The sequence below is a fragment of the Pleurodeles waltl genome, chromosome 4_2, assembly GCF_031143425.1.
Source record: "Pleurodeles waltl isolate 20211129_DDA chromosome 4_2, aPleWal1.hap1.20221129, whole genome shotgun sequence".
NCBI classification, from domain to species: Eukaryota; Metazoa; Chordata; class Amphibia; order Caudata; family Salamandridae; genus Pleurodeles; species Pleurodeles waltl.
In genome coordinates this window covers 804,167,488-804,239,576 of record NC_090443.1, presented here as the reverse complement: position 1 = coordinate 804,239,576, position 72,089 = coordinate 804,167,488, and positions in this window count along the sequence as shown.

The following is a 72,089-nucleotide window of genomic DNA, read 5'->3' as shown; positions in this document are numbered from 1 at the left end:
CAAACAATTGTTGTCTTCCATAGTCACAGCACACAACTATTCTCATACTTCTCTCTTGCAGGTCACCACGGGCCTACTAATCTCTTAACATATATGAATATTCCTCATCTAGGACCTTTCATAGATAGTAAAAGAGGAATGGTAGAAATACAGCTCCTTTCGTTTGAAGAAGACTAAACGTGAGCACATACATTTCACTCTCTCAGCTTTCAATAGCTCAATTTACCAAAACACCTTCTGCGAGTTCAGAGTTGAAATCCTGTCTACAACTGGTAGTTTTGTCACAGTGTCTCTCTTGTTTTTGTAGTGTATTGCAGAAGTAGGGGTTCGCATTGCTTATGAAGAGAAAGTACTGCTGCAGTTATTTTCGTTTGCACAATTATTGACTGATATAAAATTGAGAATGCCATTGCCAGCAAGCCCAACACTGCTATTGTACCAGAAAGTGGCACTCGCCATGGGCAACTGAGAGCTTGTATATAAAGGCACTTGCATTTCTGTGCATCTGAGGCTGTCATGGATGCCACAAACCTTTTACGTGTGGTTGGCAGGGTGGGTAGTTGGAAGGAGGTGAATTACATAGATTGGAGATTTGGGAAGGCTCCTGGCAACATTGCTACATAACTTGGACTTTCCCAGACATCTGTTTGTATGATGACAGGCAGAAACTTCAAAACTAGCTGCAGTGCATGTGAAGATCTAACTTAAAATCAATAATAGTTTTCAAGCCACGTCAAATTACTTAAAGACAAGAAATGATAAAAGTTCAGCTTGATCTTCCACTGGCTGAGGAATCAATCTTCATTGCCAAAGATTGAAATACATATGTTTTCAAGGTGGCAAAGTGGGGACAACCTCGCCATATGTGACAGGAGAGGTTAAGAGATTTCTCCATGGAAAAATGCTTTGTCAATGGAGAATAAAACAACCACAAAAGGTTAGACCTACATATGCACAAATGCAGAACGTTTACACTTGTTACTTTTCCAAAGGTGACTGGCCAAGGATTGCTGCGAACACCACAGTTTCCAAGAAGTATTCCTAAATTCTTTGGATGTTTCAAGAAAGTCAGAAAATTGCTCCAAACATGGGAGTACCTCTACAGAAGCAAATCTGTGACTTCCTATATTAATAAGCCTATATTCTCTACTGGCCCATCACTGGCATTAATATCCTTTGGTAAGTGTGGAATCTTGAACTGTAAATTTCCATTGTAGATTATATGCCATTGGTGAATTGTGCAAAAGAGAACAAACAGTCAATGTAAAATGGCCAAGAATAGTGATTGAAAATCTCATGTTCTGCCGGAAATCTTTCGGACTTCACACATACTGCTTGCACTTAGAAATAGATAGACTAGAGACTCATCCCCTCGTTACAGTCTCTTAATGTCTACCGCCCATATGAGTACATTACTTTCTTCAGTGAAATGAAAAAGAGAGACTGCATTGGTACTTTGAAAACGTGAACCTATCTAGCATTGCAACCAGAGTACAATTCAAACAATTTCCTTAAACATCCAGAGTATCACAACTCAGCCCACTGCCCACCTCACTCTCTCTAATACTGCTTGGGACAAAAAGCTAATCAATCTAAAGCTGATATGTATGAGTTGTCCAGATACAGCCTACTTCTGTTCAGCTCACTCATTACCACACCACATCTGCCCTCATGACTAGGGGTGGGTGAGTTGATTTATTTTAGCCTGGATTAAATTTGGACGATCCAACTCTACTGCGCTGGTTTCACATATGCATGCCATAAATTAAAAAACAAAGACAGAATGCAAGCAGAATGTCCTGCAGCACAAGAATTCCTTATTCTGTGAAATGAAGAATGCATGGAAAGAGGAATTCTTTGATGTCCGGCATAGTCCAGGTCCAGACAATGTAATTACCTGAATGGCAACTGCAGTAAGTTTACTACACTGCCCTGTCCCAGTCAGTGTTTGAAAAACTGTGTGTGGTGTCTGCCTGCTAAAGTGCCAGGAGAAACCTTCAGACAGGCACTGCACACCCTGCTGGGGATGTTGCATAAAAGAGTACTGTCACGAAAACAGGCAATGTAATTACCTTAGTGCAATTATCATTAAAGGAAATTCATTGCTCAGCCCCAACAGTACTCCTAAAAGCAAATGTGTTGGGCTGTGTTTTCCACCAGGGAGAATCCATGATTCTGATCTGCAGCCAATAAAAAACAGGTCATTTCACATATTCCGATAAGTGTCCAAATATTTCTTCCACCCCGGTCCTTGAACAGACAGAAATGTAACTTGAACACCACTTAATATGGAAATATCCAATCACTCGCAAAAACATAACATGATCCAGTGGTAATTCTGAAATATCCATGTACTAATGATTTTTTTCATGTTGCTTTGCAGGAAGACTAATTGTAAATGACTGAGCTGCAGACAATGGTCAATGTGTCTAGTTTACTTCATTCTGACTGTCAACAACCTGTGCCTTCCAGAAAATTATATGGATCAACAGGTCTATCATGCATTGCACTTTCTTTCCACAACCATCCACTCCCTGATTGTGAAAATCTAGTGTTCTCTATTTCTTTCTCTGCCACCTATACATTTTCTGTTATATTAATTTACTGACCACCAGGAAAGGGCAAGGAATTTATAAATGCCCTTCCCAAGATGATTGCCAATTTTGTAGCTTCAAGATCTATCTTCACACTTTTAGGTGACCTACATTTTCATTCTGAGGATCTGGCAGAAAAGAAAGCCACTGCGATTACTCAAGATCTTCTGGCAATCAGACTTGCTCAGAGGGTATCTGAGAAAACACATTCTAAAGTTCACCTGCTTGTCCCTATTTTCTCTGAGGACAACTTAGTAAGCGTTAAAACCTGTGCCAATTATTTGGTCGGACCACTTGCTACTTCCTTTTAGGATTACCTGTCCTCAGTGCCCACCCCCATGGTCACGTCCTCCTCATCATTTAAGTGAAGATGGTCTAAGCTTAACATTAACGATTTAACCTCTGCTCTTAATAATACTAAATTTTATATGAATACAGACCCTTCCCAAGCCTATACCGAGTTCACTCACTGGCTCACTCAATCTCTGGATTTAGTGTGTCCCACCATTAATCAATCCACACTGCAGCAAATCATCTCAGCCCCTTGGTATACTCCTCAACTTAGACTTTTAAAACAAGCCTGTAAAATAGTTGAGAGATGCTGGAGAAGGGACTGCTCATCGACGGTGAAGGCCAAATATAGGGAACTGTTAAGAAGTACCATAAGGAAATCCTGACTACTAAAGTGGCATATTATGAAGGTAAAATGCAGACGGCTTCGAATGGGCCAAGAGGCATATTCCAGATTATAAAATCTCTTCTAAAACCTGTCTGCAACTCTTAAACTCAAGCACCCATGACGACCCTGCATTGTAATAATATCGCCAAGTTTTTCAAGGAAAAGATAGATGATATTTACTCCCCGGTTTAGACTCAGCACCTGGAACCAAGGTTCACAGTAAGGCCCAGTTAAATGACAAGGCGATACTTTCAGGCTTTTCAGAAATCACTCTGGAAATTCTTTCTTTGCTCCTTAATAAGCTGAAGTCAGGCTCGCCACTGGACCCGGCTCCTCCGTCTGTCTTATTAAATTTTTTTGATGTGATTGGACCTTCCCTTTTAGCAGTCCCTAATCTTTCCTTGGCTAAGGGAATGATGCCAGTTGCCTGGAACCATGCAATTATAAGAGCCCTATTAAAAAGTCCAACCTGAACCCACTGGAGCCTAAGAATAATAAGCTGTTTTCACTCTTGCCTGGACTAAGTAAAATCCTTGAGAAATATGTAAATAAACAGCTTTCAGATTTTTTTAGAGGAACATAACTCACTTCATCCTACTTAAACAGGATTTAGACCTCCCCATGTTACAGAACCTGCCCTTTTGACAAGTAGAAGAACCAAAAACAATTCTAGATCATGGATGTGTGGTTGCTATCATTGTCCTGGACCTTAGTGCCGCCTTTGACACGGCAAAGCACAAGATCCTCTTGGAGAGACTCGAAAAAGCCTCCTAGCTATGGTTCTGCCGATCCAGAGAGTGAGAAGAGGTGGCCAATCTTTCCGGTACAATGTTTCCAAGCTTGGAATTCTATGCCTACTACCTTGTGGACTGCTGAACTAGAATTGCCATTCCGCAAACAGCTATAGACTTGGCTGTTCGATGTGTGTGCAATCTAGCATGAATATATTCATTCAATGATTGATTGTTAATACACTGATGCACTTTCACTGCAACAAGCAACTCTGTGCATTATGTTGGGGAGGAGCTGGTTGGTTGGGTAATGGGAGATGGCCAGATTCAGACCAACATCCTTTCTAACAGTTGTCTTCCTGTAACTAGTAAAACTTGATTTTGGAAGTATACTTTACCTAACAATTGGCTCCCCTGTGAATCAATGTTGAATACGGTGTCCTTAATTGGATTATACTGTTCCTAGCATTAGCCCACCTAAAAGTCCTACAGATACCAATAAATAGGCCTCGGATCACCCTCACAGTCTTAACCACACATAGATGCAGCGTTTTCAAATATGGGTTTCACTAGTGTTTTGCTGAAGCTCTTAAATCTCGCCAACATTCGTTCTATTTTCAATCCACTCCTCTTTCGATATTTCAAAGAACTTTGAGATCCCATCACTTAGTATCTGAGTCTTGGCTGAAGCAATCAACATATAAGTAATAAAATTAAACACTTAGGGGGTCATTACGACCTCAGCGGTCTTGTAAAAAGACCGCCGAGGCCGTGGGAGACAGAATACCGCTATTGCCGGCGGTATTCCTGGCTCCCTATTATGACATTTCCGCTGGGCCAGCAGACGGTAACAGTGTTACCGTCCGCTGGCCCAGCGGAAATGTCACATCAACATTGCTGCCGGCTCGTAATAGAGCTGGCGGCAATGCTGATGTGCAGCAGGTGCAGTAGCACCCGTCACACATTTCACTGCCCGAAATTCAGGCAGTAAAATGCGCGACGGGGCTATGCCTGGGGGCCCCTGCACTGCCCATGCCAACTGCATGGGCAGTGCAGGGGCCCCCAGGGGCACCCCAAGTCCCCTTACCGCCAGCCTTTCAATGGCGGTTTCTACCGCCACGGACATGCTGGCGGTCGGGGACTCATAATCCCCAGGGCAGCGGTGCTTGCACCGCTGCCCTGGGGATTATGACCACCAGGCGTAATCCTGGCGGTATATTGGAGGGGCCGGCGGTATGGCCGTGGCAATTCCGCCATGGTCATAATTGCTGGCGGTACACCGCCAGTCTGTTGGCGGTGTTACCGCCACCTTACAGCCGGCCGCCAGGGTCGTAATGACCCCCTAAATATTATATTCCACTTAATATCCTTTCCTTCTATTCCGTTTCAAAGATACCTAACTGTAAATAACAGATGTCGCTAAATTTAATGTTACATAATTAAATGATCTTAGAAAGATAGAAGTCTGTGCTTACAGTTCTTGCATTCACACTTGAGCCGTGCAAATTACCCCAGATGTCAGCAGTGAGTTCCTAGCTCAAGTTGCACTTTATAATAGCATGGACATCTATCGCAGGATACATGTATGGTGTAGAAAAATATACCTTTACAAGAAAATAGATCCGAGTGTGTCCTTCTTACACATTCCTTGCAGAATTATGGCATGCGCCATATAATTCAATACTTTGTTTATGATTACCCACTGAGATGCTTCTACTGGTAGATCACAAAATCAGCTATGAGTTGGAGAAGTAGTACTGCAGCAGTATTCTTTTTAAGTACTTTTCTGTGCCCTTGTTAATCGGCTCTGAAACTCCCAAATCCTTATTAGTAAAGGTGGAAAGAGGGCTTTCTATTTGTACTAGCTGTATGTAAATATTCCCTAAAGACTCCTGTTATGTTCCAGTTTTAGATATTTTGACAGCAATGCACAAACACATGGAAGAGTGCCTAAAATAATAGCTCAAGCTTACTATTTTATGTAGTGCAAAATGCCTTCGTGAACTGGCCTGTTGGGGACATAGGCCCTCATTCTGACCCTGGCGGTCGGTGATAATGCGGCGGCCAAGCCGCCAACAGGCCGGCGGTCCAAAATATGCAATTCTGACCCTGGCGGGAACCGCCAACACAGCCCGCCGCATTAACACTCCGCCCGCCACAGCGGAACAAACAAACAGCGCGGCGGTCCCCGCCAACAGCCAGGCGGCAGACAATGTACCGCCCACCCTATCAAGACCCACCAATCCGCCACCTTTTCCGGGGCGGGAGCACCGCCGATAAAAACACGGCGGAAACAGACTACGAACGGGAAAACGCTCACCTCTACGCACTCCACGCGAGATTCCGGCAGTATGGAACCCGAGTTGCAGGTCATCCCCGCACTCCTATACCTGCTCCTGTACCAGGAGCACGCCCGGCGGCGCGGAAGACATCGGTGAGTACTGCACCTACGACACAGGGGAGGGAAAAGATTACCGGCACACACCCACCCACCCACACCCACTACAACACACACATCAATGCATTCCCACAGATCACTGTCACAACCCACAAACCCCCCCCTCCGAAATAATGCAAAGACCAAAAGAAGAGATCATAAACGGGCAGATATATTGAAATATGGACACCAGTAATCCCAATAAATAAATAAACTATGTACAAAATATATACAGCTACTAAATGTAGTCCAACCACTGTCCGTGGACCACAGGGGTCCTGTGCAAAGGGGCAAGGCCCAGTCCCACGACAAGAACTCCACGGAGAGAACACTGCAGGGGCATCAGAAAGAAAATAGGACAGGCACCTCAGGGGGAAGGGAAGGGGGGGCACCTCAGCCACTTGAGTACACGACGCCAGATCCACGAGGGGACTCCATGACCACTGGCCCATCCTGGGGAGAGCAAAGCCACAGTCCATACAGTCCATACAGTGGGTGGCCTGCCCACTGGGCCATCCTGGGGAGTGCAAAGCCACAGTCCATACAGTCCATACAGTGGGTGGCCTGCCCACTGGGCCATCCTGGGGAGTGCAAAGCCACAGTCCATACAGTCCATACAGTGGGTGGCCTGCCCACTGGGCCATCCTGGGGAGTGCAAAGCCACAGTCCATACAGTCCATACAGTGGGTGGCCTGCCCACTGGGCCATCCTGGGGAGAGCAAAGCCACAGTCCATACAGTCCATACAGTGGGTGGCCTGCCCACTGGGCCATCCTGGGGAGAGCAAAGCCACAGTCCATACAGTCCATACAGTGGGTGGCCTGCCCACTGGGCCATCCTGGGGAGAGCAAAGCCACAGTCCATACAGTCCATACAGTGGGTGGCCTGCCCACTGGGCCATCCTGGGGAGAGCAAAGCCACAGTCCATACAGTCCATACAGTGGGTGGCCTGCCCACTGGGCCATCCTGGGGAGAGCAAAGCCACAGTCCAAACAGTCCATAACAGACTCCCCTGCCACTGGAGGAGGCATGTTGGCCAGAGGACATCCTGCAGCCCTGCCCGAGACAGATCCTGCCCTGCCACGTCTGCCAAAGGGCCAGCGGTTCTTGCCTGGAAGGGCCCAGTTCAGCGCTTCTTGCCTTGAAGGGCCAAGTTCAGCGCTTCTTGCCTTGAAGGGCCCAGTTCAGCGCTTCTTGCCTTGAAGGGCCCAGTTCAGCGGGTCTTGCCTTGAAGGGCCCAGTTCAGCGGTTCTTGCCTTGAAGGGCCCAGTTCAGCGGGTCTTGCCTTGAAGGGCCCAGTTCAGCGGTTCTTAAGACGGCGGTCCCCAGCGGAGCGGTGCTGGAGACGGCGGGGCCCAGTTCAGCGGTTCTTGAGACGGCGGGGCCCAGTTCAGCGGTGCTTGAGACGGCGGGGCCCAGTTCAGCGGTTCTTGAGACGGCGGGGCCCAGTTCAGCGGTTCTTGAGACGGCGGGGCGCAGTTCAGCGGTGCTTGAGACGGCGGGCCCAGTTCAGCGGTGCTTGAGACGGCGGGGCCCAGTTCAGCGGTGCTTGAGACGGCGGGGCCCAGTTCAGCGGTTCTTGAGACGGCAGGGCCCAGTTCAGCGGTTCTTGAGACGGCGGGGCCCAGTTCAGCGGTGCTTGAGACGGCGGGGCCCAGTTCAGCGGTTCTTGAGACGGCGGTCCCCAGCGGAGCGGTGCTTGAGACGGCGGGCCCAGTTCAGCGGTTCTTGAGACGGCGGGGCCCAGTTCAGCGGTGCTTGAGACGGCGGGGCCCAGTTCAGCGGTTCTTGAGACGGCGGGGCCCAGTTCAGCGGTTCTTGAGACGGCAGGGCCCAGTTGAGCGGTGCTTGAGACGGCGGGGCCCAGTTCAGCGGTTCTTGAGACGGCGGGGCCCAGTTCAGCGGTTCTTGAGACGGCGGGGCCCAGTTCAGCGGTTCTTGAGACGGCGGGGCCCAGTTCAGCGGTGCTTGAGACGGCGGTGCCCAGTTCAGCGGTTCTTGAGACGGCGGTCCCCAGCGGAGCGGTGCTTGAGACGGCGGGGCCCAGTTCAGCGGTTCTTGAGACGGCGGGGCCCAGTTCAGCGGTGCTTGAGACGGCGGGGCCCAGTTCAGCGGTTCTTGAGACGGCGGGGCCCAGTTCAGCGGTTCTTGAGACGGCGGGGCCCAGTTCAGCGGTGCTTGAGACGGCGGGGCCCAGTTCAGCGGTTCTTGAGACGGCGGGGCCCAGTTCAGCGGTGCTTGAGACGGCGGGGCCCAGTTCAGCGGTTCTTGAGACGGCGGGGCCCAGTTCAGCGGTTCTTGAGACGGCGGGGCCCAGTTCAGCGGTTCTTGAGACGGCGGGGCCCAGTTCAGCGGTGCTGGAGACGGCGGGGCCCAGTTCAGCGGTTCTTGAGACGGCGGCCGGTCTATGGCCAACTGCTCATTGCCTGGTGGTGCCCTCCTGGGCAGCGGGGATGGTGCTCCTTCAATGCCCACCTGGGCTGTGGGTGGTGGGGCCCTCCTGGCCAGCTGGGCTGGGTCCTCCCTGGCCAGCGGCTATTGGGGTGGTGGGCTCCTCCTGGACAGCAGGCCTGCAGCCTGACCTCTCCGACTTGCTGCCCTTGCCCTCCTTAGTCGGGAGTCTGTGGCCCTTTCCTCCCTTTGGAGCTGTGGCTGTTGACGGTGGCTGGCTAGTGTCCTGGGGAGATATCGAATCCGGGCTCCGGCGGCGGCCCTTCCGCCTTCTGCTCCTCTTCCCAGGGGGTGGGCTGGCTGTCCCCTTGCTGCTGGGCGAAGATCCAGACCTGCGGGCTGGTGGGCTCCAATACCCCTGCACCCTTGTCAAGGGGGCTGCAGGGCTGGTGGTGGCTGAGGTGCTCTTCTTACCCCGACGAGAAGGAGGGGGGGGCTCAGGGTCAGGAAAGAAGTTAGCAGTGGCGAGGAAGAGTTTCTTGGGACAATGGAGAGTGGTAGGTACAGTGGGAATGGGAGTGGAGGGAGAGGATGTGGTTGTAGGTGAGTCACGTTTGCTGTCTTTGAGTGCAGGTGCAGGAGGGATAGGCTGTCGTGAGGTGGATGGCTGTTGGGTGGGTGGGTGGCTGCGTTTGTGTGGTGTGGAAGAGGGGGTGACAGACACAGTGGGAGAGGACACAGGGGACGTGTAAATGGCAGTGGGGGTGGTGACTGCACGTGTGCGGACTGGACTGGAGGGTGTGCTGGTGATGGAAACACTGGCTGATGGTGAGGTGAATGGAGGTGTGAGTGTAGACGTCACAGGGAGGGAGGAGGGAGACGAAGAGGTGGGGGTCACAGAGGTGGTAGTGACTGTTGGCATGTCTGCATCGGAATGTTGCGTGTGTGAATGTCTGCGTGATCTGTGGTGCTTATGTTTGGATGAGCTTCTCTTGGGTGTTGAGGTGTGTGCAGGCTGGTCTGATGGTGTGGGTAGGACAGGCAGAGGAACAGGAGACTGGGAGGAGGGAGTTAGTAGAGGGAGGCAGGAGACAGGGACAATGGCTGCCGTCAGTGCTGAGGCCAGAGCCTGGAACGATCGCTGATGGGCAGCCTGACCCGAATGAATGCCCTCCAGGTACGCATTGCTGCGATGAACCTCCCTCTCCACCCCCTGGATGGCATTCAAAAGGGTAGTCTGCCCAACAATGAGCGTTCGGAGGAGGTCAATGACCTCCTCACTGAGGGCAGCGGGGGTAACAGGGGCAGGGCCTGAGGTGCCTGGGGCGAAGGAGATGCCCGGCTTCCTGGCAGAGCGGGCACGGGGCGAACGCTGAGGGGCTGCTGGGAGGGCGGTGATGGTGCGCTGGGTGGCGGCTGTACCTGTAATGGCGGGGGGCACGGATGGTGCCACCCCCGCAAGGGAGCTCCCTTCCGAGGACGTGTCCGTGTCGCTGCAGGGTCCAGTCGTCCCCGTTGTGGAGCTCCCCTCGCCCTCCGTCTCACTGGTCCAGTCAGACTCTGTGGCATGGCCCTCCTGGGCCATGTGAGATGCAGCTCCCTCCTTCCCCGATGCCACTTCTCCTCCGCCTGATGATGCTGATGCACACAAGCACAGAAAGACAAACAAAAAGGGGGGGGAGAGAGAAATAAAGGGATATTGAGTACATGGATCTCCGGTACAGTTAGCGGACATGACAGACACAGATGCCCCCTGCACTAAGTTGCGCACTTGGGGTTTGCTACGCATTCCGTGGAACATGCCCTACACGCCTAGAGTTGACAACTGCACCCATGGATGACACGGACCAGGGATGGCTGTACTGACACACTACTGAGGGTGTTGGCTGGGGACACAGGGGCTTACGGGGGTGCCCAGCCTACAGATATCGCCCTGGCCTAGGGGGACCCACAGCCCTCCTCCCCCACCCAGACACCTCCACTGCGCGACAACAGAGTAGATAATGCTTGGACTCACCCCCTTGTGTCTGCTGTGCTGCCCTCACGCGCCCATCCAAATCAGGGTAGGCCACCGCCAGGATCCGGAACATCAGGGGGGTCAGTTGACGGCAGGCACCCCGCCTACGTTGGGAGGCCATCCCCAGCAGAGACTCAGCGGTCTTCTTGGTCCCGCGGCGGATGTCCTCCCACCTCTTGCGGCAGTGGGTGCCCCGTCGATGGTGGACCCCCAGGGTCCGGACTTCCTTGGCGATGGCACGCCAAATCCCGATCTTCTCATGGGCGCGGACCTATGTGACACGTACAGGGAGGGAGAAATACCACGTTCAAGTTTGTCTGCATTTTCGTTGCCAGTGGGCCAATGCCCCCCATCCCCGCCAGGCCCCCCGCCAGCCCCAACATGCCCCCCATCCCTGCCAGGCCCCCCGCCAGGCCCCCCGCCAGCCCCAACATGCCCCCCATCCCCGCCAGGCCCCCCGCCAGGCCCCCCGCCAGCCCCAACATGCCCCCCATCCCCGCCAGGCCACCCGCCAGGCCCCCCGCCAGCCCCAACATGCCCCCCATCCCCGCCAGGCCCCCCGCCAGGCCCCCCGCCAGCCCCAACATGCCCCCCATCCCCGCCAGGCCCCCCGCCAGCCCCAACATGCCCCCCATCCCCGCCAGGCCCCCCGCCAGCCCCAACATGCCCCCCATACCCGCCAGGCCCCCCGCCAGGCCCCCAAGCCAGCCAGTGGCCCCAAATCCAGATTGAATTAAACTCACTTGTTGGTCTGGAGGACCGTAGAGTAGCGCATACTGGGGGAGGACCCCATCCACAAGTTTCTCCAACTCCTCTCCAGTGAAGGCAGGGGCCCTTTCCCCAGGCGCAGCAGCCATTGTCCCTTCCAGACCGAGGTCACAGCAACACTTGCAGTATAGGTCCTCTCCTGTGAAAGTTCAAGTCGCAAGTGGATAAGTAGATAGAAAATGGCGGTCACGTCCGCGGCGGTGCGTACCGCGGCGGTGCGTACCGCCACCGCCGGCGCCCTTCGCCATTGGCTCCTGAAACCCATAGGCTTCAATGTTAACCAATGCGGCTTCGCGCCGCGGTCTTCGCCCGCCGCCCGCCGCGGTGTGCCACGCCAGCGCATTGACCTCACATCCCATTGTCACACTTCACAGGTCAGGCAGCCGCCATTTCGAGGGTCCACATGGCTCAATTTCAACTGCGTCACACAGGCCTAGGCCTTGCATAGCCACTCAGACACGCCATTCACTGCATAGAGAATCGTTTACTGTGCTAGCTGTGAGTACGTACCTGTGGGTTGCTTGACTGTGTGCTCCATGTTGTCCTTCCTAGGCACCGTCCGCTGGGTTTGGCGAGGAGACGGATGAATCCTCCCGTGTACCGACCGCTGGTGGACCTGTCGACAATGGAAGAACGCCACATTATCCTGACCTACCGTCTTAACCGTGCCACTATACATGAACTGTGTGCCCAGCTGGAGCCCGACCTGATGTCCCCCATCCGCCAACCCACAGGGATTCCCCCTCTGGTGCAGGTCCTGTCAGTACTCCATTTCTTGGCAAGTGGGTCATTTCAGACAACAGTGGGAATTGCTTCTGGGATGTCTCAGCCCATGTTTTCGAAGGTGTTATCCAGAGTGTTGTCTGCCCTGATGAAATACGTGAGGAGCTACATCATTTTCCCTGAGGTGGGCGAATTGGCTGCAGTGAAGGGTGATTTCTATGCCCTTGGACATATTCCCAACGTCATTGGTGCCATTGATGGGACCCATGTGGCTTTGGTTCCCCCAAGAGACAGGGAGCAGGTGTACAGGAACAGAAAAAGTTACCATTCCATGAACATCCAGGTGGTGTGTTTGGCTGACCAGTACATCTCGCATGTAAATGCCAAATTCCCAGGGTCAGTGCATGACGCCTACATCCTGAGGAATAGCAGCATCCCTTACGTGATGGAACAGCTAGAGAGACACCGTGTATGGCTATTGGGGGACTCTGGGTACCCCAACCTGTCGTGGCTACTGACCCCAGTAAGGAATCCCCGGACCAGGGCAGAGGAACGGTACAATGAGGCCCATGGGCGTACTAGGAGGGTGATCGAACGCACCTTTGGCCTCCTAAAGGCCAGGTTTAGGTGCCTGCATATGACAGGTGGATCCCTAATGTACTCACCTAAGAAGGTGTGTCACATCATCGTGGCCTGCTGCATGCTTCACAACCTGGCTTTGCGCCGCCAGGTGCCTTTCCTGCAGGAGGATGGTCGAGACGGTGGTGTTGTGGCAGCGGTGGAACCTGTGGAGAGTGACGAGGAGGAAGACGACGGGGCTGAAACAGACAACAGGGACAGAATCATTGAACAGTACTTCCAATAGGACACAGGTAACAATTCAAAGATAATTTAGTAAATGTGAACTACTCTCCTGCATCTCTGCTGCCTGTTTATTTGCCCCAGTGTATGATGACTGAGTTGTGGCTTTTCCCTCCCTATTTCAGATCTGGGGTCCCCACTACGAGTCCTGTGCTTCGTTTCCCCATGGACTACAGCTTTGTGGCAGCTGTTTGTTGACTTCACTATGTACAAGGACATATTTGCACTGTCATGTCAATTACAATATTTTGAAATCACAGCCAGACTCCAGATAGTTTTGTGCAAAATAGGTGTTTATTTAAGTGCTCAAAATGGGATGGGTGGTTTCAATTGGGTGGGGGCTATGGTGAAGGAATGTCCATGGCAGAGTCCAGAGTAACAGTCACACAGGTGCATTGTCCAGAGGCCTGTGGAGAGATGGAGCATGGGCAGTTCAAGGATGGACAGGGTGACAATGTGGGACAGTGGGATGACATCAGGTGGTATCCTTTGCTGGCGGGGGTCTTGACATCCTACTCTGTCTTCTTGCGAGATCTCAGGGCCCTCTTGCGGGGTGGTTCTTCTCCTGCAGGAGGTGGGGGTCTGGTGGGCTGCTGCTGTGCGTGGGCCTCCTGTCCACTAGCGCGGGCGGAGGTGGTTGGCTGTTCTTGGTCCAGGCTAGTGGCAGGGGCCCTTTGGTGTTGTTGAGTGTCCGTCCTGGTGTTGATGAGGTCCTGCAGCAGCCCTACCATGGTAACCAGGGTGGAGGTGAGGGCTCTGATGTCCTCCCTGTACCCCCGATAGTGTTCCTCCTGCAGTACCTGGATCTCCTGGAACCGGGCCAGTACCGTCGCCATCGTCTCCTGGGAGCGGTTGTATGCTCCCATGATGGTGGTGAGGGCCTCGTGGAGAGTGGGTTCCCTGGGCCCGTCCCCCCCCTGTCGCACAGCTGCCCTCCGAGTTGCCCTGTTTCCCTGGGCCTCTGCCCCCTGGCCGGTGTGCCCACTCCCACTGCCCCCAGGTCCCTGTTGTTGTTGGGGTGGTGGGTTATCCTGGGTGCCCTGTAGTGGTAGACACACCGCAGATTGACGCGCCCTGGAGACAGAGGCATGGGCCCGCTGGGTGGGAGCTGTGCTGGTGTTCCCAGAGGGGTTTGGGCCTGTGTGAGGGGAACCGACTGTCCAGAGGTCCCCGATGGTCCGGGCTGGTCATCGGTGTCCAGGTCGACAGAGCTGCTGTCATCGCTGACGGCCTCTTGGGTGGGGGGTGTGGAGAATTCTGGGCCCTCCGCGGCGGTGTGTTGACGGTCGGGTCCTGCAGGGGTATAGAGGTATGGTTATAGTTTCAATGTGTGGCATATGGGTGTATCTGTGGGTTCCCGTGTCCCCAAGTGCTGGCATTCGTGTGTGGGGGCTTTGGTGAGGGTGGCTTGTGGGGGGGATGTGTATATGCATTGGGCATGCTTTGGTGATGGGTGTTCATGCTTAGTGGACGCATGCAGGCCTAGGTTTTTGGATGTGTGGGTTGTGATGGTGAGACATTGGCAGGGAATAGGTGTGCTGGGGGTGGGGGTGAGGATGGTGGTGGGGGTGAGGATGGTGGTGGGGGTGAGGGTGGGGTTGAGGATGGGGGTGGGGGTGAGGGTGGGGTTCGAGGATGGGGGTGAGGGTTGGGGTATGATTTGGCATGCAGGTGGGGGGGAAGCAGTAGTGAAGCTTCAACTTACCAGTATCCATTCCTCCGCCGACTCCTGCGAGGCCGTCAGGATGCAGGATGTTCAAGACTTCCTCCTCCCATGTTGTAAATTGTGGGGGTTGAGGTGGGGGTCCTCTGCCAGTCTTCTGCACGGCGATGTTGTGCCTGGATACCATGGAACGCACCTTCCCCCGTAGGTCGTTCCATCGCTTCCTGATGTCTTCCCGATTTCTGGGGTGCTGTCCCACAGCGTTGACCCTGTCGACAATCCTCTGCCATAGCTCCGTCCTCCGGGCAATGCTGGTGTATTGGATCTGTGTGCCGAACAGCTGGGGCTCTACCCGAACGATTTCCTCCACCATGACCCTGAGTTCTTCGTCTGAGAAGCGGGGGTGTCTTTGGGGTGCCATGGGGTGGTGTGTATGATGTGTGGGGTGGAGTATGTGTAGTTAAGTGTGTTGAGTGTGGTGGTGTGGTGGTGTGTGTTGTTTTGTGTGTGGATATTGTGTGGGTGATGGTGTTGAGTGGCTGTGGCTGCTAGTTTGTGGATGGTGGTGTCTCGCTCTGGCCTTCTTTCAGAATTTTTGGTCGTAGGGGTTTGTGGGTGATGTGGGTGTGTGTTTGATATTGTATTGTGTGTGTGGGAGTGGTGTGTGTATGTGTATCAGGTGTGTGGAATTCAAATCGGCCAATGTGGCTGAGTTTTGTTCGTTTGTGTGTATTCTGACCGCGGCGGTGTGTCCCGCCAATGGAATACCGCGTTTGAAAGACCGCCGCGTGGATTCGTGGGTCGTAATGGCATGGGCGTATTTCTGTTGGCGTGACGGTGGAGGTTTTGTCACCTCCACTTTTCCGCCGACCGCTGGTCTGGCGGTCTGTTGTGGCTGTCGGATTTTCGGAGGTTTGCCTGCTGCGGGTCAGAATGACCGTGGCAGGTTTCCGCGACCGCGGCGGGATTATGGAGGATTTCTGACCGGCGGTAGGCGCCTTTTACCGCCGGGGTCAGAATGACCACCATAATGTACTCTTTCTAGAAATTAAGGGCCATATTTATACTTTTTGACGCAAAGCTGCGCCGTCGCAGTTTTGCGTAAAAGAAATTACCGCCGGCTAACGCCATTTCGATGCGCCGTGCGGGCGTCAAATTTATACTTTGACGCACGGCGGCGCAACCAACAGGTGGGAGTCATTATTTCGTGACGCACACAGCGGCGTCAAGTCGTAAAGGAAACCAACGTTAACGCGACGCAAATGACTGTGGGTCGATTTACGACAGCGCAACCCGGAAAGCGCCGTAAATTTTGACGCAATAGCGTCAAATTCACCTGCGAACACTGCCCTTTCAGCAGAGGAGAGCCAAAATGGATCCCAGATGCCACAACAGACCCCAGGAAGATGACAGCAGACCAGGAACCAGCCAGGATAATCCATACAGGAACCAGGACATTTTTAGAAAAAAAAGAAAGTGTCGCTTCAGTGCAGAGGAGCAGGAAATCCTGGTTAAAGAGGTGACGGAACACCAGCACCAACTGTTCATCACCTCTAAGTTGCCAATCAGCAGGAGAGAGGCCATATGGCAACAAATTGTGGACAAGATCAACAGTGTGGCTGAAAAACGCAGAACAGTCACCGAATGTAAGAAACGCTGGCATGACTGCAAACGTAGGACAAAGGAAAAAATGGCCAGGAACAGGAAGGCAGCACTGCAGACTGGAGGGGGGAGTCCAGCACAACAGGAGGCCCTGGACCACATGGAGGAGATGGTCGCAGCCGTCATCCCTGAGGAGATCGTCACAGGGATTCAAGGACAGGACAGCGCAGACTACCAGGACACAACTCACATGCAGGGTAAGTCACATGGGGAATTATAATGCAATAATGATAACTGCAACCGGGGTGGGGAATACCAACTACACAATGCATGTAAGTCAGCATATATATGAAGTGGCATGGGTAAAGGGGCACTGCAGGGGGGCATGCCCAGCACAGACAGAAGCTGGGGCACGACAAAACACAGCACCAACACCAGTCCCATGGGGCCATGCTGTCATGACAACAATGGAGCTAAGGGAAAGCAGCGACAGGTGGGAAGGCCACTACGTCAAACTTACATCCAGGCACTCAACAGTCAAAATGTATCCTACATCAACTAGGTCCCTATCAGTAATCCAGTAGCCAAAACAACAACTGCAATGTAACTGCAACAACAGTTGACACTAACACCTCTGATCTCTGTGCAGCTATAGTAGCAAATGGCAGGAAACTCCCCATGGAACATACCTACCTAAATTAGGGGGTGAGGATGACTTCTGCAACTATTTCTAGAAATAAGACAAAGGCACCAGTACACTCAAATGTCAATGCCCATAGTTGACACATACATCAGCCAAAGTAAACAGCAATAGGAGCCACACAGCACTAAGGACACACACATGCTGCATACGTCAGGGTCCCTCAAGTGCCTGGCTAACAAGGCAACATCACTAATGTCATACTGCTCAGACAACAACATTGAGGAGGGGACACATGCAACTGGTCACTGAAACACACCTGCACAGTCTGAGAACCAAATAGGACATTGATACGATAAACAGGGCAATCCAATTAAACACACATTACCCAACATCAGCTTGAAACATCAACAATGTTTACATCCATATCACATCCTAACATTGCCATGCATAGGATATGTCACATAACAATTACATTTAGGTCAATGTGAATAAAAAGATTTTGGGGCAGGTCCTGAGAGGCAAGTGTGCTGCCAGGGCAATCACAACACCCACAGCAAGTGAAAGTGTAGTGTGGTAAGTTTTACGTATCCTTTGCGCATTAGCTTCAGGCTTTAGGCCTTTGTGCACTTTGCCCTGAATGTATTTTATTCATTTGCTGACAGCTTAGAGCCTCTGTGCACTTTGCACTAAATGCTTTTTATTAGGCTTTGTACTGTTATTTTTCAAATAGCCAGTTCTACGGTCTTGTTTTGTATTCATTTCACACTGTTTTGCCTACTTCAGCACTGGAGTTCTCCATAACATATTCACTCTGTGCTTCAGTCAAGGATACAGTCTGGTACATTGCCGATAGACGTGGTAGGAGTTTAGATGTCGCATTCCTGCGTAGGGACATTTTGTGATCACGATGACATGTTAGTTATAAAATCACTTCCTTGTCCCAATACACACAAGAGGGAGTTTCCGAACAGAGAACCACAACTAGACGCTGCCTGCCTTGTTGCAGATGCTGAACCAGATCACAGGCCTTTGCTCAGGTATGAGGGCTGATGTCTCCCCAGTGATTCGGAAAGGCAAGCTAGAAGCTGAACATGCTGTGCTCTAAATAGAACAAGCAGAGGGAGAGTAGAAACTGTTAGGCACTATGATAGCTTTGTTCTTAAGTTTTACTCTCCTGGTGACTATTTCAATTCTACTATGTTGTATTGTTCTGGTTATTGCGGCTCACACCTTATTATCTAAAATACAGTTGTTTAATGAAATCATCATATAAAACTCATACTGTCTTTGTCATTTGTATATGAGATCATACTGGAAATGAGAGAGTTGGTTTGGATCTGAGTGACCACCACTTCCCTGAGAAGTTCCAAAAATGTCATGCGCTCGGCTGCCTAATCATTTCTTCCCCGTGGGAGACATGAGGCACTGCTAGTTAGCCAGAGCCATAAAAAAGATTTAGGGTGACAGAGTTCTTTACAAGTGGGTCAGACTCAGGCCCCCACACCGTTATCGATCCTGCTGCCTAGAAATCCAGTAGTCTCATTTAGGATAATGAGAGCCCACGCGACAAAATGTCTCTCCATAAGAATAGATATACACGGAGGGACGAGTAGGACAAAAAGAAGGCAGTTCCCCAATTGGTACAAAGCAACACCTAGAGGCGATTAGGCAGACAAGTCTGATAACTATATATCATACATGTGACACACAGGTGGGCCATAGGCCTATAACAATGCTCATATGGAGGACAGCAGATACCAATACCAAACCAGAGCACAAAGTAAACTCAGCAAAAGGCTTGCATGTTACGGCAAAATTGTCACAACACAGACACACTAATTGTACCCTGTTTCATTGCAGAGGAAAATGGATCTCCTGCCGATATGCCTGTCCCTGATTTCCCTGATGACATGGATGACGAGCCCATAAACATTTCCCAGGAGACCATCCAAAAGGTCCTTGAAACCCTCCAGACCCCACCTTCAGTCACAAGGAGGAGCAGAGAACAAGCAGCCATCACAGAAGACCCACCCACCACCCCAATTGTAAGACCTGCCAGCTCCAACACAGCTGAGGACTCTGACGACACTGGCACCAGCTTTGAAAGAACTGTAGTTGGTGTACAGCGGGAGCTGGCCAAGGAGGTGCGGGTGGGGATGCAAAACTTGGCAGCCAGCCTTGAGGGGGTGCGTTCGTGCATGACGTCATTTGCAAATCAGGCAGCTGCAATGCAAGCCCTAACATCTCTCTTGCAGGAACTTGCTAAAACACAGAAGGAAATCAGCACAGCTGTCATCCAGTTGACACAACACCTACAACTGCAATCCAGTCAACGTGTGCACAAATGCAACATTGAACCCCTCAGGGCCGACCTGGCTGCCTACCATCGTGATGTGGCTGCTATTCTCAAAAACCAGCAGGCCCTCCTTGCAGCAGTACTGCCCTTAAGAACTTCACAGGGAGCAGCCCCCGGGATGTCTGACTCCACGTCTTCTAACACTGAGGTGTGTGTTGCCCCTTCACAACCAACAACAACAAGGACAAACCAGGCAACACACACATCAGAAGAAGAAGACATGGAACAGATCACATTCTCACGGAAGAGTACCAGGAAGCACTAGTCCCTGCACCATGGCCTACTTTGACCAAGGTCCTACGTTTTGTCAAATGCCAGCCTCACTACAACTACACTCAATGACTTTTCTGCTAACCACTGTATGACTTGTCACCATTGCCAGTGAATGTCTCTCTCCTACTATTTGCCAAATCCTGTCCCTCTGCACTGTCTGTGACATCACCCCAGCATGTCAGGAGCATCATCCACACCCCTTCTGTAGGATCACCATGTAAGAATGCACCAGAACGGACTCAGCAAACATGGACAATGGACATTTTGCACTACAGCACCTATCAATAAATAGCACTTGCACACCTAATATGTCTCTGTGTTATTTGACACATCAACTGTGCAGTAGATAACTCAAAAGTGCCTGTGTGGCAACCATGGAGCTTGTCAATACAACTGTCCTGACATCATGTAGTCTGATACATCTGTGCAGTGGCCAGGATTGCATCATAGCCTTACCATCCTGAGGAGATTAACTGATGAAGGGACAAACCACACACAATCATGCTGTGTTGGACAGAATAATGCTCCATCTATAGCAATTCAAGTCAACTAATGGTGGCTGATAAATGTAGGCACCATGCAATACTAAAACATGCAATTATGCAGCAAAATCTAAGCAAAGAAAAAAAGAAAACACTGCATCAATCACCCTTTCTGAGTATACTTCCATGAAGGAAAGTCATGCTGAATCATTACACACATGTTCTAGATCAGCAATGAAGGCAACAAGACAAGAGTGTTAACAACACCTCATCTACAAAGATCTCCCTGAACATCACACTGCAGTCCGACCTATTCAATTACCCACAATAACAAGTCTGGAAGCACACTTTGTGATGTAGAATACCTACTCATCAACACAAATCCTTGGTGATTGATGTAAACTACCAATGGTGGGTCTCCCAAATGGTGGATACTTACCAAGTTAGCACACGGGTAGCTGGCATGTTAAACCTCCATTTTCTGTGGTGGTTAGCATAGGACACTAATGTCATAGAAAAACATTCACCTACACTGATGTCAAGGCCATGATAAAGTAGCACTTAACGCATCATGCAAAGGGTTAACTATATGTTTATTCCTATTTATTCACACAAGAGGCAACTAAGGGAAAAGTCATACATACACTAATCTAACCTGACTACTACTAACCCACAACTGTCCCTAACTAACCTAAGCTAAACTTACTCTACACATATAACGAAACGATCTAAACATCAACCCCCCACCCACCATTATGAGACAGGACACATGCAGGACAACACATACTAACCTACACACATACTATACTATCCTAAACAATCATATATTTTTTTGGTGATTTTTTATATATATATTTTGTTTTTTTAAACAAACATGAATCCCAACATTGACAAAAAAAAAAAAATAGAAAGAATAAGGACCCCCCACCCTCCTCCCTAACACTAACTAAGCTAACAACCTACACTAACCTAACACTAATCCCCAAAACCCAACTATCAGTACAAAATAGGAAAGAGGAGAGAGGGGAGGGGTAAAAGTTAAACATGGCAAAAGTCCTAGAGGTTGGCCCTCCGTAGGGTCCGCCTGATGGACCGAACCCTTTTCTTAATATATGCCACATCCTGGCTTAGCTTGTCCACCTTTGAAAAAACTTTGTCCACTTTACGGCTTAATGCCAGGAATGCGGCTGGGTCTACAGGAGGGGCTGCTGCAGTCTGTGTGCTGGCCGAGGTGGACGGTGTGGCAGTAGTTGTATGCCCACTGTACTGTCCTGGGTGTTGAAAATGGCTGGGTCTAGGTCTTGTTGACGAGGCAGGGTCAACTGTCCCCGCCGTTGCTGGGGCCACATGGGGAGACCTGGTGGATGTGGTGGTGGTGGCTGTTGTGGGCAATGTAGGGCCACCCTGTGGTGAGGCCCACCATGCCCCAGAGGCCCGATCTGCTTCGTATTTGCGGGCCATCCTCCTGTACCCCGACTGCACCTGCAAGATGTGCCGGTATCGCATGGCACGCCTTTCAAACTGGTGTCTCTCTGCGGCACTCATGTTTGCAGCTGTGAAGAGAAATGGCAACTATTTACCATAGGAAATGCATTGGGTGGAATTGCACAATGGGTCATTTGCACATTACTTGTACTGTATTTGTTACAGCAATTGTCACAACATAGTTCATTGAAAGTCTCAGAGGAAGTACATGTGAAGCCTGCATACAAAAGGCCATCTCACACCTAGCATATCCATGTCTGTACATGATGGGTGACATCAGCCTAAACTTCTCATCCAAATAATGGCTAATGCAGCTGACATTATGGCTGAACCTCTTCCGCATAAGGACTTCACTACATATGTCACTCTATGTGATAACTATCACAACCCTCACTCAATGCCATTTGTAAATTGTTGTTTGCAAATATTGAACCTATGTGCCCTAACCAAATGTGTACACTAGGTTCTAAACTAAGTTGCAAAAGGTCACAAGTATGTGTAACATACTGGTTGCTACAGTCCTAGGTACCCTATTCCCAATCACATGGCAGTCTTTGAGGGTGGGGTGGGAAGAACAACCAACAATCCCAGATTCAATGCACACCCAGGAGTGTATAGAAAGCTCAACAAGTATTTGCCTCCACACACAACACCAATGAAGGGCTAGCAACACTTTGGAGTCAGCCAAACATTGTCCTATCCAAGGTCCACACATGTCAAAATGCACTGACTCAGGCCAACATCACATACTACCAGTGAGGCATATTTTACCAGACACACAGAGGAGCAAGAACACCCATGATCATGAGTCGAATGAACACCTAGGCCATTGCACTCTAGTCCCACACACTTCTAGTTCAACTTGTGGAAGTATATGGCCCCGGAAGATCCAACCTACAGTGTACTCAGTCCATCCTCAACTCGGAAGCTGCATATTTAATACAAGCCTTTTGCAGAAGCTATCTGGGAGAATGTCAGTCTGATATGTAGACTCAGTCCAAGCCAAGTCCCAGAGCAACTCTTACATTAACCAGTGTATTCCACATGACTCATCCCACTCCCCATAGCGGGCCGACTGGAATGACCTACAGCCCCTAAATCTGAGAGATGGCTAAGCATTGGTCTACAGAAACTGAAGTGATATTTGAAATCCCACTAATGCAACAATACCAATGAACGGGCAGCGCATCAAACCTTGAATTCTGTTGAACACACAGTAGTCCATCATGCATCACTAGCAAACAATAAAAATAGCACTCAGGCCACACTCACTGTAGGTGTCGGGGTCCTCAAAATGAGCCACCTCTCCCACGGTGTACGGTGCAGGTCCACCTGTAAAGCATGGAAGGAAGAATATACTCAGACTCTGTGCACTGACAAACAATTGCAGTTACAATGACACTGTGTGAATATGACATGCGTAATGATACACTTTCACACATGCTCATACTGCATGGAAGAATTCTTAATCAACATTTACATTGGATGAGTCTCCTGCTACAGTTACACACCCTACTACACACATGCAGTGGCCAGGACAGTCATGTGGTGTCAAAGATACACCTCCATTAGTATGCCCCAACAATATCGGGTTGCATTCATCTCTTCATGTGCATCCCAGAGAGACATCCAAAAGCTGTTTACTTGAGGACTGCATGACCCCTCAAACTCAAACAGGCTAGGTGGTCATTTTCAACACACACCAACCAGACACACATGTGACATATGTGTGGACAACATAGCTAACTCCATGTGACGTGAAAGCACCACTCATTTATAGCATCATCATGGTTTTAGAAATTTCTGTCTAGCTATCGCGTCTACATATGTAGGTATGATGTTTCAACATCCCTTTTTTCACTGGCAATTATGACCTGTAGAGTTCAAAAAGAGGCATTAACGTGTCGCTTGTCTGACAGAAAGGCAACACTACATTACATACAGCTACAGGCATCCGGTATGTGTTGAAAACATGAGCCATCTGACTGCTAGCATTGGTCTTCCTACACATTGTGCAACAAATACACATTAGGTTTCCCTAGCATTACACACAGTCAGCTACTAATCTAGCAGATTGGGTAACAATCATCACATGTCCCCACACAGCTATCAATTATTCACATGTAAATGATTTGTACTCACCAACATGGCCACCAATCCTGATTCCCAGGTGGTCCAGCAGATCCTGCTCCCTGGATATCAGATCAGCCCAGCGGTGCATGAGTTGATGGTCATTCCTCATGCTACTGTAGACCCGGACCAAGTGATGGTGCACCTTCCCCCACCGGACTTTGCGTGCCTCCGTGTGATACCCCTGTATCACACGGCCCCCAGCCTCCAGCATGAGTGGGAGGAAATGGCAAACAAGCCAAATGAATCCCCCCAATTCCTCCTCACCCATCCTGGAAAGCCGTGGCCTACCTGACATCTTAACTATTAGCAAGGTGAAAAAATTAGAACAAAAAGTAAAAGGGGGAAATGGGGAAAGGTAGAGTAGTGAAGGAAAAAGAAAACTTAAGAAAAATAGCCCATCTAACCCCAAATTTAAACTACCCAGAACAGACTCCCACAGACAAAAAAAAGAAACACTGGATTTGACAAAAGTATACAAAACAGACTAAGACAATATTAGACAACAAGACTATGATCACAAAAGCACAATAGACAAGGTACACAGGACACAAAAGCAGTAAAACACAGGACAACACTTTTCACACAGCCACACAGTCTAGAATACTCTGAGACTGCAAAGTGAAAGTGAAAGTAAACTCACAGTACAGATTCTGTAAACAGGATATCCTATTACATCACTTCCTGCATAAAATGGCCACTGTTTTTATTTTTCCGTTATGTGTCATATTTTCACGCATACAGATTGTGTGTCATATTTTTTGACGCATAACAGTGCACATAATGCAGTCAAAACTATTTTCTTCATTGTTCCCTTACATTTGTGTGAGGCTGAATTTACAGTTCTAGAGTAGAAATGTAAATTGCTGGCAAATATGAGAACCAAATATGAATATGATATTTGACTCTGCATTCTGTGCACTCCTGTACGTCAAAAAATTATGACGCCCATGCTGTATGCGTGGAAATATGATGCATCATAGAAAATATGGTGGACATGTAATGCAGCTTATTAATCTATTATTTTTAATAGGAAAATTTTTGACTCTGCATTCTGTGCACTCCTGTACGTCAAAAAATTATGACGCCCATGCTGTATGGGTGGAAATATGACGCATCATAGAAAATATGGTGGACATGTAATGCAGCTTATTAATCTATTATTTTTAATAGGACATTTTTTGACTCTGCATTCTGTGCACTCCTGTACGTCAAAAAATTATGACGCCCATGCTGTATGCGTGGAAATATGACGCATCATAGAAAATATGGTGGACATGTAATGCAGCTTATTAATCCATTATTTTTAATAGGAAATTTTTTGACTCTGCATTCTGTGCACTCCTGTACGTCAAAAAACTTATGACATCCATGCTGTATGCGTGGAAATATGACGCATCATATAAAATATGGTGGACATGTAATGCAGCTTATTATTCTATTATTTTTAATAGGAACATTTTTGACTCTGCATTCTGTGCACTCCTGTACGTCAAAAAAGTATGATGCCCATGCTGTATGCGTGGAAATATGACGCATCATAGAAAATATGGTGGACATGTAATGCAGCTTATTATTCTATTATTTTTAATAGGAACATTTTTGACTCTGCATTCTGTGCACTCCTGTACGTCAAAAAAATATGACGCCCATGCTGTATGCGTGGAAATATGACGCATTTTGACAAAAATGTCTTAATTTTTTCAAGTTGTGAAAGGAATTTTGTCACGACCAAACGGTGCTATGTGATACACATTTGTGGTTAGCTATGACACATGTCCCTTATTGGATGTATAAAAGGCATTCACACTGTAATATCAATGATTGCTCAAAATGGTTATTAACCATATTTGCCAGTTCAACCGGTACCTCTGTATGATGTCGTGTTCCCTGAGGCCATGCAGGGTTGTTCTGGGGCGGAATATCCTCTCCTGCCTTCTGCGCTGCCTTTGGGGTCCCTGCTGTTGTTGTTGTAGCTGCTGTTGTTGCTGCAGGGCTCTGCGTCGACGTGCACGCTGAATAAAAATCACCTCCATGTCTCCCTGTTGCTGCTCTGCTGCTCTGCTGCTCTGTTGTTTGTTCTGTGTGTTCTGATTAAATACAGGTGTGTTTGCCCCATTTTAACGCCTGCCCTGACCCAGGCGTTAAATTTTGACGTTAATCGGGCTTTGCGTCATTTTTTTGCTCCGCCTCCCGGCCGAGAGTCATTTTTGCCCGGAAGCATAAATATGGCGCACGGCTGTGTGCGTCGTTTTTTGGACGGGAACGATTACCCTGCATATCATTAACGCAGGGCGGGTTGCCGCATCCAGAAAATGGCGCACATTGCGGATTTTTCCCTTGCGCGGGCTCGGGCATCAGGGTTTAAATATGGGGCAACGTTTGCGCTGATTGTGCGTCAAAATTTTTGACGCACATTCGGCGCAAACAGAGTATAAATATGCCCCTAAGTGACCAGAAACACACGTCATCAGAGAACGAAATCTAGTATATCTTTGATTACATTACACAAGGTTACTAAAAAGGCTTCCAGATAAATCTTCAGCAATTTCGAGATATTTCATTCATTCTTTCACAGAAATCATTGAGCTTGTCAAACTTCCCATTACAAAAAACACAATTGAAATAAGCACAGTAGCACACCAAACTTCCTGATTCCATACTGAAATTTGCCATGCGTTAGTTAGTACACCTTACTAAGCAACAAGTTTGCATATGAAACCACGGCAGAATTTCTGAAATAACTGGGCTATATGGAACTCCCTGTAACACATTTTTAAACATAATCGGTCAAAAATGCAACACATTTTACTGGCAGTTCTGAAGAGGCAAGCATGAAATGTTGTAATACCTTAGTGCCAACCGTAATCGTCCACAGGGGTGTTTGAGGGTTTCTCTGACGTTCTGTTCTCCCCCAGGAAAACCTAGAAAATGGGGATAAACTGTGTATTTTCTGCAGTTTACTGCTTCAAAAATGCAAATCATCCTCCAGCACTTTTATCACCCACCTCTTTCTTTTTCACATACTGCTCTTTCCAAGACAATTATGATAGGCAATATTTTAAGTGGAAGGAGCAGAATGGTACAATTAATTACTCATAGCTCTTAACATGTAAGTTCATAAACAGTGGAGCTCTCCCTTCGGTTAGATGGGTCTGAAAGGCTCAGACAGCAGAGCTATCATTTAGGTTACAGCTGCCTTAAATACTGAAGTACCCAATATGTCCTTTTCGTTACATCGATCTTGTAGGCTCAGGCATCGGTCAACAGTAGTAATAATAATAAAACAGTATCAGTATCAGCTCCAGCAGCAAGCTTTCATTTGCGTCAAGGAAATCAGCAAAAAAGGTCTCCAACACAGTCCTTAATATATTTAAAAATGGATTTACTTTCTGAAGATACACCCACTTTTCAAATTTCCGTTTTTCTTCTTGTTAAACAAACACATTTTTCCTCAAACATTTGCTTGTGGTTGTCTGAAAATACAAATATATCAGTTTTTTCATTTTATGTAAATCCATTTTTTTCTAAAACACTAGATTGCAACTGTACTCATTCGACCCTCACATACCAGATTTCCAATGTTTGGTCAAGTTAACTAGCTTTCCTATGACTCCCAACAAATGCTTTCATTTTCTAAAAATACATTTTATTGCACACATTTATCTCTATCTGCCAACTTACCATTTTCATCATCGTCTTGCATTTACATCAGGCAGGAAAATAATCCCTTAGGTGCACTTATGTAACCTTAAAGGGTCTAAAATACCCACCATCTGGTAGAGATGTCTATCAGATGTGACAGAAACAATGCTGATGCCTGAGATGGCAAACAGATGTTTCTAATAGTATCCAGAAGCCTGAAATGGCCACCTGTTGCTAGGAGTGACCACAATCTAGTTAGGGTGGCAGCAGGACGTTAGGGTGGTTACATTGTAGCTGGGGTTCTCTCCCAATACCAAGGATGTTCGCCAATTTTACAGGATACCCAACTTAAGCCAGGGCTAACCAAGTAAAGCATGGGATGCCAGCCATAAGCCATGGATGGCTGCCAGATATCACGCATTTTTATTAGACTCCACACATTCCTACCCAAAGTCAGGGATCGCTATCAGAGGGATGTGGCCTTTACTCCGCAGACTTTACATCTCTTGACACTTATCCTGCTGTCTTTATAACACACTGGTAAGTACCAAGAAGGTAATTGATTCCACATGAGTTTTTACCTCTGCCACAAAATACTTTAATACACAGTTAAATGTGGGGCCATGGGTAAAGGAGGGATTATGGTCATTTAAGGGCAAGGATTATTTTAGGATAAAAGGGTAGGTAGAAGTAAAAGCTTTATGGGTAAGCCTAGGGTAAAGTGGTGGGTAGTGATAAAAAGCAGAAGGGGGATATTAGGGTTAAGAGGTGGGTAGTGGTAAAGGGACGGAAGGATGATTGTAGTGTTTAAGGGTGGGTAGAGGTATACAGAGGTAATGGTGATTTTAGGGTTTAGGGGTGGGTAGATTTAATGGAAGATAAGAGAGTTATAAGGCTATCGGGGTGGGTAGAGGTAAAGGTTTGTTACGGTTTAGTGGTGGGTAGAGGTATGTGAAGGTAAGGGGGTCTAAAAAGAGGGTTTAGGTGCTTACCCCCCAAAAATACAGGTGGGTCAAAAAGTGTTTCCCTCTATTTAAATATTTACAATGCCTCTTTACTTATATATATATCATTGCAACACAGATGACAACACCGCCAGTATATATATGTATATATATATATATATATATATATATATACTGGCGGTATATATATGTATATATATATATATATATATATATATATATATATACATATATATACTGGCGGTCGCCAGGAGGTAGTTATTTTTAGGACCATGTTTCCATAGAAAAAGCGAGTTTTGACTTGCCTATATCATTTGTGCAGTCTGATGAATCTTCACCAAAATTTCCCAAAATATGTGTGCCAAGTGGGGGCCGAGAAAGGGGAGGGGGCAAAAAGCATGCGTTTCCCATGTTAATTACCATAGGCATTTTGAATACGACTACAGCCCGACCGGCTGGACGAATTTACACCAAATTCGTAAGAAAGGTAGGTTTCGGTATGCAGATTACGCTTTTGGATATTTGATGTAAATCCACTCAGTAGTTTACGAGGAATTAAGGAAAATCACAAATATTTGCGAATATTCATGAAATTGCACGTAAATAGAAGCACTGTTATTGGCTGGCCACAACCTGAACAAAAGGGTGTGTCTGCCATTTTAAGGTCTGGGGACACAGTCCTCAGGCCTCAAAAGCAAAAGGAAAAGTAGACTAAGGGGTCAGGGTGGAGGTACCCTGACCCCATGGGTGTTATATAGGGGTACCTGTGGGTCAAATTATGGGTTTTAAATGATTTTTCTTCACCATGCCGAATATTCATGAATATTTGAGGATATAATCGAACATTCTCGAATATGTGAGAATATTCTCAAATATTCGAGAATACACAAAAAAAATCACAGACTCTTTCATACACTAATTCATTCATTCACACATGCATTCAAAGAATCATGCCCCCACTCACACACCCATTCAGACACTCGTGCAGCCACTCAGACCCCACTCAGAGACCCACACACCCACTTTCAGACCCACTCAGACACTCACATACCCACGAACAGATACACTGAGTGAGACAGGCCGTGTGCCCAACCCCCGCTGAGCACGGCCAAAGGCTGTGCTTGGCATGGGGTTGGGTGGTTATAAGAGCTTGTGTGGTGGTGAATGGATTAACACATAGCAATGAACATTACTTTACTATAAAACAAATCATAGAAATTCACTGAAAAAATCAAAGGTTACAGGGTCTTATAGTTAGGTTCTGAATTTACTTGTACAAAACCATAGAAATTCAGCCTTTATAGTTAGAGTTATTACAAGTAACTATAACTCACGCCCTAAGGTAACTACAACTCATGCCATCGCCCTGCACAGCTAATCACTCCAAATATTATATCACTGATGACACCTTCTATGGCATCTTTGATACTATCACTGCAACATTTGCAATAAAATTACTGATGAGAAAATTGTGCATGGAGAGGGTGCTAGTTATAGTTACCTTAGGGTGTGAGTGCTGGTTTTGTTTAATACAAGTATTTAGTACACAGTGACTGGAGACTGAATGAAAGTATTTCTACCATGTTAGTTTAATTAACACACGTGAACAGTATTTATATGGACTTGAACATGGTGCTCTTTTCAGTTAATAAAGGCTGATGATAAAGCCGAAACGCGTTTTGAGTTGGAGGGTGCTGCAGCGAATAAACAACACTATTTTCAACCTAGAGTGCCGGTTTCTTCTCTTCATTGTGAGAAACAGTGCTTAATATATATATATATATATACATATATATATATATATATATATATATGTATATAAACACTTGATTTAGGTGTAACCTATCCGCACCTGACAGCCAGTGGTGCCAAACACATGACGCTCGCCACCGCGTCTTAGTATCCACACTCTCTTCCCTCAAACGGAAGAACGGTACTCCACAAACGAAGAAAATTAAAAAAGTAATTTATTGATGTACAGGAACGCGTTTCGGGATTGCTGCCTTCGTCAACCTGATAGACACCATGTTTTGTTTTGTTTTTATACCATCACATGATCACTTTAGTGAAGTAACACACAAAGCAGAGAAAAACGCAGAGAAAAACATATATGTCCCACTACAAGATAACACATTATATTATATACCATATTTAAATAATTAAAAAAAATATCTAATATTATTTAGAATTTTACTTAATTTGTGGGAAACATCATTCGTGAAAATGCCCAAAGAGACATAATGATGTTAATAGGTTACATAGTTAACCCTGTAATTTCCGTTTTTTGCTACGTTACCATAATTCACAATCATAGACGGCAAACATACTACCATAAAGATTTCATACTTAAAGTCTAAAAATGACACATTTTTTTAAACTAATAAGTTAGATATGATTATTATAACTCATCACAAATATAATAAAAGGCATTGACTCAATCTGTGCTTTGCATCAAAAAGGCTTGGTTCGTAAAAGATCCCAAATAAAACATAATGATACTAATAGTTGCACATATATCCCAATTTTAAATTCATGCTTGCTTTAACACATCTATAAAATATATTTGGGCTTCTTTCCCTAAATCCAAACAACAATGCCCATCGGAAATTATATATTCATTGATGAATCAAATTTAATTTATCACCCATCCACGGATGTTATGAACATGTGTTTTCATGTGTTCTCCAACTAATTAATCATGGTTGATTATACGCTTCACCAAAGCATAAAATAAGCATTGGCCAAATCAATATTTAACCCAATTACAAAACATTATCTTCATACTTTGCACTCGCTATGGCCAGAACTACTGCAGATATATTTATATCATTGTAAGTGTATTTAAAGTTGTTCACTGATATTAAGTCCATTAGATTCTTTCGTATCAAGGACTATTATGTATCTCAACTCTAACATCCTCTTCTTTGTTTTCTCTGTCCCCTCTTCTGATATCTTTAGATATTCCATCAATCACACTATATTTTAGATCGTCCACCTTACCACCATGCATTTCATGAATCTGTCGTGCAACCGGGTAAGTATCATCTCTATTCTGGATGGCTCGTAAGTGTTGTGAAAAACGTTTGTGGACTTCTAACTTGGTACTTGCTATGTATATTTTGGGGCAACTGCATCTTAAAATGTATATTACTGTATATATTCACTCTTGCATGTGTGTAGTCCTCTGAGCTTATGGACTGTTTTTCCTCCCATCACCAAAGTCTCAACGTTTTCCCCATTTTTGCATGCTTTGCATTTAGAACATTTATAGAACCTATGTTTTTGGTTTAACCAAATATTGCGTGTTTCTCCCTTTCTAATATCACTTCTCACCAATACATCTCTCATAGATTTACCTCTACCATAAGTGATCTGCGGACTGCTCTTTATTTCTGCACCTATTACGGGGTCACTCTTCAACATGTGCCAGTGTTTTTGCAGTATCCTTACTTCTACATGTGCCGTATTATAAGTAGTTATAAACCTATGATTTTGTTGTCCCCTTGCCTGTTTCTGATTTTATTGTGCATTAAACAATAAAGAATCTCCAGAACGTGAGCTTACCTTTCTGCTGGCTGCATCTAAGAACCTTATACTAGAATACCCTTGCATTTTTAATCTTGTCAATATATCTTGTTGGACTATTTCAAATTTTCTTTCTGAACTGCACATTCTCTTAGCTCGTAGCAACTCTCCTAAGGGGATACTCTCTTTCAGTGGTTTGGGATGGAAACTAGCCGCATGCAATATGCTATTTCCTGCTGTAGGCTTCCTATAAAAAGTTGTCTCCAATTTTCCATTCTCTATCCTGATTTTAACCTCCAAAAACTCAATATCTTGTGTGTTAATGTTGCCCGTAATTTCAAATTTAAATAATTTCCATTGATATCACATATGACTTTTTTTGTACTTTCCACACTTCCTATCCAAATAACAAAGATATCATCTATGTATCTCAGCCACATTACAATAAGTCATTTCATGCATCTAACGGACGGCTATTGAGAACCTGTTCCTCCTACCAACCCATATACAATTTTGCATAACTCGGGGCGAAACAGGTTCCCATACCAGTCCCGCATTGTTTTTCAAAAATTTTATTGTTGAAAAAGAAAATATTGAGCTTTAGGCACCAATTTATCATACTAATTAACATTTTGCTATGTTTGTAAAATTTTATCGGTTTTTCCCTCAAAAAATATTCAAGAGATCTCACTCCCTCTTCATGTGGGATGCTAGTATAAAGTGCTGTGACATCAAGAGTCATAAGAATCATATCTGCCTCCCAACTGACATCAAACACCTGTTGCAGAAAGTCTGTAGTGTCTTTCAAATATGAAGGCAATTTGCGTACAGTGGATGTAGAAAAGTGTCTATATACTGTGATGTGAATTCAAAAAGACTTCCTTGTGCTGCTACAATAGGCCTACCAGATGGTTTCCTTTACTCTTTGTGAATTTTGGTGATCAGGTAGAACACAGGTAATTTCGGATGATCAACCTTTAAATAACCATATCCTTCACTACTATTTAGGCCTAGATTTTTTCATAACAAGAGGTCTTTATTGAATTATATTTTTATATTTACCTCATACTTCATGTCCACACTGTTGTAAAAAAAACTTCATCATTTAGTTGTTTATAAGCTTCATCCATATAGTCCTGTAAAGGCCAAATCACAATATTGCCTCCTTTATCCGAACTTCTAATCACTATCTGTGAATTATTTGACAATTTCTCTAATGTTTTTATATAACTTTATTTTGTCTTCGTCATTTTCTTCATTTCTTTCAATCTCAAGATTTTCAAATCTTTAATTACTGTTTCTGCAAACTGGTCTATTAAATCACCACAGTATGCTGGTATGGTTTTTGATCTAGGTTTTATACATTATCCTCTTTCCTCATCTGTTTTTACACCTTCAATCTCTAGTCTCTCAATTATTTTAGTCTCATCTATGGATTCCATAGTATTTTCTTCTAACTCCCATAGTTCTTTCATCAGCAAAATATCCTCAATTAATAAATAGTCATGATCGTGATTCGTGTCATAGTCAATTATTTGAGCTGGTTTCCTATTTTTGAGTTTATGAATTTTTATCAATTTTCATTTCCTTACAAAAAGAAAAAGATCTATTCTACTTTGCACATAATCAAACTCGTTAACTTCGCAAAATGATAACCCCAATGATAAGTTCTTTAAATCTTCTTCATCCAGAATACAATTTGATAAATTAAGCACTGTTTTGTTATCCGTTAATATCGCTTGTTCCGCCGAGGCACTTTCTCTTGTTCTTCTAAATGAGTTTCTCTTGCCACCTCATCTCTTCTTTCTCTGCCTCTTCCTTTTGATCTGCCACTTCCTCGCCATGGTCTATGATTTGTTTTCCAATCTCTTTGTAAAAAATCAAATTCCTCTCGTAAGGTAGTGTGTGATTTCATTCTTGTCGCTTCATATACATCTGTGTCTGAACTTTCAGTTACATCAACATTTTTGCCACCAATTGTTGGATTCAACTCCTTCATATGAGTCCCACTGAGTTTCTGTTTCCTCCAATGATCAAACTTTTTTGCAAACGTGTAAATCTGACCCATTTCATAATCCATCTTATCTCTATTAAATTTGCGTGCCTTTTTTTGAACAATATCTTTTTCTGCTTTCCTCAAACGATCATTCATTGCTTGATTGAAAGATTCTACAAGTTTTTTTATCTTCACATAATTCAATTTTTTTTGTTACAATATCAATCTTTTCAATCACATTATCTCTGTCAATTTCTGCATTTTATAGATGTGTTAAAGCAAGCATCAATTTAAAATTGGGATATACGTGCAACTATCAGTATCATTATGTTTTATTTGGGATTTTTTACAAACCAATCCCTTTTGATGCAAAGCATAGATTGAGTCAATGCCTGTTATTATATTTGCGATGAGTTAAAATAATCATATCTAACTGATTAGTTCAAAAACATGTGTAATTGTTAGACTTTAGGTATGAAATCTTAATGGTAGTAAGTCTGCGGTCTACGATTGTGAATAATGGTAACGTAGAAAAAAAACAGAAATAACAGGGTTAACTATGTAACCTATTAACATCATTATGGGGGTGATTCTGACTCTGGCGGGCGGCAGTTGCCGCCCGCCAGGCGGGAACCGCCATTTGGCCGCCACGCGGCCAAAATAGCGCTGCCCCCATTCCAACATTCCCGCTGGGCCGGCGGGCGTTAACCAAGTTAGCGCCCGCCGGCCCAGCGGGAATGAGGGCCGCAACACAGGAGCCGGCTCCGAATGGAGCCGGCGGTGTTGCGGCGGTGCGACGGGTGCAGTTGCACCCGTCGCGCTTTTCACTGTCTGCTAGGCAGACAGTGAAAAGCTTCATGGGGCCCTGTTAGGGGGCCCCTGCACTGCCCTTGCCAGTGGCATGGGCAGTGCAGGGGCCCCCAGGGGCCCCAGGACACCCCTTATCGCCAGCCTCTTCCTGGCGGTGAAAACCGCCAGAAACAGGCTGGTGGTAAGGGGGTCAGAATCCCCAGGGCAGCGCTGCTTGCAGCGCTGCCCTGGCGGATTCGCCCAGCCGGGGCAAAAACAGCGGGAAACCGCCGGCCCCGGTTTTCTGACCGCGGCTTTACCGCAGCAGTCAGAATGGGCTTGGAAGCACCGCCAGCCTGTTGGCGGTGCTTCCGTCATTCGTGGCCCTGGCGGTCTTGGACTGCCAGGGTCAGAATGACCCCCTATGTCTCTTTTGGCATTTTCACGAACGATGTTTCTCACAAATGAAGTAAAAATCGTAAATATTATCAGATATTTATTTAAATTATTTAAATATGCTATATAATATAATGTGTTATCTTGTAGTGGGACATATATGTTTTTCCCTGCGGTTTTCTCTGCTTTGTCTTTGTGTTATTTCGCTAAAGTGATCATGTGATGGTATAAAAACAAAACATGGCGACTATCAGGTTGACAAAGGCAGCAATGCCGAAACGCATTCCTGTATGTCAATAAATTATTTTTTTAATTTTCTTCGCTTGTAGAGTGCCATTCTTTCGTTTGAGGGAAGAGAGTGTGGATATATATATATATATATTTATATTATAAACCAGCAAAGAAAGGTGTCCAAACTACGGCACTCCAAACAACCACTGATTTATTTATTCAAGGCTGTAACAATCTTTTTAACCCCTCGGGTGCCTTGGACGAGGTCACCTCGTCCTACACCCGGGAACTGGGCGGAGGGCTAGCGCTCCCCCCCTGTGCTCCCCACCCACCCCCCCAAGGCAGGGATGGAAGGGGAAGCCCTTCCCCTTCCACCATCGACCACCCCCCACTCCCATGACGTCAGAGCGCATCGCGCGCTGACAATCACAGAGGCCTCCTCCCATTGCGCTGGAAGCTCAGCTTCCAGCGCGATTGAAAGAGAAATGCAAAGCATTTCTCTTTCGATCACGTGGGGGAGGCCCAGAGAGGCTTCAAAGGGAAGGAAAGGAATTTCCTTACCTTTGAAGTCTCTCTGAGCGTTTCAAAAGCCGGATTGCTTGCAATCCGTCTTTTGAAACGCCCACTAGACACCAGGGATTTTTATTTTTTTAGGAAATTGGCATAAGGGAGCGACCCCTTGGGCAAGGGTCGTTCCCAGGGGGAGCATTTTTTTGGAAGGCCTTTTCTGCCCCAAGGGGGGACAGAAACCTCTAGGCACCAGGGATTTTTTTTCTTTTTGTTTTCTTTTATTTTTTTGGGAGGTGGGGAGCGACCCCTTAGGCAAGGGTCACCCCCTAGGGGGCAAATTATATTTAGGCCCTTTCTGCCCCCCTTGGGGGCAGATTGGCCTATTTTTATGAGGCCAATCTGCCCCCAAAGGGGACAGAAACCACTAGACACCAGGGAGTTTTTTTTTTTTTACCTGAATTTCACGCAAGGGAAGCGACCCCTTAGGCAAGGGTCGCTCCCCTGGGGGAGAAATTTATTTTAGGCCATTTCTGCCCCCTGGGGGGCAAATCAGCCTATTTTGATTAGGCCGATCTGCCCCCAAGGGGGGCAGAAACCACTAGGCACCGGGGATTTTTATTATTTTTTTGTTTTACAGATGGGGAGCGACCCCTTGGACAAGCATCAGTCCCCTGAAGAGGAAAATGGTATTTAGGCCATTTCTGCCCCCTTTGGGGGCAGATCGGCTGATTTTTGCTACGCCACTCTGCCCCCAAGGGGGGCAGAAACGACTAGGCATTTTTTTTTTTGCGCCAATGTCACGCAGGGGGAGCGAACCCGTAGGGAAGGGTCGCTCCCAGTGGGGGGTTGGGGGGTCAAATTTATTTTAGGCCATTTCTGCCCCTCCTGGGGGCAGAAACTTCTAGACGCCAGGGCAAATTTTTTTGTGTGTTTTTTTTTTGTTTTGTTTTTTTAGAGATGGGGAGCGACCCATTAGGCAAGGGTCGCTCCCCTGGGGGGCAAATTGTATTTAGACCATTTCTGCCCCCCTTGGGGGAAGATCGGACGATTTTAGGTCAATCCGCCCCCAAGGGGGCAGAAACCACTAGGCACCAGGGATTTGTTTTTGGCGCCAATGTCACTCAGGGGGAGTGACCCCATAGGCAAGTGTCGCTCCGGAGGGGGGTTGGAGGGGGGGCAAATTTATTTTAGGCCATTTCGGCCCCCCTGGGGGCAGAAACCTCTAGGCACCAGGGCAAATTTTATTTTTGTGTTTTTTTAGAGATGGGGAGCGACCCATTAGGCAAGGGTTGCTCCCCTGGGGGGAAATTGTATTTAGACCATTTCTGCCCCCCTTGGGGGCAAATTGGCCGATTTTAGGTAAATCTTCCCCCAAGGGGGCAGAAACCACTAGGCACCGGGGATTTTTTTTTGGCGCTAATGTCACGCAGGGGGAGCGACTCCGTAGGCAAGGGTCGCTCCTGGGGGAGGGGGGTTGGTGGGTGGGATGTTTAATTTATTTTAGGCCATTTCTGTCCCCCCTGGGGCCGGCTGAGCTAGAGGCCAAAATCCACAGGTAGGCACTTTGCAAAAAACACCTCTGTTTTCTGTGAAAAAATATGATGTGTCCACGTTGGGTTTTGGGCCATTTCCTTTTGTGGGCGCTAGACCTACCCACATAAGTGAGGTACCATTTTTATCGGGAGACTTGGGGGAACGCTGGTTGGAAGGAAATTTGTGGCTCCTCTCAGATTCCAGAACTTTCTGTCACCGAAATGTGAGGAAAAAGTGTTTTTTTAGCCAAATTTTGAGGTTTGCAAAGGATTCTGGGTAACAGAACCAGGTCAGAGCCCCACAAGCCACCCCATCTTGGATTCCCCTAGGTCTCTAGTTTTAAAAAACTGCACAGGTTTGGTAGGTTTCCCTAGGTGCCGGCTGAGCTAGAGGCCAAAATCTACAGGTAGGCACTTTGCAAAAAACACCTCTGTTTTCTGTCAAAAATTGTGATGTGTTCACGTTGTGTTTAGGGGCATTACCTGTCGCGGGCGCTAGGCCTACCCACACAAGTGAGGTATCATTTTTATCGGGAGACTTGGGGGAACGCTGGGTGGAAGGAAATTTGTGGCTCCTCTCAGATTCCAGAACTTTCTGTCACCAAAATGTGAGGAAAATGTGTTTTTTTAGCCAAATTTGGAGGTTTGCAAAGGATTCTGGGTAACAGAACCTGGTCAGAGCCCCACAAGTCACCCCATCTTGGATTCCCCTAGGTCTCTAGTTTTAAAAAATGCACAGGTTTGGTAGGTTTCCCTAGGTGCCGGCTGAGCTAGATGCCAAAAGCTACAGGTAGGCACTTTGCAAAAAACACCTCTGTTTTCTTTAAAAAAATGTGATGTGTCCACGTTGTGTTTTGGGGCATTTCCTGTCACGGGCGCTGGGCCTACCCACACAAGTGAGGTATCATTTTTATTGGGAGACTTGGCGGAACGCTGGGTGGAAGGAAATTTGTGGCTCCTCTCAGATTCCAGAACTTTCTGTCACCGAAATGTGAGGAAAATGTGTTTTTTTAGCCAAATGTTTAGGTTTGCAAAGGATTCTGGGTAACAGAACCTGGTCAGAGCCCCACAAGTCACCCGATCTTGGATTTCCCTAGGTCTCTAGTTTTAAAAAATGCACAGGTTTGGTAGGTTTCCCTAGGTGCCGGCTGAGCTAGAGGCCAAAATCTAAAGGTAGGCACTTTGCAAAAAACACCTCTGTTTTCTTTCAAAAAATTTGATGTGTCCACGTTGTGTTTTGGGGCATTTCCTGTCGCGGGCGCTAGGCCTACCCGCACAAGTGAGGTATCATTTTTATCGGGAGACTTGGGGGAACATACAATAGCAAAACAAGTGTTATTGCCCCTTGTCTTTCCCTACATTTTTTCCTTCCAAATATAAGAGAGTGTGTAAAAAATACGTCTATTTGAGAAATGTCCTGTAATTCACATGCTAGTATGGTCACCCCGGAATTCAGAGATGTGCAAATAACCACTGCTCCTCAACACCTTATCTTGTGCCCATTTTGGAAATACAAAGGTTTTCTTGATAGCTATTTTTCACTCTTTATATTTCAGCAAATGAATTGCTGTATACCCGTTATAGAATGAAAACGCACTGCAGGGTGCAGTTCATTTATTGGCTCTGGGTACCTAGGGTTCTTGATGAACCTACAAGCCCTATATATCCCTGCAACCAGAGGCGTCCAGCAGACGTAACGGTATATTGCTTTCGAAAATCTGACATTGCAGGAAAAAGTTACAGAGTAAAACGTAGAGAAAAATTGCTGTTTTTATCACCTGAATTTCAATATTTTTCTTTTTCAGTTGTTATTTTCTGTAGGAAACCCTTGTAGGATCTACACAAATGACCCCTTGCTGAATTCAGAATTTTGTCTACTTTGCAGAAATGTTTAGGTTTCTGGGATCCAGCATTGGTTTCACGCCCATTTCTGTCACTGACTGGAAGGAGGCTGAAAGCACAAATAATTGTAAAAATGGGGTATGTCCCAGTAAAATGCCAAATTTGTGTTGAAAAATTGGGTTTTCTGATTCAAGTCTGCCTGTTCCCGAAAGCTGGGAAGCTGGTAATTTTAGCACCACAAACCTTTTGTTAATGCCATTTTCAGGGAACAAACCACAAGCCTTCTTCTGCAGCCACTTTTCCCATTAAAAAAAAAAAACGAAATGTTCACTGTATTTTGGCTAATTTCTTGGCCTCCTTCAGGGGAACCCACAAAGTCTGGGTACCTCTAGAATCCCTAGGATGTTGGGAAAAAGGACGCAAATTTGGCTTGGCTAGCTTATGTGGACAAAAAGTTATGAGGGCCTAAGCAAAAAAAGGTCTGGCACAGGAGGGGGAAAAGGCCTCGACTTGCAAAGGCTACGCGTTTCAACCATTGCGGCCTTCTTCATCAGCCCCAATTATTTACAGAAGCCCTCTCTCCCTTAGAAAATATACCCATGGTTTCCCTAGACATAGAAAACAGATCAAAGTCAACACCACAATACCCCACATTCAAACTAATTTTAAAAAAACACCCCAAATCAATACAAATCTTAATCAAAATACAATCAACCTAAAATACTGTTATCCTTTAAAAAGACTGTATCTGTAGTACTAGATGTTTAATTTTTGTTTTTTTACAGCTTGAAAACTACTGAACAAAATGACACCAAATGATAAAAAACACAAGCTGCGGAACAAAGCCTAGCTTTCTGCCAAATTTGATGTAAATCCATCCAGCGGTTCGGGCTGTAGTCATGTTCAAAACTCCTATGGGAATTAACTTGGGAAGCCCACTTTTTGTTTACTTCCTGCTTGACAGATCATCCTGAAACTTTCCATGTGCAACAAGAATCACTGGCACACTTTGTTTTGGGAAATTCCGTGAATATTCCTCAAAGGGCGCCAAAGATATAGGCAAGTCAAAAAATATGTTTTTTAAATGGAAACATGGTCCTAACTATAACTACCTACTGGCAACCGCCAGTATATATATATATATATATATATATATATATATATACACACACACACACACACACACACAGACACACACATATATATCATTACAACACAGAGTAAAGGCATGCATTGTAAATATGCATATATATATATATATATATAAATATATATATATACATATAGATGTATATATATAGCGATATATATATATAGATATACATAGATATATATATATATAGTTATTGTTATGGGTAGGACCAACTTTTCCCATAGACATAGCATTTTGTATTTTGCTAATAACTTTGGCGCCGTTTTATGAATCAACAACATTTAAAAAACTCGTATGCTAGTTAGCTCAGCTGCTATCTGCGAAGTTTCAGGGTGATTTGTCAAGCCAGTTCTGAGAAAAAAGCGGGTGTTCCGATTTACACTAAATTTTGCAGAAAGCTATATCTTGGTCCATAAATAATTATTTTCGTTATTTGGTATAAATCTGTTCAGTAGTTTTGGAGTAATTAAAGAAATAAAAATCTAGATATCTAGGGACAAGGATCCTTCACAAATCCATCCATGGGGCATCCCCAGGTTACTGTGCGGATCCAGGTGAAAAGCAAGGGCCTCATTGGCTGGCCACATCCTGAAAGGAAACTTGTGGCTGTCATTTTGTTCCTTGGCTGCTCCCCCGGGGAGAAAACATACATAAAAACACACATAAGGGGTCAGAATAGAGGTATCCTTACCCCAATAGGGCACATGGAGGGGTCTCTGATGAACCCCTCTTGGGCATAAAATTGCCCATTTTTTCCTCTTAGCTGATCCTGTTATTATTTGTTATTGAGATTAGCGAGCAGCTCTCCACCCTGAGCAGAGGCTGACACTTATAATTAGGGGAGGGGGCATGCAGCACCCCCACCCAGAGTCTTTTGAAGGCCTCAAGGGCTCAATGCCCTGCAGTTGACTTTTACTTTTTGAGGAGGGAGGCAGTTGGCTCTATTTTCGGGAGGACCCCATCCCTAAGACACTGCAGATCCCTACTCGGTAGAGACAGGTATTCCCTGTCTGACTCTGCCAAGCAGGGAACACAAATTTGCTCCTTCCAGGGCAGGAGCAGGGCCAGATGTTACCTGTAACAAAAAAAAAAATATGTGAGGGCCCCAGCTGGGCACCTGAACACTCACTAAAAAAACATTTTCTGACTCCCACCAGAACCATGCTATGTACTGGCTGGGGAGCCGGTAGGGGACCTGGAGGCCTTGAGGCTTCCACCAGAGCCCCCAACAAAAAAAAAATGGTGGGTGCCCTGATGGGCACTGAGGCACCCCTAAAAAAACAAAAAGAAACAATAATAAATGAGCAGCAGGAGATGCTTATTTACTATTCACTGCTCCTGTAATGGCTTGCGAGGGCTTTTTAAAATTATATTTTTTCTTCCTGTTGGTGCCCCTGGAAGGGGAGGGGAAACCACCAACCATTTGTTTTAATGTTATGGATAACTGCAGTGAGCATAACAGCCACCCCGGTGTTGTGCAGTGCTTTTTGAGCGTGGGTGAGGAGTTTGAAGGTGATTCTCTTGTTGATTGCGAGCCAGTGCAGGTTTTTCAGGTGGTCTGTGATGTGGCAGTTGGGGGGGATGTCCAGGATGAGGCGTGCGGAGGCATTTAGATGCGTTGTAGCCTATTCTGGAGTTTGCCCGTGGTTCCTGCATAGAGGGCATTGCAGTAGTCCAGTTTGCTGCTTACGAGGGCTTGGGTGACTGTTCTGGTTTCGGTGGGTATCCATTTGTAGATCTTTCAGAGCATGCGGAGGGTGTTGAAGCAGGAGGAAGAGATGGCGTTGAATTGCTGGGTCATGGATATGGAGGTGTCCAAGATGAATCCTAGGTTGCGTGTGTGGTCGGTGGGAGTCGGAGCGATTCCGAGAGTGGCAGGCCACCAGGAGTCATCCAATGCGGAGGTCGTGGAGCCGAAGATGAGGACTTGTCGGAATTGAGTTCATCCATTCGGCGATGGCCTTCATTCCTTCATGGAGGCGGTGTCAAAGCCCAGCTCACCTGAGTTCTTGTTCAGTTCTGATGGAGGTTGAAGACAATCCGACCCCACCCTGAAACTGCTTGTTCCAGCACACTAGTTTTTAACACAGTGCACTAAGAACAGAAGCTCAAGGGTAGGGGGAAGTGGATAAAATAAAAAAGAGAGACAACACCGTTCTTGCGTTTCCACTGTTGAAGTGCTGCACAAATCTGCGGCCCTTTCTGACTTCTGTAGAAACTGGTGCCTAATGAAACATAAACAAAGAACAGATAAGTGCAACCTATTCCTAAATGGGTTCCTGACTATCCCTTTATTTATTAGAAATTCTCTTCTAAAAGTACCTCTTGGATCCTGGTCTCGAGTTTCCAGGTTTGGAATGTGTTACTGCTCTGGGATGTGCTTTCTATTACTGTAAAGCTTCTAAAACATTAAACAAATACCGTTATCAGAATTACCAATATCAAACATTCATCTTAATATAACTAAAGCCTAAATTCCCAATAGCAGACTCACTTTTCCCATATCTCCAGAATCTTTTGGAAAACAAATACTGTACTTTTACATCAAAATACAGCATGTAATTTGTGCAAGTCCTTGATTTACTGTTTGCCTTGCTGTTAATGGTTTCCACTGTTCGATTCTTAAAAGTTCCATAAAAAAAAAACAATGTTTGTTTCACAAAGCTCCGAGGTATTCTTGCAACAAAGAGCCTGAATCACAATGTTCGTGGAAGGTATCTTGCTTCAAACCGTCCACACACGAATCCAGAAATTGTTGTCAAAGTTCCTTCAGGTAATAAAAAGTTTTGCACTTACTTGTTGCTGGCAAGAGATACTGATCAGTCTAACCTTGTCTTCTTTCTCTTTTGCAGGTTGTTTGTAGGAGAGAGGCTGAGGCAAGGAGGAACCGGAAACCAGAAGAAGGAAGAGCCAGCAGCTGCGCCCATTGAAGCCAATGAAAGTCTGTAGAGAGCAGGAGTGCCAGCGCCGAGGGATCTGTTCTCACGTAAGCGGGAGGTAGACGAGCACAAGCACTGGGTGAGGCTCGGGGGCTGCCTTTTATAGACAGGGCTGGGTGTGGTTCGAAGAGCTGGGTGTGGTTTGAAGGGATGGGTGTGGTCCTCACATGCTGCACATGTTCTTGAAAGGTGAGCAGAGCTGGGTGTGGTTTGAAGGGCTGGGTGTGGTCCTCACATGCTGCACATGTTCTTGAAAGGTGTGCAGAGTTTCAGTTATTATGCAAATGAGTTGAATTAACACATGGCCTAGGGAGGAGTGTTTTAAAGAAGCCTTGGTAAAAGCAAGGCCCAATGTGTAAACAAAACAGCACATTAAACAACATACACAGAAGCCTAAGGGGGGGGGAAGGTGAGATAACAAGAAAGGGTTTGAATAGTAAGTTTAAAAGGGAGCTATTACAGAACCCACTAGTGCAGTGAGAGGGGACATGCTCTTTGCTGTGCACAAACCCTAACAGTTGCCCCCCTCAAAGGCCCTCCTACAGGACGGGGTTTTCCTGGGTTTTTTAAATAAAACCGTCTAATCAGCTGTGGGGCATGTACATATGATGCTGGTTCCCATGAATTCTCAGATTCATCATATCCTTTCCATTCTACTAAATAAAACAGACGTCCACTAATTCTTTTTGAGTCTTTTATGCTTTTCACTTCATATTCTAGATTTCCCTTAATTGGTATGGGTGGAGGTGGTGGTTCAGGTCGGGTTTTTGGGTTGTACGGCTTAAGCAAGGACACATGGAATGTAGTATGTACTGGATATTCTTTTGGTAAATCTAATTTTACTGTTACCGGGTTTACTATGGCAGTTATACTAAAGGGTCCAATGAAACGTGGTTGCAGCTTTCGGGATCCCTCTATGTTTAGGTTCTTTGTGGAGAGCCATACCTTGTCACCAATGTTATACATTGGGGCCTCAGATCTGTGTTTGTCTGCTTGTCTTTTCATGCTTTCCTTGTACTTTAATAAATTTTTCCTGGCTTTGTCTTGTATGTCACCTAACCTCGTTAGTCTATCCGTTACTGTAGGCAACAGGGACTCTTCTAACAAAATGGGTATAGCTCTTGGATGATACCCCTGCAAGAAATAGAATGGTGAGCAAAGTAGAGCTGAATGCTCAGTATTATTATAAACAAACTCCGCTACAGGGAGAGCTTCCAACCATTCACTAGAATAATCAGCCAATAAACAACGTAGCGTTTGAAGTAAGGTTTGGTTCAGTCGTTCAGTCTGTCCATCTGTCTCTGGGTGGAAAGCAGTGGATAATGCCACATCTATTTTCAGTTTTTCACATAATTTTTTCCAAAATCTAGAGTTGAACTGGCTCCCTCGATCTGACACCACTTTGCTTGGCAAACCATGTAAACGCACAATTTCCCTTATAAAAATATCGGCAAATTCTGCCGCCGTGGGTAATTTCCGTAATGGTACAAAATGTGCCATTTTAGATAAAAAATCCACTGTAACCAACACTGTTGTGAAGGATTTTACAGGTGGTAAGCCTACAATAAAGTCTACGCTCACAGTGTGCCAAGGTTGCTTGGGTGTTGGCATTGGTATTAACAAGCCGTCAGGGGCCTTATGAGAAGATTTATGTCTTGCACAAATTGGACAGGTAGTGACAAATTGCTTAATGTCCTTTCTTATAGTGTCCCACCAAAAGTGTTTTTGCACATTTTCCAGGGTTTTTACCCAACCAGGATGACCTGCCAACGGTGAGGTGTGATGCCAAATTATCACCTGTGTTTGTAATTCAGAGGTGGGCACTAACAGCATGTTGTCGTGATACAATAAACCTCGTTGTATTGTGTTATGGGAATCCTTTAACCAATCCTGAGGTGCTATTTGCATGTGTGCATTATATAGCTCTGTGATGAAATCCTTCTGTTGTACTGGTGCCAAAAACTTTTGGGGAGGAATAATGGGTTCTCCTATTTTATCTTGTTTCATGTCTGAGGTATGTCCGTATCTAGATAACACATCAGATTGAATTTGTTGTGCACCTGGTCTATAGGTTATAACAAAGTCAAATGTGCTAAAAAAATTTAACCAGCGCATCTGACGTGGTGTTAGTGCTTTAAGTGATCCAAAAAACTGTAGGTTCTTATGGTCAGAAAAGATTGTAACTGGGTACTTGGCTCCCATTAAATGATGCCTCCATTCTGAAAAGGCTACTTTGATAGCTAGTAGTTCCCTTTCAGCCACAGTGTAATTCTGTTCAGCTGGTAATAACTTTTTGGAATAGAAGGCTATAGGATGTAACTGGCCATCTACTATATCTCGTTGAGAGAGAACTCCTCCTAAAGATACTTGTGAAGCATCCGCTTCAACAAAAAAGGGCAAGTCAGGATCAGGATGTTTCAGAATTGGGGCTGAAGTGAACTTTTGTTTTAGGAGTTGAAAGGCGTGTGCCGCCTCATCAGTCCAAAGAAATCGTTGCCCTTTCCGCAACAAGGTAGTTATTGGGGCCGCAATGTCTGCAAAATGTGCAATAAACCTCCTATAAAAATTGGCGAAACCCAGAAATTTCTGAATATCTTTTACAGAGGATGGTTCTGGCCAATCAGCAATAGCACTGATTTTCTTTACATCCATAGTTATTCCTTGAGGTGACAGGCAGTATCCTAAAAAGTCCACCTTGCTGACATTAAAAGTACACTTTTCTAACTTAGCAAAAAGATGATTTTCTTTGAAGTTTGATAATACTGCACGAACATGTTGGGTATGTTCTTCTGAGTTCTTAGAGTAAATGAGGATGTCGTCTATGTATACTATGACACAAACGTCCAGGAATTCGTGTAGGACCTCATTTATAAAGAACTGAAAGGCCGCAGGGGCATTACATAACCCAAAGGGCATTACTGTGTACTCAAATAAACCAAACTTTGTCTTGAAAGCTGTCTTCCACTCATCCCCCTCTTTTACTCGGACCAGGTGGTAAGCTCCCCGCAGATCTAGTTTAGTGTATACAGTAGAATGTCTTAATTGATCCAACAACACAGGTATTAGAGGAAGAGGATATTTATTCTTTATTGTAGCCTTATTTAGTCCTCTATAATCGATACACGCGCGCAGGGATTTATCCGGCTTCGGGATAAAAAAGAGTGGAGATGATACCGGAGATGTGGAATGACGGATGAACCCAGACTGTAGTAGGTCATCTAGGTAGGTTCTTAAGTATTTGGTTTCTTCGTCAGTCAAAGCATATACTCTGTTATTAGGTAAAGGGGCCCCTGGGATAAGATCTATACAGCAGTCATAAGACCGATGTGGGGGCAGCACACTAGCCTTTACTGGATCAAAGACGTCTTTAAAGTCAGAATATTCAGGAGGGAGACTTGGTTCATCTTGTGTAACACTAGCACAGTGTAATACTGTGCTCTGTTCTGTACCTGCTTCTTGATAGCAATTGGTTCTACAGAAAGAGGAATCCAAAGTAACAGTTCTATTCACCCAGTCAATTTTTGGGTTATGAGTTGTTAACCAGGGTACCCCGAGAATCAAACCAAAATTAGGAGTATCTATCAGATCAAAGCTAATCACCTCTGTGTGCCCGTTCTGACAGACCATAACAAGTGGACTTGTTTGTTTTGTGATTAATCCAGAGGTCAATTCTGACCCATCCACTGCACATACTGCTTCTGGACAAGGCTTTAGGCACATAGGAAGTCCTAAGTTTTCAGCTAACTTATTATCCACAAAATTTCCTGTCGCGCCTGAGTCCAGTAGGACAGGGAGAGAATGCCTCACTTGGGTAGTAACAATTAAAACGACCTGAATTATGAAATGTCTAGGTATGTGCGGTACCATGAAGGCTGCAGCATTAGAGGTTTGATTAAAATGTTTTCTCGAACAAGTAACCTCTCCCCTTGTCGAGCTTAATCGTTTCCCGATTCAGTTGAGGAGGTGGAGGAAACAGCACCCTTTTGTGGAGTTTTAGGCTTTACTGGACATTCTCTGGCAAAGTGACCTGCCCTGCCACAATATAAACATAATTGAAGTTTTCTCCTTCTTTCTTTTTCCTCTGATGTGAGTGGACCTCTGAGTGTCCCTATTTGCATAGGCTCAGGTTAAGGGAGTTTATTATCTGTGTCTTTCTTCTCGTGTTTAATAAAAGTTAACCGTGATTCCAGTTTGCATTTATCTCCCTTTCTTTCTCCTAGTCTATGTTCTAATTTCACAACTAAATCTACAAAGTCCGAATAGTCTTCTGGCAAATCAACGATATGAGCCAGCGCGTCTTTTAACTCGTCTCTCAAACCTTTATAAAAAAGGGAGACACGCTTTCCTTCTGGCCACTGTGTCTCGGTGAGTAAACGATTAAAACTAGTGAGATAGGTCAATAAATCCTTGTTACCTTGTTTAAGATTTAAAAGCTCATTATCACTTGCCTGCATGAAAGTGTGTTTTGCAAAAAGGCTGGTCATGGTACGTTTAAATTGATTCCAATTATGGAGGATGGGATCATCTCTATCCACGAAAGGAATTGACCAATTGGCTGCTGTGCCACCCAAATAAGACAAGACGAATGCCACTTTCGTAGCATCAGTAGGGAACTGTTGTGGCTTACAAACGAAGTGTAATTGACATTGATGGATAAAAACATGGAATTTGTTACTATCTCCATGAAAACGTTCAGGTGCTGCTAAGGGCACAGCATTAGGAACATTAACAGTAACCTCAACTGGGGGAGGCAAAGTTGTATGTTTTGATGGCGCCCCTGTCTCTGAGGTGGTTTTAAACAAAGGCGTAAAAGCTGTGTTCCACTGAGATCCCCTAAATTTATACCTGCTTAAATCCTGTTTTAAAGAGGTATTCTCCATCTTTAATCTCTCTATTTCCTCTTGCATATGTTGTAAGGTGCCAGACACTGATTCATTATGAGCCAAGTCCTCATTTAGGGCCTGCGCCATATCCGTGACGTCAATGCCCTCTATTTCTTCCCCGGTATTCATCGTCCACCAGAACTGAATTTTTTTAAGGCTTGTGCTTCTGTCAAAGCCCAGCTCACCTGAGTTCTTGTTCAGTTCTGATGGAGGTTGAAGACAATCCGACCCCACCCTGAAACTGCTTGTTCCAGCACACTAGTTTTTAACACAGTGCACTAAGAACAGAAGCTCAAGGGTAGGGGGGAAGTGGATAAAATAAAAAAGAGAGACAACACCGTTCTTGCGTTTCCACTGTTGAAGTGCTGCACAAATCTGCGGCCCTTTCTGACTTCTGTAGAAACTGGTGCCTAATGAAACATAAACAAAGAACAGATAAGTGCAACCTATTCCTAAATGGGTTCCTGACTATCCCTTTATTTATTAGAAATTCTCTTCTAAAAGTACCTCTTGGATCCTGGTCTCGAGTTTCCAGGTTTGGAATGTGTTACTGCTCTGGGATGTGCTTTCTATTACTGTAAAGCTTCTAAAACATTAAACAAATACCGTTATCAGAATTACCAATATCAAACATTCATCTTAATATAACTAAAGCCTAAATTCCCAATAGCAGACTCACTTTTCCCATATCTCCAGAATCTTTTGGAAAACAAATACTGTACTTTTACATCAAAATACAGCATGTAATTTGTGCAAGTCCTTGATTTACTGTTTGCCTTGCTGTTAATGGTTTCCACTGTTCGATTCTTAAAAGTTCCATAAAAAAAAAACAATGTTTGTTTCACAAAGCTCCGCAAGGTATTCTTGCAACAAAGAGCCTGAATCACAATGTTCGTGGAAGGTATCTTGCTTCAAACCGTCCACACACGAATCCAGAAATTGTTGTCAAAGTTCCTTCAGGTAATAAAAAGTTTTGCACTTACTTGTTGCTGGCAAGAGATACTGATCAGTCTAACCTTGTCTTCTTTCTCTTTTGCAGGTTGTTTGTAGGAGAGAGGCTGAGGCAAGGAGGAACCGGAAACCAGAAGAAGAAAGAGCCAGCAGCTGCGCCCATTGAAGCCAATGAAAGTCTGTAGAGAGCAGGAGTGCCAGCGCCGAGGGATCTGTTCTCAGGTAAGCGGGAGGTAGACGAGCACAAGCACTGGGTGAGGCTCGGGGGCTGCCTTTTATAGACAGGGCTGGGTGTGGTTCGAAGAGCTGGGTGTGGTTTGAAGGGCTGGGTGTGGTCCTCACATGCTGCACATGTTCTTGAAAGGTGAGCAGAGCTGGGTGTGGTTTGAAGGGCTGGGTGTGGTCCTCACATGCTGCACATGTTCTTGAAAGGTGTGCAGAGTTTCAGTTATTATGCAAATGAGTTGAATTAACACATGGCCTAGGGAGGAGTGTTTTAAAGAAGCCTTGGTAAAAGCAAGGCCCAATGTGTAAACAAAACAGCACATTAAACAACATACACAGAAGCCTAAGGGGGGGGGAAGGTGAGATAACAAGAAAGGGTTTGAATAGTAAGTTTAAAAGGGAGCTATTACAGAACCCACTAGTGCAGTGAGAGGGGACATGCTCTTTGCTGTGCACAAACCCTAACAGTTGCCCCCCTCAAAGGCCCTCCTACAGGACGGGGTTTTCCTGGGTTTTTTAAATAAAACCGTCTAATCAGCTGTGGGGCATGTACATATGATGCTGGTTCCCATGAATTCTCAGATTCATCATATCCTTTCCATTCTACTAAATAAAACAGACGTCCACTAATTCTTTTTGAGTCTTTTATGCTTTTCACTTCATATTCTAGATTTCCCTTAATTGGTATGGGTGGAGGTGGTGGTTCAGGTCGGGTTTTTGGGTTGTACGGCTTAAGCAAGGACACATGGAATGTAGTATGTACTGGATATTCTTTTGGTAAATCTAATTTTACTGTTTCCGGGTTTACTATGGCAGTTATACTAAAGGGTCCAATGAAACGTGGTTGCAGCTTTCGGGATCCCTCTATGTTTAGGTTCTTTGTGGAGAGCCATACCTTGTCACCAATTTTATACATTGGGGCCTCAGATCTGTGTTTGTCTGCTTGTCTTTTCATGCTTTCCTTGTACTTTAATAAATGTTTCCTGGCTTTGTCTTGTATGTCACCTAACCTCGTTAGTCTATCCGTTACTGTAGGCAACAGGGACTCTTCTAACAAAATGGGTATAGCTCTTGGATGATACCCCTGCAAGAAATAGAATGGTGAGCAAAGTAGAGCTGAATGCTCAGTATTATTATAAACAAACTCCGCTACAGGGAGAGCTTCCAACCATTCACTAGAATAATCAGCCAATAAACAACGTAGCGTTTGAAGTAAGGTTTGGTTCAGTCGTTCAGTCTGTCCATCTGTCTCTGGGTGGAAAGCAGTGGATAATGCCACATCTATTTTCAGTTTTTCACATAATTTTTTCCAAAATCTAGAGTTGAACTGGCTCCCTCGATCTGACACCACTTTGCTTGGCAAACCATGTAAACGCACAATTTCCCTTATAAAAATATCGGCAAATTCTGCCGCCGTGGGTAATTTCCGTAATGGTACAAAATGTGCCATTTTAGATAAAAAATCCACTGTAACCAACACTGTTGTGAAGGATTTTACAGGTGGTAAGCCTACAATAAAGTCTACGCTCACAGTGTGCCAAGGTTGCTTGGGTGTTGGCATTGGTATTAACAAGCCGTCAGGGGCCTTATGAGAAGATTTATGTCTTGCACAAATTGGACAGGTAGTGACAAATTGCTTAATGTCCTTTCTTATAGTGTCCCACCAAAAGTGTTTTTGCACATTTTCCAGGGTTTTTACCCAACCAGGATGACCTGCCAACGGTGAGGTGTGATGCCAAATTATCACCTGTGTTTGTAATTCAGAGGTGGGCACTAACAGCATGTTGTCGTGATACAATAAACCTCGTTGTATTGTGTTATGGGAATCCTTTAACCAATCCTGAGGTGCTATTTGCATGTGTGCATTATATAGATCTGTGATGAAATCCTTCTGTTGTACTGGTGCCAAAAACTTTTGGGGAGGAATAATGGGTTCTCCTATTTTATCTTGTTTCATGTCTGAGGTATGTCCGTATCTAGATAACACATCAGATTGAATTTGTTGTGCACCTGGTCTATAGGTTATAACAAAGTCAAATGTGCTAAAAAAAATTAACCAGCGCATCTGACGTGGTGTTAGTGCTTTAAGTGATCCAAAAAACTGTAGGTTCTTATGGTCAGAAAAGATTGTAACTGGGTACTTGGCTCCCATTAAATGATGCCTCCATTCTGAAAAGGCTACTTTGATAGCTAGTAGTTCCCTTTCAGCCACAGTGTAATTCTGTTCAGCTGGTAATAACTTTTTGGAATAGAAGGCTATAGGATGTAACTGGCCATCTACTATATCTCGTTGAGAGAGAACTCCTCCTAAAGCTACTTGTGAAGCATCCGCTTCAACAAAAAAGGGCAAGTCAGGATCAGGATGTTTCAGAATTGGGGCTGAAGTGAACTTTTGTTTTAGGAGTTGAAAGGCGTGTGCCGCCTCATCAGTCCAAAGAAATCGTTGCCCTTTCCGCAACAAGGTAGTTATTGGGGCCGCAATGTCTGCAAAATGTGCAATAAACCTCCTATAAAAATTGGCGAAACCCAGAAATTTCTGAATATCTTTTACAGAGGATGGTTCTGGCCAATCAGCAATAGCACTGATTTTCTTTACATCCATAGTTATTCCTTGAGGTGACAGGCAGTATCCTAAAAAGTCCACCTTGCTGACATTAAAAGTACACTTTTCTAACTTAGCAAAAAGATGATTTTCTTTTAAGTTTGATAATACTGCACGAACATGTTGGGTATGTTCTTCTGAGTTCTTAGAGTAAATGAGGATGTCGTCTATGTATACTATGACACAAACGTCCAGGAATTCGTGTAGGACCTCATTTATAAAGAACTGAAAGGCCGCAGGGGCATTACATAACCCAAAGGGCATTACTGTGTACTCAAATAAACCAAACTTTGTCTTGAAAGCTGTCTTCCACTCATCCCCCTCTTTTACTCGGACCAGGTGGTAAGCTCCCCGCAGATCTAGTTTAGTGTATACAGTAGAATGTCTTAATTGATCCAACAACACAGGTATTAGAGGAAGAGGATATTTATTCTTTATTGTAGCCTTATTAAGTCCTCTATAATCGATACACGCGTGCAGGGATTTATCCGGCTTCGGGATAAAAAAGAGTGGAGATGATACCGGAGATGTGGAATGACGGATGAACCCAGACTGTAGTAGGTCATCTAGGTAGGTTCTTAAGTATTTGGTTTCTTCGTCAGTCAAAGCATATACTCTGTTATTAGGTAAAGGGGCCCCTGGGATAAGATCTATACAGCAGTCATAAGACCGATGTGGGGGCAGCACACTAGCCTTTACTGGATCAAAGACGTCTTTAAAGTCAGAATATTCAGGAGGGAGACTTGGTTCATCTTGTGTAACACTAGCACAGTGTAATACTGTGCTCTGTTCTGTACCTGCTTCTTGATAGCAATTGGTTCTACAGAAAGAGGAATCCAAAGTAACAGTTCTATTCACCCAGTCAATTTTTGGGTTATGAGTTGTTAACCAGGGTACCCCGAGAATCAAACCAAAATTAGGAGTATCTATCAGATCAAAGCTAATCACCTCTGTGTGCCCGTTCTGACAGACCATAACAAGTGGACTTGTTTGTTTTGTGATTAATCCAGAGGTCAATTCTGACCCATCCACTGCACATACTGCTTCTGGACAAGGCTTTAGGCACATAGGAAGTCCTAAGTTTTCAGCTAACTTATTATCCACAAAATTTCCTGTCGTGCCTGAGTCCAGTAGGACAGGGAGAGAATGCCTCACTTGGGTAGTAACAATTAAAACGACCTGAATTATGAAATGTCTAGGTATGTGCGGTACCATGAAGGCTGCAGCATTAGAGGTTTGATTAAAATGTTTTCTCGAACAAGTAACCTCTCCCCTTGTCGAGCTTAATCGTTTCCCGATTCAGTTGAGGAGGTGGAGGAAACAGCACCCTTTTGTGGAGTTTTAGGCTTTACTGGACATTCTCTGGCAAAGTGACCTGCCCTGCCACAATATAAACATAATTGAAGTTTTCTCCTTCTTTCTTTTTCCTCTGATGTGAGTGGACCTCTGAGTGTCCCTATTTGCATAGGCTCAGGTTAAGGGAGTTTATTATCTGTGTCTTTCTTCTCGTGTTTAATAAAAGTTAACCGTGATTCCAGTTTGTATTTATCTCCCTTTCTTTCTCCTAGTCTATGTTCTAATTTCACAACTAAATCTACAAAGTCCGAATAGTCTTCTGGCAAATCAACGATATGAGCCAGCGCGTCTTTTAACTCGTCTCTCAAACCTTTATAAAAAAGGGAGACACGCTTTCCTTCTGGCCACTGTGTCTCGGTGAGTAAACGATTAAAACTAGTGAGATAGGTCAATAAATCCTTGTTACCTTGTTTAAGATTTAAAAGCTCATTATCACTTGCCTGCATGAAAGTGTGTTTTGCAAAAAGGCTGGTCATGGTACGTTTAAATTGATTCCAATTATGGAGGATGGGATCATCTCTATCCACGAAAGGAATTGACCAATTGGCTGCTGTGCCACCCAAATAAGACAAGACGAATGCCACTTTCGTAGCATCAGTAGGGAACTGTTGTGGCTTACAAACGAAGTGTAATTGACATTGATGGATAAAAACATGGAATTTGTTACTATCTCCATGAAAACGTTCAGGTGCTGCTAAGGGCACAGCATTAGGAACATTAACAGTAACCTCAACTGGGGGAGGCAAAGTTGTATGTTTTGATGGCGCCCCTGTCTCTGAGGTGGTTTTAAACAAAGGCGTAAAAGCTGTGTTCCACTGAGATCCCCTAAATTTATACCTGCTTAAATCCTGTTTTAAAGAGGTATTCTCCATCTTTAATCTCTCTATTTCCTCTTGCATATGTTGTAAGATGCCAGACACTGATTCATTATGAGCCAAGTCCTCATTTAGGGCCTGCGCCATATCCGTGACGTCAATGCCCTCTATTTCTTCCCCGGTATTCATCGTCCACCAGAACTGAATTTTTTTAAGGCTTGTGCTTCTGTCAAAGCCCAGCTCACCTGAGTTCTTGTTCAGTTCTGATGGAGGTTGAAGACAATCCGACCCCACCCTGAAACTGCTTGTTCCAGCACACTAGTTTTTAACACAGTGCACTAAGAACAGAAGCTCAAGGGTAGGGGGGAAGTGGATAAAATAAAAAAGAGAGACAACACCGTTCTTGCGTTTCCACTGTTGAAGTGCTGCACAAATCTGCGGCCCTTTCTGACTTCTGTAGAAACTGGTGCCTAATGAAACATAAACAAAGAACAGATAAGTGCAACCTATTCCTAAATGGGTTCCTGACTATCCCTTTATTTATTAGAAATTCTCTTCTAAAAGTACCTCTTGGATCCTGGTCTCGAGTTTCCAGGTTTGGAATGTGTTACTGCTCTGGGATGTGCTTTCTATTACTGTAAAGCTTCTAAAACATTAAACAAATACCGTTATCAGAATTACCAATATCAAACATTCATCTTAATATAACTAAAGCCTAAATTCCCAATAGCAGACTCACTTTTCCCATATCTCCAGAATCTTTTGGAAAACAAATACTGTACTTTTACATCAAAATACAGCATGTAATTTGTGCAAGTCCTTGATTTACTGTTTGCCTTGCTGTTAATGGTTTCCACTGTTCGATTCTTAAAAGTTCCATAAAAAAAAAACAATGTTTGTTTCACAAAGCTCCGCAAGGTATTCTTGCAACAAAGAGCCTGAATCACAATGTTCGTGGAAGGTATCTTGCTTCAAACCGTCCACACACGAATCCAGAAATTGTTGTCAAAGTTCCTTCAGGTAATAAAAAGTTTTGCACTTACTTGTTGCTGGCAAGAGATACTGATCAGTCTAACCTTGTCTTCTTTCTCTTTTGCAGGTTGTTTGTAGGAGAGAGGCTGAGGCAAGGAGGAACCGGAAACCAGAAGAAGGAAGGGCCAGCAGCTGCGCCCATTGAAGCCAATGAAAGTCTGTAGAGAGCAGGAGTGCCAGCGCCGAGGGATCTGTTCTCAGGTAAGCGGGAGGTAGACGAGCACAAGCACTGGGTGAGGCTCGGGGGCTGCCTTTTATAGACAGGGCTGGGTGTGGTTCGAAGAGCTGGGTGTGGTTTGAAGGGCTGGGTGTGGTCCTCACATGCTGCACATGTTCTTGAAAGGTGAGCAGAGCTGGGTGTGGTTTGAAGGGCTGGGTGTGGTCCTCACATGCTGCACATGTTCTTGAAAGGTGTGCAGAGTTTCAGTTATTATGTAAATGAGTTGAATTAACACATGGCCTAGGGAGGAGTGTTTTAAAGAAGCCTTGGTAAAAGCAAGGCCCAATGTGTAAACAAAACAGCACATTAAACAACATACACAGAAGCCTAAGGGGGGGGGGAAGGTGAGATAACAAGAAAGGGTTTGAATAGTAAGTTTAAAAGGGAGCTATTACAGAACCCACTAGTGCAGTGAGAGGGGACATGCTCTTTGCTGTGCACAAACCCTAACAGGCGGGTCTTGGCGGGGTCCTTGGTGAGAGAGAGGATCAACTGGGTTTCGTTGGCGTATTAGATGATGTTGAGGTTGTGGGATCGGGCGATGTTAGCGAGCTGCGCCATGTAGACATTGAAGAGGGTCGACCTAAGGGATGAACCCTGGGGTAAGCCGCAGATGATTTCAGTGGCCTCCGAGCGGAATGGGGGGAGGATGACTCTCTGGTTTCTGCCGGTGAGAATTACATGCTTTATTATAAATAATTTGAGACAATTACTTTTTTATTAAACACTGCAATGTGTGAATCTAATAAATCTACATTTGATTATTGTTATTGGTGCCTTTTGGCAAAGCTAATAGGTCTTCTTTATACATGTTGATATGCTGACCCTATGATAAAGCCTATAGGCCCATTGCTTTTTATATTTTGGTATTTTGACCCTTAGGCAAAGTAAGAAGGTCTGACTTACCTAAAATAACACCCTTTATGTTGTTACATGACATAGCCAGCTGTTTGTGGTAGCGGGGTTGGGCACAGAGCCTGTGTAGGGGACATAGATGAAATGCTTTAGCAAGCAGGGAGCTACTGTCAAAGCAGCTCCGTGCTTGCTGAAGCATTGGCACTGCAGGGAAAGTACCATGTAGCCCGTAAGGGCATTTTATTATAGAAAAAAATGTTGTATAAAAAAATAAATGAATAAATAAGGTGGGACCGCAGGGGAGCCCTTAAGGAATAGAAATTCACCAGTTATAGTTATAGTTATCTCAAGTAACTATAACTCATGGCCTAAGGTATCTATAACTTACTCCCTCACTATGCACTGTTTTTTTTCGTCAATATTTTGGAGACATTTTGGGTCATTTGGGGTAATTAACAGTGCATGGTGAGAATACGAGTTATGGTTACCCTAGGACACGAGTTTAAAATGCCTAAGAATAATGTCCATGTAACCTTTGGTTTTGTTGCACATGGAAAGTTTTGGTGTGATCTGTCAAACGGGCCGAGAAGAAAAAGGGGGGGGTCTAAAAAGTTGTGCTTCCCCTGTTAATTCCAATAGGACCTTTAGACATGACTACAGGATGAAATTACACCAAATTTGGCAGAAAGTTTTGCAGAATAAGCTTTTGCTTATTTGATGTAAATGTGTTCAGCAATAGGAGATATTAAAGAAAAACTAATTTGTATATCTAGGGCTGCGGATCCATCGCACTGTCTTCCCAAATAATGACGAGCTTTTGCAAGGAAATGCAGAACTCTGATTGGCTGCCAATACTTCAACCAGGTAGTGGTGGCAGCCACCTGGGACATAGCTTCAGCCCAGTCCCAACAAAAAAGGCAGAGTCCACAGTAGAGTCGCCCTGACTTCTTAGCTCCTTAGCTCTAGTGGGACCCTGCCAGAGCAAAAAAAACACAACGTTGCAGATTCACGGTAATTAAAAAAAAAGTATGGTCTCCCGTGCTTGCTTTATAACAAGTCCCGAGAAGGCTAGGTCCTGGGGGCATGAAAATATAAGGTGTGCAGCATGTCCCCTTCCCTGCAGCTCCGGGACCACCACCTCCCCGGGGCTTTCAATAAATGCAGGGCTACAATAAAAGAGTGAAGTGGTGCGTTTTGGACTCCTGAGGCCCTGGGACCACCCCCTCCCCGGGGCAATGCTCATTGGAGGGGGGGGCACACGGCCTCCCTCAAGAAGCCATTAATGGCCCTGGGGACTGCCACTCACCAGGGCCGGCTCCTGCTATGTCCCCGGTGCCCACCCGAGGGACATAGGGCCAGATGTACCAAAGGTTTGCGACTCGCAAACGGGCAGAATCGCAATTTGCGACAGTGCAAAATCGGAAATGTGATGCAAAAAGCCCATTTCCGACTCGCAAAAAGCGATGGGACCCGTTTGCGAGTCGCATCCGTTGCGACCCCATTTTGCGACCCGCAAATAGCAAGTCGCAATTTGCGAGTCGCAAACCTTATGCAAACGCAACTCGCAAATTGCGACTAGTCGCAAAAAGCCCAGTTTGCATGTCCCATTTACCACTAACTCAGAGCAGGTGGTAACCATTACCAAAGTATAAAAGGGGACCCAGAAGCCATCTGGGTTACTCAAGATGGCGGAGATATACCTGATAGCAGTGAGGAGGAGAGTCTACGCAGCCCAGCAGAGGAGGAGGAGGGGCCACAGACAGGAGAAGATATATAGAACCAGGCAGACTCTTTTTCAGCAAACTGAAGAGGAGATCTATGACAAATACCGCCTTAGCAGCGCAGCCATTCTAGAATTAATAGATTTACTCAAACCACAGCTAGAACACCAGACTCTGCGTGGCTGCGCCATTCCTACGCATGTGCAAGTACTATGCTCACTGCACCTCTTGGCCTCAGGGAGCTATCAGGGGGTCATTGCTGTGGCAGGTGGGGTATCCCAAAGTGCAGTGTCAAGGTTCCTCAGGGCCTTCCTAGATGCCTTAGTCACGCACATGTCTCACTTCATATACTTACCAAGGAATGAGGCAGAAATGAACAGCACCAAGCTGGACTTTTACAGGATTGCCCACTTTCCCCATGTCATAGGGTGTGTAGATGGGACACACATTCAAATATGCCCCCCTGCAAATCTGGAACACATTTTCCGCAACAGAAAGTGTACCCACTCATTCAACATACAGGTTGTTTGTGATGCCCATTATGTCATCACGGACATCGTAGCTAAGTTTCCAGGCAGTACCCATGACTCATACATTTTTAGGCATAGTGGGATACATCAACGCCTGGAACGTGGGGAATTCGGAGACGGTTACCTCCTAGGTAGAGCCACAGACACTTGCAGACATACACACAGGTCACTGTGCACGACTATCTGGACTTCCTAACAGTGTACTTTTGTGCCCAACAGGTGACAGTGCCTATGCTCTCAGGCCTTGGATCATGACTCAGTTTTTAACACCCAGCACTGAATCAGAGAGGCAATACAACAGTGCGCATAAGAGGACCAGGAACCTGATAGAGCACCTTCGGACTCCTGAAGGCAAGATTCAGATGCCTCCACCGCAGTGGAGGCGCCCTCCAATACACCCCCATTACCGCATTCAAAATTGTGGTCGCATGCGCCATCCTCCACAACATAGCCACCCGACGTGGGCTACCTCTCACCCCTGCAGACCCAGATCCTGATGATGAAGAGCAAGAACAACCACATCGCCATCATGGGGATAGGAGTCTAGCTAATCAAGGCAGACTGAGACGGGAACACATTGCAACACAATATTTTGGACGGTACGTGTCAACTCCCACCATACTCACCTATTGACCAAAAACTCCATTTGTTAAGTGGAACAAAAATAACTGTTTTATTACTGTAATTAAGAAACTATATACAAGTCGAAATTGTCCATGGGCAGGAAAATGCCAACCAGTCATGTGGCACATTAACGCCATGTGCCACATTTAATGGTCCTGGGTGTTCTCTATGATCTTCTGCCCCTCCTGCCAGCCTGGCTGGTCCCTGCTGCGTCCGTGGTGCTCTGCCTACCACTCCTGAGCACCCTGCTGTCAGTGGCAGAGACACTGCTCACTGTTGAGCCCTCCTCACTGTCTTGGGGTGTTTCCCCTGTGGCCCTCGACATTTCCCGTGTCTCCATAAGTTCGATGATGTGGGTGAGACGTCCCAGGCCCCTGGCAACATCCCCAGCAAAATGGCCCATCTCTACTTGCAGCCCAACTGTCCTCCTCGACAGGCCTGTTGTATTCATGGCGAGCCTGCCGATCGATGTGGCCATCCTGTCCAGTCTGTGCATTATCTGCCGATCTCTGCACCGCCCAGCCTCTGCCTGGGCCAGCAGTCCTCCCGCCAGTTCCCTAATGGCAAGGGCAAGGTCCCCAGTGTTCTGGCACATCATGTCCATGCGTCTGTTGAGGTGCTGCATGCTTGCATGGTTGTTTCGCACAAAGGGGTGCAGCACACCACTAATCCTGCCCAAAATTCTGTTCTGCTGGCGCTGACCACGCAGCAGATGTGCCTCACTGGTGGTTGGAGGAAGTATCCCGGATGCAGACTGCAGCCCAGATGGTCTTGACCTGCGACGCCTGCGCAGCGGTGGCTGCCCTGTGCTCCCAACTGTGTCCTCCCTGCCTGTTGCTGGGGCAGCTTCTTGCGTGATTGTTGCAGCAGGTGTGGCTACTGCAGGGATGCTGCTGACCGTACAGGTGGGGGTGCTGTCGGGTCCTGGGGTGTCCTCCTGGGCCTGGGTGCTTGGGGTGTTGGGGGTGTCTTGCTGGAGACCTGTGGGACATGGGGAACAGACTGTCAGTGTCTACTATCTATTGCACACATCCTAATAAACATTTGCCTATGAACTGCCTATTTGACTACATTTCCCATAATACATCATTCTGGCAATTTCTACCCTGAAATTGAGCTATTTTGGTTGTGCATGCACCTGTGTACATGGTGGGTGGGGGTATGGCATTGATAGGGGTACAGGCTTATCACATGGTACTCACCGGTTGATGTGCTGGGCTCTGAGGTGTCCAGGTCCCCAAATCCACACACTGCCTCCTGCTCCAATGTTTCTTCCACCCTTTCTTCCAGGGGTGTGGGTGGTGGCACAGATGATGGTCCCCCTCCTGTGCCTCTCATCTCCCGGAGCCTTTCAGCCACCCTCTCCTTGGTCCGGGAGCGGAGGTCATACCACCTCTTCTTAATGTCCTCGATTGTCCTGGGGCTCACACCCAGGGAATTGATTTTATCCTGAATGTCCTGCCAGAGTAGTTTTTTTGTGGCCTCAGGAACATTGAGGGCTGCTCTCCCAAAAAGCTCATCATGGTGCTGACAGCATTCCTCTGTCAGCACCTCCAGCTCCCTCTCAGAAAAGTTGAGCTTCCTCTTTCTTGGGGTTCCCTCCATGGCAGCTGCTGTTTGTTCTGTGTGAAGACTGGCAGTTATAAAAGGGTGTGGTCCTCCCTCCTCCCAGGTGTATTTGTAAACTTCCTGGCTGTGATGTCATCATCATGTGCCAGGAAGTGTTTCCAGAGTGTTCTGGTGTGCTTTCTGGAGTGTTCTGCTGCACCTGCAAGCAATTTTCAAGGTAATCGCAATTTGCGACACCTACTCGCTAATTGCGAGTTCGTTTTTTGCACACTCGCAAAAAAGCGACCTCGCAATCTGCGGACTCGCACACTGCGTTGCGGTCGCAAAATCGCATCGTTTTTTTTTTCTGGCATTACATATTGCGACTCGCATTTTGCGAGTCACATCAACTCGCAAAATGCGAGTCGCAATTTTTATTTTTGCTACATCTGGCCCATAGCTATTTGCTCTTCCTTGGTGGGCCTGTAAGTGAGTGTGTGAGAGTCTGAGTGGGTCAGTGAGTGGGTGCGTAACTCTCTGAGTGGGTCTGTGAGGGTCTGACTGGGGCTGTTAGTGAGTCTTCCAGCTCCCACCAAGCAAAAGCAAACAAAGTCCGCTGGCAGAAAGCAGAGTTTACATCTTGTGAGAACAATGCCAGCTCCCACAGGACACGGAGAGCCGGCTAGGACCGCGGGTGCCGTGAGACTCCCCCTATGGTCCTTTCACTCTCTCTCTTCCATGACATAGTGGTCCTTTCACTCTCTCTCTTCCATCCCATAGAGAGAGCGAGAGAGAGAGAGAGAGAAAGATTGTCATTGCAATTGTTTCTCCATGCAATGACTTCAAAGTGTCACACTGGGCAGCTGTTAGGTTAGAATGTCATAGATATGTTTTGCTACACAGCACGAGAGAGTCACTGGTAGCCTGCTAGTAAATTGCATGAACTGTCTCTCTTTAAGTTGAAAGTTCTAACCCTGGTAGAGTGTCTGTCTATTTACTAGTTTTTTTATATTAAAGATTCCTATTGGCACAACATTTACATGTTTTTCCCATCACACCTTTCAGTTTGAATGTCATAGCTATGTGTGGATACCATGTAGTAAAGAGTCGTCTGTGGTTTAGTGGTTAACGTCTCGGGCCTCTACCTCAAAGGTTGAGAATTTCAGTTTAGGTGTGTTAGAAGTAATTTCTCTGATTTATTTTATTTTCCAATTCAAAAATGTAAGATACATACATTAATTGATAAATATATTTTTCTTTTCAATTTTTCTGGAAACATCTCATTCTAAGCAGTGCTTTAAATGGGCCGGTACTGTCCGGTACTGAGTACCGGCACTTTTTTATTTTGAGAGGGAGAGTACCGGCACATTTCAAGAAAAACATAATACTTTTAATAGGAGAGTACCGGCACTTCTCAGGAACAAGCAGGTACTCTGGCACAGAGTACCGGCACTTTAATTTTTCCATTTCAAGCACTGATTCTAAGTATATCATTCATCAAAGCCTAACTCTCTATCTCTCTCCCTCTTGCTCTCTTTCTCTCTCTCGCTCTCATTCAATCTCTTTCTCACACACACACACACTCAGACCTTTCTGCACCCACTCACAGACCCACTCAGACCCTCATGCACCCACTCACAGTTGCACTCAAAACCTCAAACACCCACTCACAGACCCACTCACTTTTTCACACACCCACTCACAGACCCACTGAAATTCTCACGCACCCACTCATAGCCCCACACAGACACTGCTGCACCCTCTCAAAGACCCACTAAGACACTGATGCACCCACTCTCACACCCAGACAGACACTCTCACAGCCACTCTCACACCTAGATACACCCTGTCACACCTATTCTCACACCCAGAGAGACAGGCTGCAGCCAACTCGTTTACAGTGTGGGGTTGGGTGGTTAGAGGAATTGGCTGAAGCATCTGGCCGCAGGCCAACCCCTGTGGTCAACCCCTGTTGCGCAAAGCCTGCGGGTAGCTAGTGCCACACACGGCCAAAGGCCATGCACTGCGATGGTTGGATTAACATATGGTAAAGAAATTTACTTTACCTTAAAAAAACATAGAAATTCACTGAAAGAAAACAAAGGTTACAGGAACGTTATAGTTAGGTTCACATTTCAAACGTACAGAACCATAGAAATTCACCTGTTATAGTTAGAGTTATCTCAAGTAACATTAACTTGTGCCCTGAGGTAACTATAACTCGTGCCCTCTCCATGCACACTTTTTTTGACACAAATGTTACTACAAATATTACATTGATATTATCAATGATGTTATCACAGGTGTCATGAGTGCCGTAATTTGGAGGGTAATTAGAAGTGCATGGCAAGTAGATCATTTTTTGTAAAAATGTATATTGCCAGGTTTTTATAGTTTATAAACACCAGTAATTATAATTAGGACTTCCTCTTGTATGATTTGTTTCCATTTCTGGCTGTACTTATCAATATTTATCTTTGAGTCGTCTTATCAGAATGCATCCATTTTGATTTTGAGTTAAGTAAAAAAAATAATGAAGTTGAAGCCACTATATTTCCACCTTTGCTTAACTGATAAATGTACACTCACACTGCCTTTCAAATTTCTGCGCTATCGTCAATGATTTATATAATTCAGAAACACTCTCATCTGAAAACTTTAGCATTGTAGTATAAACATGTATATCTGCAGATGTTTAAACTTCACAAATAAATCTTGTTACTTTCTTATGCCAACTTGCTGCCAGTCTGCACAGCTATGTGACAGACATGACTGACACCATTAAAACCTTTCAAGGGAAGTCTTACATTCTACTTTTTATGGATTTAAATATTTTCATCAAAAATGTTACTGCAAATATTACATAGATACTATCAATTCTGTTGTCAACAGGGTTATGAGTGCCCTTTTGTGTGTTTATTTGTTCTGGTGGGGTTCCTCTGGGACAGCAGCACCAGACCTAATGGGTCAGGGTGACTCTACCCTGGCCCCTTTTCATTTTTTGGTATGTTTTTTGCTGGGACCCAAGATGGCTGCCAACACTACCTGGTTGAAGTGTTGGCAGCCAATCAGAGCTCTGCATTTTCTTGCAAAAGCTTTTCATTATCCGCAAAGATGTTGCGGTTGATCCACAGTTCTGGATATACAAATGTGTTTTCCCTTTAATATCTCCTAAACCACTGAATGGATTTACACCAAATACGTGAAAGTGTAACCTGTGTACTGAAAGCTAGCTTTCTGAAACATTTGTTGCAATTCTATCCAGTTGTTCGGGCTGTAGCCATGTCTAAAGGTCCTATGACAATTAACATGGGAACTGTTTTGATCCCCCCTTTTTCTCGGCCCCCGGTTAATGGATCACCCCAAAACCTTCCATGCGCAAAAAGAATCACTGGGCCACTTCTTTTGGAAAATGTCTTGAAGATTTGTCAAACAGTGCCAAACATACAGGAGAGTCAAAAAACGTGGAAGTCGCCACTAGGTAGTTACAGTTAGGTCAGCGTTTCCATATGAATTATGTTTTTTGTGTTGCTAATAACTTTGGCACCTTTTGAGAAATCTCCATTAAACTTTACAAAAAGGTGTTACTTTTTAACTAGTTTGTACATGCATGGTTTCTGGGTGATCCATCAAGTAGGGGCTGAGAAGAAAGGGGGTCTCAAAATGAAAAATCCCCATGCATTTTCCATAGACTTCTTTAGACAGGGCTACAACAAAAAAACTGTCAAATGGAATTACACCAAATTTGGCAGGAAATTAGATCTTGGTCCGCAGATTGTGATTTTTGTGATTTGGTGTTAATCCATTCAGTAGTTTTTGAGAAAGTAAGGTTTAAAACTATTTGTATATTTAGACGGTTGGGTCTGAGAGAAGCTCACAATGGTCTTGTGGGAGTCCCAGTTTAAAAATGGAGCCACAGGGAGCTTTTTTCACTTAGGCCATCTTGCTCCTGCAGGAGTCAAACTCCTGTGGGAGTAAGCACTCTTATTGACAGTCACAAACAGGAGAAAAATATTGCTGGCAGGCATTACAGGACTCGAGCACTTAGTTCCCGGTCCTGAACTTGTAGAAAAGAAATATATAAGGGGCAGGGTAGGAATACCCTGCCCCTCCCCACACAGGCTCCTTTGCGAGATATACACCGGGACCCACTTGGGGCCAAAACTTTAAAAATAATTCAGGCCTTTTTGCACTAACCCCATGGGACTCCCACGGGATCATAGAAAATCCAAAATGCTGGGCCAGGCTGAATTGTTTAATTAAGGGGATGGAGTGCACTGCCCCTTCCCCGAACCATTTTCAGCCTCAGGGACCCTATTCCCTGGAGCCTGAGTTTAAAATTTGCTGCTCTCTCTGGGCAGGAGCAATCTATTGATCTGTTTCCCTGCCCGCATAAGTGTGAGAGCAGGCTTTTGGAGGGAAATTTAAAAGTGCTTATGCTAAGTGGTAGCAAACACAAGCATCCCTGCTCACGCCAATGTGGTCCCCAGGGTCATTTAAGACTAGTTTAAGTAGTGGCCCTGAGGGATGCTAGGGGTGGAATTAGAGAGTGACTCAGAATTGGGGGTAAAGGATCCAGGGGATGTCGCTAGTAGCTGGATTAGTGAAAACAGTAAGCTCAGCAATGTCTCTATTAGAGGTCAGTCGTTATCTCACAGTGCTCTCAAGAGAGTTAAAAAGAAAAAAAAGAGAGATGGACTGGATATAAAATGGGACAATGCTCATGGTACACCACCTCCCACATGTGAGGCCATAAGGGATTCCAGGGGCTTTCAGGGTGCAGACACATCCACTTTGGAGCTGATCTATGATACTCTTATGGTGCATAGGGAGGAATTGCATGTTGAGTGTTGGAAAGCTAGATTAGCAACTCACAAAGTTAAAGAACACAGTTCACAAAATGGCTAAGTGTATTCTACAATTGCAGACAGACTAAGCAACTTGTAATTGAGGACCGCGTCTCTGGAGTCCAATGTTATTACTGCTAGAGGCCTTGCAGAGGAGCATGAGTCTCGGCTAATGGACATCCAGTGGAAGCTGGAGGATTAGGAAAATCAGCAAAGGAGAAAGTTCTTGGGGTGCCGGAGGGAAAAGAGGGGGAAGATGTAAAAGGTTTTTTGATTTACTTATTTCAGAAGGCTTTTCCAGGACTTCAGTGATGGGATACAGAGGGCTCATCGCTTTCCTATGTTAGCCAAGCAGTCTAACAAGGACCTGGCTAAACTCACAGCAATATTGATCTTCTTCAATTTTTTCTTACGCCAGGCAATTTATGAGAAAGCACACCCAGATGCTAAAAGAAGAGTGGATGCCTGCTCTTTTTTTGTGTGTCCCGACTTTTGTCACGCAACTGTGGAAAGGAGGTGGATTCTCAGGCAGCTGATTAAACCCTTCAAGGATAAAGGGGTGTAAGCATTTTTGATCAGTCCCTCAAGATTGAAAGTCATTTGGAACAGTAGAACCCTTGTGTTTACTTCAGAAGTTAAGGCTAAGGAGTTTCTGGAGCACAAGATAGATTACTATTATAACTGTTGTGGGTAGCTGGCATGATGGGTTCATGGTCGGGGTTTTGAAAATTGGAGGGAGAGCAGACGACATAAACTGTTGCACTGCCTTGTTATCTTGTTTTTTAACACTCTGATAGGGAGGGTGTCGGATTTAGGGGTTGCACTATTTGATGCACATGCAATTCTGGTTTACTTTTGGTATGCGCAATGAACTGGAAGTGGTAAATGCTTTGCAATTGGATTGACATAGTTTGGTGGGAAATGCTCTGTGGCGATGGCCAGAGGGAGCCCAAACATCAAAAGTAGACTATACGAGGTCTGATTGCTTCACATAGGTGGAGAGGGCAGCAAAGGGGGGAGGGCGGATGGTGGTTAGCTGGGTGAGGGGGATGGGATTTGTTGTGGGGTAGGAATGGAAGGGGAAAGGGGAAGGTTACAGGGAGGAAATGGAGAATAATCATGCAGAGAATTAGGGTGACTCTGTGGCGGAGTGCTGGTTTTATGGGTTGGTTTGCCAGGAGGAGTGGTACATGATTCTTCTTTGATGCATAAGGATAAGTTATGTATTTGTACAGTTATTGTATGCGGGCTCAATGATAGGAATAAGAGGGTCAAGTTGGCTGAGTTGCTTAGTGCTTGGGGGCTGGATACAACATGCAAGCAGGAGCCTCACATTCCTGGGGCAAAAAGGGATCTGTTGCAAATTTGCGGGTATTCTCTGACTGCCAGTACCTCACAAAGCATTACTGCTGGGGGAATGGTGATATTACTGAAGAAAGCTCAGCTTACATCTAATTGGAGGCTGGTGGATAAGTATGGGAGATGGATAAATCTCGAGTGTTTGGTGGCGGAGACAAGATTTACCATATGCTCGATCAATACTCCAATTTAAATGAGATCGAGGTATAGGAGGAATTGACTGTGGATACAGTTGAGTGGCCAAAGCCTTTGATAGTATGTGGTGACTTTCATATTAATCTGGAGGTAGGCATGCTTGGTGGGGCTACAAAGAGGTACATAGGGAGGAAGCCCCAGGTGTTTAGAGCTGTTACTCAGCTGATGAAAACTCATGGGCTAATTGATATTTGGGAAAGTGTGAATCCCTCGGATCCTGGCTAAACATACGTTTCATGTCCCCACTTGAAGTATATCCATCTGGTTTTTTTTTCTGGTTTCGGTAGAGTTAGCTACCAATGCAGACATTAGAAAACTGCTAAAAGTATTCTCGGATCCTAATCTGTTAGTATTGGAGATTGCTGGGATGGGTGTGAGGCAGTCTACGAGTACATGGACATTTGATAGAAAATTGCTTCTGGATATGAATTATGTGGAACGTATGAAAATGTCAATAGCATAATTTATAAATATTAACAGGTATATCGCTTCCAATGGTGTGGTTTAGGACTCATTCAAGGAAGCTGCGAGAGGTGAGACCATTTGCTATGTCTCTTATTCCTGCAGACAGCAAGAGCATCAGATAATGGAATTAAGTGCCGACTTAGCAGTCTTGGAGTTGGAGCATGTGGCCCTGGTTCAGGCAGGTAAAAATGGGATTGAAACCCAGCAAGTGATAGCTATTAAAAAAGCTGAGATTGGAGGTTATTACTCAGAAAGCTTGGCACAAAAGTTACAGGTTCATAAATCTGAAGCATATGATATGAGTATAGTGAATTGGCTGGGAGAATGCTTGCTCTTCGCATTCGTTAGATCACATAATTATAGCAATTGAGGGTGGAGATGGTACAAGGGCTACTACGCCAGAAGATAGTATGAAGATCTTCGAAGCATACTATGCAGCGTTATGTACAGGAGATATACAGCCCTCTGAAAATGAAGTCAATTATTTTTTGTGAAGTGGGGAGGTTGGTGTCTTAGATGATGGGGATGCTGAGCTTCTTGACACTCGGATTACAATGGAGGAGGTCGAGAATGCTATCAGGACTTTATCTTTAAGCAAGGCGGCTGGTCCGGACCAAATTCCAGTAAAAAAATGTCTGAACTTGCTAAAGATTTTTGGGACCTGGGTTGCTGGATTCAGAAGGAGTGGGTTCTACCAGGCTCCTGGCAGAGAGCTAAGATCATTGTTTTTAGGAAGAAAGGGAAGCCTCTAGAAAACCCCAGGTCATATAAGCCAATATCATTAATGACTGCAGACTCTAAGGTATATTCTAAAGTCTTGGCAACATGCCAGGGGTATAGGAAGTCTTGTCTCCCCCTAGCAGCATGGGTTCAGTCCTTGGAGGGCACGATGGCTCATGTGACGTGTGCTATCATTCTGTTTGATAGTGTGGCAACTACAGGGGCCCCAGTAGGTATGATCCTTCTCGAGGATGAAAAGGCATTTGATCAAGTCACCTGTGGGTATCTCTGGAGGGTATTGGAGTATGTTGGATTTCGACCCGGCATGGTGAAGGCACTAAAGGCTCTTTATTATTAACTCTATGCACATGCTCAGATCCTGAGGCAAGAATCCATAAAAACTCACATCTTGAGGGGTACACGGCAGGGCTGTCCACGTTCTCCTGTTGTGTTTGGCTTGTATATTGATCTAATAAGATGGATAATAAAAGGCGATTCAACCTGTTAGGCTGAATGAATATGTAACAAAGGTATTAGCATATGCTGATGACATTGCGCTATTGACACCTTAGATTCAGATAGCTCTTCAGGAATTGGAAAAACTAGCAGAGGAATTTGGCTCACTTTCAGGGTATCTTCTCAATAAGGGGAAGATTTAGCTGATTTGTACCAGTAATCTGGATTTGGCAGACAATCACTGGGTGGATGAAGATCTCAGTAACAGAGGATTCTATTTATAGAATACATTTGGAACCACTGCTAGGGAAGATTAGTCAGTACTTAAGAAGGATCAATGGTTTGCACCTCACTTTAGTCGGTCGATGTAATGTCCTGAAAATGATGGTTTTGCTAAAAGTACTGTATTTGTTTGAAACTGTTCCATTGGAGCTTGAAGGACAGTGGATTAAAAAGTTGGAAAACTAGAGCACTTATTTTATTTGGCAGGATTCACAGGCTAGACAGGCTCTAAAGTATATGGTTCTCCCAAGTGATCGAGGAGGTTGGGCAGTGCCCTGCTTTAAGCTGTGTTATTGGGCAGCATTATTGCAACTTAGAGGACTACTACTTGCATCTAAAGGACACACTAGTGCACATGGGCTACCAGGGAATCTCCCGAGTATATATGTATTGGTGCTTGGGGGCGCAGCAGCTGGTTGTTTTTTAAGACAGATTAAGCCCAACTACAATAAAAAGGCTAAACTCAAGGGGATTGGGGCAGCTGCCGAGATTTAGTTTATGTTTAAAAATAAATAACTCAATATAATTCACTGTGGCATTCCCAATTATTTCCAGCAGTTTGTCATGATAGCACTTGCAGAAAGTGGGAGAAGACAGGTATCGAGCAGGTGGTTGATCTATATATTGTAGGCCAAATGTGCTCCTTTTCTGACTTGCAACAGGATTATGGCCTGGAAAGGATATTTTTTTTAAATATATTTACAGATTAGAGACTGTCTGATGAAACTGTCAGCTAGGCAGGTGTCACAGGAGAGCTTTGCTCTTATAGATTTGTTACTATGCTCAGATGTCAGGATAGGTCAAATGTAAAAAAAATTAAACAATGCAGGGAAGGATGACCTAGACTGTCTAAGAGACCAATGGGTTGCTAAGGTGGGGTGTCAGGATTTGGATATCAGGATGTCAATAAAGGTGGCAAAGAAGGTGTAAATGACTGCAAGCCTGAAAGCTCAACACTATAAAACAACTTTTAGGTTTTACTGCACCCCTGCTAAATCATTTAGTTGGGGCAGAAGGGCAGAAAGTAGCTGCCCTCGATGTGGGTGTAGCCCGGCTGATTTGGTTCACATGTTCTTTGAGTGTGTTAAATTGATTCCAATAAGGATGTCCATTGAGGAATGGTGGAGTAGGTTTTTTAAGAAGGGGATTTGTCTAAGTCTGTCACTGATGCTAGCGTGGGTGCAATCTTTCATTACGGAGGAGACAGGGCAATCACATTTTATGTTTGTTTCAGTGGCACTCTTATTATTAGCCTCAGCTTGGAAGGATGCCAAGTCACCGACTGTGCTGTAGTGGTTTTCGAGGCTGGCCAGCATGCACAACATTGCAAATGCATCATATAACTACAAGGGGAAGACTGCTGTGGGGGGGTTGATTTGGTCTCTCTTGAGTGGTTGGTTGGCATAAAGTTATGGGTTTGGGGACACATTAGTCCTTGAGCTATAAACAAGGCCAGGCTACATCTTGGTTGTATGTTGATAAGGCTGCCTAATGAAGCAAAGCCCGCAAGTATAAATTTTTTGAAAAAATGAATTTAAGAATCAATTAACTGTTTATAAAGTATTATCTGGCCGAATGACAGATGCTTAAAGGAATTTTATGCAATTGTAATATTGTTTGATTATGCTGAAAATAATAATAATAAAGAAAATAAATTATAAAAATGACAGGTTCATATTCTCAAACAAATTATAGTTATTGCTATAAAAAACTAAACTGAGGACATATTTTCTGAGTTGTCAAATGGCAACAAAGTACTTTTAAAATATTTGCTATCTGTATGTTTTTTTATCCAGTTGGTCATTATTACACTAGGGGAGAGAACGTGGCATTATGGCCAGAGCTGTACACTTTGCAAATGGGGAACCAGGGTCGAGTTTCGGCATCATATCAACATCCTGTGATTCTGGGAAAATCACTTAATCTCCCCATGCCTAAAAACCAAAATGAGTGTATCCTTGGGTAATTTAACCGATGCTCATGCAAAGCACTCCAATACCTCAGCGTCATTTCTATGTCAGGACCAAAGGCTTCGGATTATGCTTCTCCTTCTTCGCTGTTTATTTCACAAACCACAGTAGCCAATAAAATGTACTTTTTTGATAAAACTACAAAACCCATAAGCATCACGTCAAAGCATCACCACCAATCAAAGCTCTTTGCTGCTTCAGAATGAGATAAGTACCATCATTTCTTTCTCTTTCTATTATTGTAACGTTTTAATTCACAGTGATACCTCCGCCACCGGCGTTACAAGCGTGCAATGTAAGACCGCTCAGGGCTTCTCCAGCGGCGTGCGATTGGCTGGGGGTGCCAGGGGGCAAAGGTGAACGAGCGTCTGAAGCGCGAGGACCATAGTCCCCTTTCTAGCTCGCGTCCAGCATGAATGCTCCTCGCGCTGTGGGCTCCATTCAAATTCGAAATTCTGACAGCGAGCTCACACCACCAGACTTGGCTGTATTTGGGTCGTCTCCCGCTTATCTGCAAACAGTCGAGCAGAGCGTTCCCCTAACGCCCGTTCGCCAGGGTTGTAAATTGGCTAATTCAAGCTTTGCCTGAGGGGGTTGTGTATTTATATCCACAAACCTCTTAGAAAAGAGGTCTTAGAGGGTATTGCTTCTATTCAAGTTTTGCCTCCTGCACAAGCACAAAAGCTTGGGGACCCCCCCTTTCTACATTGGAGAGTGAGCATTACAACTCCATTCAGTACACTCTACGCACCATGAGTGATCGATAGAGACAAGATGATGTAGCCTACATAACTGAGCAGGAGGATTTACTGCTCGCCAAAGACATTGTCCACGCCTTGGATGCCTCAATGGCGTAATCTGTCAATAGAGCCATAGCGGCTGCGCTCCAATCTATCGCCAGACAGCTTAAGCGCTACGCTCTGACTGTCCCTCCCTATGGCCAAGCCAATCCCATGCCCCTTTCTACCACTGGTCAAGAAAAGCCCCCGCCAGGTCCCGAATGGCCACACACAGCTCCCATGGCCATCTGTCCCAATCTTAGCGATCTTACGACCACCATTATTCGGCGCAACCAT